The sequence below is a fragment of the Panicum hallii genome, chromosome 5 (genome assembly GCF_002211085.1).
Source record: "Panicum hallii strain FIL2 chromosome 5, PHallii_v3.1, whole genome shotgun sequence".
NCBI lineage: Eukaryota > Viridiplantae > Streptophyta > Magnoliopsida > Poales > Poaceae > Panicum > Panicum hallii.
In genome coordinates, this window is record NC_038046.1 from 23,578,536 (window position 1) to 23,650,082 (window position 71,547).

The 71,547-nt window shown below is 45.8% G+C and overlaps 3 protein-coding genes and 1 long non-coding RNA gene across 18 annotated transcripts; 2 read left to right on the forward strand and 2 right to left on the reverse strand.

The window, feature by feature from the left end:
- Positions 1 to 26,316: 26,316 nt before the first annotated feature.
- LOC112893343 lies at positions 26,317 to 26,959 on the reverse strand. The gene is made up of 2 exons (XM_025960619.1): positions 26,760 to 26,959; positions 26,317 to 26,580 (listed from the first exon to the last, which is right to left on the reverse strand). The coding sequence occupies exons 1-2, from the start codon at positions 26,953 to 26,955 to the stop codon at positions 26,345 to 26,347; spliced, it is 432 nt and encodes a 143-aa protein (XP_025816404.1). The 5' UTR covers positions 26,956 to 26,959; the 3' UTR covers positions 26,317 to 26,344.
- LOC112893341 (G-type lectin S-receptor-like serine/threonine-protein kinase SD2-5) lies at positions 26,447 to 30,241 on the forward strand. Of its 5 annotated transcripts, none has more exons than XM_025960616.1 (3): positions 26,959 to 27,100; positions 27,235 to 27,404; positions 27,510 to 30,241. In XM_025960616.1, the coding sequence occupies exon 3, from the start codon at positions 27,665 to 27,667 to the stop codon at positions 30,056 to 30,058; it is 2,394 nt and encodes a 797-aa protein (XP_025816401.1). In that variant the 5' UTR covers positions 26,959 to 27,100; positions 27,235 to 27,404; positions 27,510 to 27,664; the 3' UTR covers positions 30,059 to 30,241. The 5 variants fall into 5 exon arrangements, with proteins under 5 accessions (XP_025816400.1, XP_025816401.1, XP_025816399.1 ...); XM_025960614.1 differs by having other exon boundaries at positions 27,235 to 27,274; XM_025960617.1 differs by having other exon boundaries at positions 27,275 to 27,404.
- Positions 30,242 to 37,259: 7,018 nt separating this feature from the next.
- On the forward strand, positions 37,260 to 41,057 carry LOC112896030. Of its 11 annotated transcripts, none has more exons than XR_003229321.1 (6): positions 37,260 to 37,272; positions 37,377 to 37,492; positions 38,111 to 39,585; positions 39,695 to 39,776; positions 40,412 to 40,474; positions 40,773 to 41,057. It is a non-coding gene; the product is annotated as an uncharacterized LOC112896030 (long non-coding RNA). The 11 variants fall into 11 exon arrangements; XR_003229323.1 differs by lacking the exon at positions 37,260 to 37,272 and having other exon boundaries at positions 37,285 to 37,492; positions 38,111 to 38,209; positions 38,321 to 39,585; XR_003229319.1 differs by having other exon boundaries at positions 37,377 to 39,585.
- Positions 41,058 to 44,138: 3,081 nt separating this feature from the next.
- On the reverse strand, positions 44,139 to 44,678 carry LOC112892573. Its single transcript, XM_025959710.1, has one exon. The coding sequence runs from the start codon at positions 44,676 to 44,678 to the stop codon at positions 44,139 to 44,141; it is 540 nt and encodes a 179-aa protein (XP_025815495.1).
- Between the last annotated feature and the right edge of the window lie 26,869 nt (positions 44,679 to 71,547).

The following is a 71,547-nucleotide window of genomic DNA, read 5'->3' on the forward strand; positions in this document are numbered from 1 at the left end:
CAGCAGGGGTGGACGCAAGAAGCGCAAAGGCAGCTCGTGTCATGCGCAAAAGCAAGGGTTTCATCCTGATCGACAGCAAGCTCTATCGGCGTGGCGCACGATCAGGGGTGCTCATGAAGTGCATCATGAAAGAAGGCGGCTACGATATATTGTGGGAGATACATGAGGGCGTTTGCGGCTACCACGTAGCTTCAAGAACGCTGGTGGAAAAAGCATACAGAGCTAGTTTCTGGTGGCCCAGTGCAGTGACCGATGCTGAAGACCTCGTGCGGAGATGCCAAAACTGCCAATTCTTTGTAAAGCAATCTCATGTCAGGGCTCACAGTCTCATTACCATACCGCCATTTTGGCCGTTTGCTTGCTGGAGCCTAGATATGATTGGGCCCTTCACAACAGCGCCAGGCGGTTTCACCCATGTATTGGTGGCTATCGACAAGTTTACCAAGTGGATCGAGTACAAGCCGATAGCCAAGCTCATGCCAGATCGGGTTGTTGATTTCATCTCTGATATCTTGCATCGCTTCGGCTTCCTGAATACCATCATCACGGACCTGGGATCAAACTTCATGGCTAACCAGTTTTGGGAGTTCTGTAAAAATGCATGCATCGAGGTCAAATATATCTCTGTTGCACACCCAAGGGCCAATGGTCAAGTTGAAAGGGCAAACGGCATGATAATTGAGGGTCTCAAGATAAGACTTTATGATAAAAACTGCAAGAAAGGAGGAAAGTGGATACACGAGTTGCCGCATGTCGTCTGGGGGCTCCGGACTCAGCCGTCTAAAGCCACAGGACAAACTCCTTTCTTCCTCATCTACGGCTCTTAAGCTATCTTACCGGCCAACATCATGTGGAAATCCCCACGGGTTGAAATGTACAATGAAGGCGAGGCAGACGAAGCAAGGCAGTTAGAGCTCAATTCTGTCGAAGAGGCTCGCTACAGCGCTCTTGTTCAGTCAGCCCGATACCTGCAGGGGATTCAGCGATATCACGATCGCAACGTGAGGGAACGGTCATTTAGCATAGGTGACTTGGTCCTACGTCGCATCTAAGACGAGTTCGGCCTACACAAGCTCAACTCAAGGTGGGAAGGTCCGTTCATCGTCAAGCAGGTTACAAGATCGGGGTCCTATAGACTATAATATCCCGAGGGCCACGATGTTCCGAACTCTTGGAACATTCAGAACCTGCGCAAGTTCTACCCATGAGAAAATGTTCGGAGATAGCTGATCTCCGGGCGCTCAGGTGGTATCTTTCTTCCGAATCAATTTGGAGGCTACGTGCCACAAGATTCGGATTGTAAATTCCTCTGTGAACACAAGGAGGCTACGGCCACGTGCATGTTTTATATAAAATGACTTCTTGTCATGAGTTTTACGGAGGCTACAGCCACGTTCATGATCCATCAGCTTCTTGTCATGAGTTTTACGAAGGCTGCGGCCACGTCCACGCTTTATCGACTTCTTGTCGCAAGTTTGACGGAGACTACAGCCACGACCATGCTTTATCGACTTCTCGCCATGACCTTTGATGGTCGTTTGCGATGATGATCGCATCTTTCCCAACAAGATCGATCCATTCAATTGGTTTATACCTAAGTTGTTGGATGGGCTCGCATACGGAGCTATGTTGACTACGCCCAGAGTCGTTGCACTCGGGGCAATTTCGACTCCTTGCCGGAGGCACGGCAGCTGTGCAACGATGTTCGCGTTCTTTCCCGACAAGATCGATCCGTTCGATTGGTTTATACCTAACTTGTTGGATGGGCTTGCATACGGAGCTATGTCGACTACGCCCAGAGTGTTTGCACTCGTGGCAATTTCGACTCCTTGCCAGAAGCATGGCAGCTGCGCGACGATGCTCGCGTTCTTTCCCAACAAATTCGATCCGCTCGATTGGTTTCTACCTAAATTGTTGGACGCGCGCTCATGAGGAGCGATTTCGACTACATCCAGAGTCGTTGCACTCGGGGTAGCTTTGTTTCTCCCTACCATACGTACGGCAATCCCGCGACGATGCTCGCGTTTTTTCCTAACTAGTTAGGCCCGCGCGATCGGGTTGTATCTAACTTGTGGGATGGTTTCCTACTCGGAGCTATGGCTACTTCCAAGGTCGTTGCACCCGGGGTAGTGTCTACTACTTAGCCTTTAAGCCTAGATGACAATTCAACTAAGGCACATACAAGTAGAGACATCAAATAAAATATATACACAATACTTGAGTACTTGTTTTTTACACCTTAATCTTGCAGCACACTTTGTACTATTTGTTCTGCTACAAGTTGGGCTTCTTGGAGGTACTTCTTGAATTGTTCTTTAGTACATTCTGCAGCCACTCCTTGCGCGAACATTCCCAGTGGAGCTTCTGGCCAAAAGGATTTTACAAATGCAAGGGCATGGCTGACACAAGCGACCGGGGCCTCCGTGAGGAACTTGACGACTCTTTCTGGCGCTCCGAGAAGTCGCTCCAGTGTCTGGTTCTCGATCGGGGCTGCTCGCTTGCTTTGCCTTCTTCTGGTGGATCCACCATATCCACAAGCGTCTAGGCGGCCCCCCACTGAGAATCTCCAGTTCCTTTTCCCGCCGCCCCTTCTCCTCGCCTAGCGTCTTGATCTGCTGAAGGCAGTCGGCGAACTGTTGTTCAGTATCGGCGACCACCTTCTGCAACCTCTCAACGTCATCTATACGGTGATACAGCATATTCTTCATGTTAGTAAGCAGCTCTTCTTTATACGGTAAGATTTTCCTAAGTTCTGCGGTGAAGGTTTTTTCAGAATCCAAGATAAATTGTTAAGTGAAAGTACTCGAGGGCAGAAAGGGCTTACCTTGGTGCGCTTTCCTCTGCTCTTTGAGATGCTCCTGGTGCGCCTTCTTGTGTTCCTCGAGTTGTTCTTGGAGCTTGGAGTTGGCTTTCTCGAGGTTACGCAGGTCGTTCTTGAGGAGCCATGTCTCTCGAGTCTGCTCTTGCTTCAGCTTGTCAATTTCTCTCCGGAGATAGTTGTTCTTTGTCAGCTCCTCGGAGATGCGCTTGTCCTTGGCAGCAAGCTCCTGGTGACCACTCACAATGGCTTTTAGCTTCTCGGATTTCTTCTGTGAGTGCGTGATCATGTTCTGCATAGAGGAGGAGATTAAGACAAGCCATTCGACAGCGCATACAAGTAGAAGAGTTGTCACGTCTTACCGTGGCATAATCGTACAACCCCTTGTAAGCCTGCTTGAAGGTTTTGATGTTATTAGCCATCAGCATTGGTTCATCCACCAGATCTGTGGCAATGAGGTTCTGTTACCCGGGCCCGGTCATAAGCAGATCTTCGGGACTCCTTGAGGTCCCTGCGGCTTCTTCAGAAGGTGGCTGCTGGGCACCTGCAAGTCATGATGCATTCAGTACATAACTCCTAGGGTCTAAGCAGCTAGCCGTGGGTGATCAGACATTTACCTATGCCATCTGTAGGAGCGGCATCAGGGGCCTCGACTTGTTCCTCACCACCAGCTCTGGTTTCGCCTTGTTGGGGCTCGGGAGGCGGCAGGCCGGGCAGTGTCGTGTCTGCCCCGGGGGCTGGCTCATTGAGCACGGACTCCCCTGGGGCTGATGGCTCGGGGGCTGGGGTAGCTGTGACTGGTTTCAACTTGCGTGGAGTGGCGCTTGCAGACCTAATAAAGCAGATTCAGTTATCATACAAGTCGAAACGAGCAGAATGTTTACTATGCAACAAGATGCAAACTTACAGCGTAGACTTCTTCATGACAATCTTCTTCACCCGCATAGCCCGTCGCGGGGTACTCGTTGCCGGCGGCGGGGTCACACCAGCTGATGGCGCGGTGCCCGCCACGGCAATGGTAACAGTCGCAGCAGCTGCTGGATCGGTTCCCATTTCTTGGAGCTTGGGCCTAGGTGGAGAAGCGGGAGGACTGCAAATGGAAAATATCAGCATGCAACAATATTGATGTATGACAACAAGTCAGCATATTCATACCTGGTGGACTCGATTTCTTGCGCTCGACATTTGCGCATAACCCGGCGGCCCTGCGGGACCGCAGGCAGAGTATCGGCCAACTCCACGGATGGTCCGGGGGAGTTGCCTCTACTCGCCTTCCCATCGGCTCCTTTCTCCGCCAGGGGGCTTCCGCCTTCGGTGGACTCGCTGCCGGGCAGTGCCTCGGCTACTCGAGCTGTGGCAGAACTGCCTAAATTATTCCGGTTCAAGTGCGCCAGTCATCGTTGTTTAGCCAATACTAACTTAACGCACTTCAAACGGAACAATCCATTGGTCTGTCGGGTCTCCGCCCGATACAACCACGGTTCAGCAGGATCGAAGCAGGCTTACCTCGCACGATGGCGAGTTTACAATCATAGTACAGCTCACCGACTTTGAATTTACAGATATGTAGATATTATTACAAACCTTGTTCAAAACTTAAAGTAATGCTTATACAACCAGTGTTTAAAACGACAGCCTAAACAGCTTGTCCAGGTGCACAGCGGAAGTAAACATATAAACACGTGACTACACACATCGCGAAGGTTAACACCATGCTCAGCCCGAAGCCTGGTATCATTCCAGAGGGTCACTGCCAGTCAGGGACGGATCCCACTCCACGAACCAGCCATATGGAACAGAAGTTGGCCAGACGAGACTATCCGTAGGGTTCTCGAAGGTCATTCCTGAAAAGTTTATTTGCAAGACTGAGTATACTAATACTCAGCAAGGCTTATCCGAGATTGGGTATACTTTAGCCCGTAACTAGACTCATGAAGGCATTGTAAAGGTTCTAGGTTTCATTTCAGCTGAAAAGCAACAAAGAGTATGATCTATTTTCAAATTTTAGCTTTCATATTCTAGTTGATTATCCATTCTAGGTTAGCACCTACACTAAGCAAGCAAGGTAGAGTTTATCATTCATCAAGATTGTTCCATCATTAGTTATTCTTCTTACTCTATGTGACAGAAGGAATAAGCAGTCCCAATTTCCGCGAGAGACGGACGATTCTGAATCAAATTCAACATTGCAAGGTAAACCTAACACGCACGCTTCGAACATCCAAAGATCGTTCCGAAGCAACCGTTTCCTTCATATTCCGGGTTATAGATCAGGGCCACCACAAGCGACTGCAGGACCGTACGCACACCAATTGTGCAGGACATACGTCTGTAGCGCGACTACATGATCCCGTATTCCTGTCTGCTTTGCAGAACGTACTCCCACACGTCGGTGCGTGTAAACATAAAATAAAAGTCGAGTGGTGGAGACATGTCCATTTGCCGGGCCACTCAGGTACTAGGCTTACCGCTTTACCATATTTCGCGGCATGTGGCTAGTACTTTCAAATGCTTAGCCACCACTACCACACGCTGCGACCTTATCAACTTTTAACAAAACAGACAGGGTAAACCTTCAAGTCATGATACAGCACATGACCCTGTCCATTATCCTTATAGTGATTGCAGAATAGTAAACATGCAATTCCTATATCGCGCGAGTGACAGGAAATCACTCAACTTTTACCGGTCCTATTTAGCAGAGCGTCTATGCGATAAGGACTCAGGTACAATACATTGGATTCCTAGGATTTATGCAACTAGGGTTTCATTTCAACTCCTAGACGTAATGCAAGATATATAATATATAAGTGAAATGGTAATAAATTAGAATACTAGGGTATGCATCGGGGCTTGCCTTCTTGAGTAGTGGTGGAGGCAGGGATGTCAGAGACTTCCGAACTTTGGTTCGGGGCTTCAGTTAGTTCCTCGGCGATGTTTATTGGGTCTTCAGAAAACCTCTGGTCTTGTCCCAAGACCAACTCGTAGTCTCCGTCATCGAGCGTCGTTGATTCTACATGATATGCAACAATTTATTTGAGATGGTGTTTGAGTCAAATATTTTTATTTCACGATAAAGTTGCAATCCAATAATTAACACACATGAACTCATGAAACAAGGGGGTTTAGTCTTGAATTATCATTCACATTTAAGTCATGATTATTGTATTGAATTTATGGAAAACAGGAACTAGAACATTTGAATTTCGAATTCAAATTTCAAGTTTAAATTCAAAATGAAGGTAAATAGAATTATAAAGTCTTGAAAACTTAATTCTAGACTAATTATTAACACATTAGATTATGACAAAAAGACGTAACTAATTAAGCCTAAAGAACATGCTTAGTTATTTTCAAATCATTTCAAATTTGAATTACCCAAATTCAAAAGAAGTTAAACTATAAAACAGTGCTAGGTTTGAAACTTTAACACAAGTTCACACATGACCTATAAAAGTTACATACCAAAAATCATAAGAAACAAAGCTAATATGTAGAAGTTATGTGCAAAATACCTTTTAACATTAAATTTAAAATAGATTAAAAAATATTTAGTTTTAAACTAAACTTCATTAATAAAAGTGGTAGGGTTTTAAATCTAGTTTCCAACAAAATTAGTTTTGCAATTTTTGGATTTTTTTACATTTTTCTACGAATTTTGCAAGACAGTAACATCAATCACATGAAATAACAAAACACATGGGGGGTCCTCGGTATTTTGCGTTTGGGTCCCTAGAACACTAAAAACTCTTGCACTTATGCCCCTGCCATGTCTCGACAGTGGCCGACTGTTCAGCCCCGGCGCGTTCTCGCCGGCGGCGAGGTCGCCGGCGGGGAGGGCCCGGCTTGGCACAAGCTACGGGACCCAGGGAACAGTTTGGGAGGGGAGGTGCACGACGGGCGACGGTGGATCACGACCGCCGACGAGGAGGTGCGGCGGCCGTGGCGGCGCATCGCCGTTCCTGGTGAAGGACCAGCGAACATGGGGATCTAAAGCACGCACGAGCACCAGGAGGAGTTGGGGATGCGATTCCCGTACTTAGATTGGCCGAGGAAGTGGCGGAGGGATGCTGTCGACGGTGAGGTGGTCTTCGGGCGGCTCCGGCGAGAGGCGGCTCGGGGTGGGCGCAATTCCGGCGAAGGAGGGCCGGGGGTTGGACCGGATCAGGTTGGGGGGCTAGTGGAGGAGGTGGGGAAGCAGTAGGTCGAGGGGATTTGGACGGGGTGGAGGGGAGGGATCACGGCGAATTCCGGCGAGAAAAGTGCGGCGGCAGCTCGGTGTTGGTGGTCGCGGGGAAGAAGAAACGGGGAACAGCAGAAAGGAGGAGCTCGGTTTGGCTTTATAGGGACGCAAGACTCGGTGGGAGTGAAGGGGAGGGAGAGCAGTCGCGCGGCCAGGCACAGATCGGCGGGCGGCGCCGGCGTGCTCGACGGGGTAGCGTGGCAGCCGCTCGGGATCGTCTGCCCGACGTGGAACGGCGAGGGAGGACAGCGGAGGCGGCGCGGCGGTGGGAGGAAGGGTGGGGCGACGCGTGGAAGGGCGGCGCAGAGCTACAGGGCGGCGCACCTGGCCGGGCAGGGGCGGCGGCATGCAGCAGAGGAGAAGCAGAGGAGATCGGGACTGGGGAAGATGAAGGGGACCCAGTTGTAAAAAGTAGAAAGTTCAGGGACCTCACTGTAATACACATATAACTTTCAAACCAGAGCTCAAATGTAGATGGGCCCAAAAGCAAAAGTGCAGGATTTTTCAAGATCTACAACTTTGCTTTAGGGTTCATCTGCAGAAGAGCAATAGTTTTGAAATTAATATGAAACTTAGCAAAGTTTTCAAACTTTATGTAAATCCTATAGATAAAACTACACTACACATATATCCAAAGGGTAGTTTCACTTACTTTTGCGATTTAAACACAAGTTTTGGACTTTTGCAAAATAACCCTCATATATTTGAATTCTACCCTCCATATTCACCCATTTAGCACAAAAGGACCTCTATTCAAATATAATTATATAAACAATCACTTTTCCTTAGCATTAAAATTTTTAAACACACTTTTGCCACATTTTGTACATAATAACACACTAAAAATCTAGGGTGTGACCATGCTATTTACCTGAGTGTCACACGAGCCCTCTTGGCTTCAGCTGCAGCGCTGGGGAGGAGGTGGTCCGGCCGAGGGATGTCGGGTTGCGGCGGGTAGCTCCGGTACAATTCTGTGTGTCCATACAGAAGATTTTCAGTTAGCAGTGTCAAAACAAAGTTCATTTTCAACAAAAGTAGTCGAATACTTACCGGTTTTGAAGGATTCTATGACGCGAACCGCTGCGGGACGTAGGGGACTGCATCCACGTCTAACAGCACTCGCTTGACTCGGAGGAGCGCGACTTCGTCTGACAGCTCCTCTGCGCACATGCGAGATGGATCTTCAGTGCCCTTGTACTCGAATCCAAGTATGTGGCATTGCTAAATTGGCTGGACTCGGTGTTTGAAGAAGGAGAATATAACATATGCGCCGGTCACTCCCATCAGCTTATGCGCAGCTATGGTGTCTAGCAGTTCCTCAACTTGATCCATCTCCTCACCAGTGAACTCCACCACCATACATATTTGAATTGGGGACCTTCTTTTCATCTTCTTCTCAATTCTTTCATTTTATTCCTGCACACAACTTCATCAAAGCATCATATCCCAAATTGTGATCGTCAAGAATCACCAAAATCAATTAGGGGCCTAGATGCACTTTCAATCCCCCCTTTTTGGTGATTGATGACAATACCAATTTCGGCTCACAAGGGAGGAATAAAATTCATGAATTGTAAATGACAAAATGGAAGAGCTCCCCCTAAATATGTGCATGAACAACTCAAAGTGGTCTCAAATACCAATGCACATATTTAGGTGAACTCCCCCTAAGACTTTGCATAGAAGTGCTCAAGTGTGATGAAAATAACCGTGATGCATATGATAGGATATCCAAATCAACAAAGTGACAAATAACATTACATCATCCACACGCATCAAGCTAATAAAAAATCAAGTTCATCATCACACTAGCAAATAAGTCTTACAAATTATCAAATAAGTTAACAAAGTTCACGATCACCAAATATGACACCAATACATAGTTCTTACATGTCCAAAGATAAAGTTCGATAAGACAAAAATTAAGATAGAATGACGACGATGGCACCCAAATATCACTCCCCCTTTGGCAGCAAGCACCAAAAAGGAAGTTGTTCATCAGCTCACTTGGACTCGGTCTCGTCATCGCCGCCTTCTTCCTCTTCCTCTTTATCACTATTGGCTTGACCCCCTTGGAAGGGCATCTCTTGTCCTCCATAGTTAAGCTCAACATCTTCACCAAATTGATACTCTTGAGGAACGTAATCATATCAAGGATTGTAGATGGATGGTGAAGAAGGAAAGTCTCGAGGCTCACGAACAGGAGAATGAGGAATGTCAACTTTGGCCATTAGCTCCTTTTGCCTCCTTTCTAACTTGAGGAGCTCCTCATCCATATATCTTCTATGTTCTCGCATTTCATGTGCATTTTGGCGACACATATTGAAGCAAGCAAAAATACCTTGAGCAATAAAGGATAACTTGCCTTTCTTAGACTTGGAAGCCTTGACCCGCGAGAAGTAGATGGTGCCGTAGGAGACGGAGGAGCAGCTCGCGAAGATGATGCACCGGGAGTGAAGTTTGAAGCATAGGCACCCGGAAAGGGTCCAGAAGCAGGAATCTCCGTGCCATGACCGGCAATATGAAGAGTCTGTTTGATCTTTCCTTTGTTTGACCGATAGGCCGTGTGAATGGTGCTGTGCACTATGTTGAGCTGAGTTGCCGCCTTAATCATGTGAAAGATGTATGGAGCATAATGGCATGCACTAGAAATCAGATGAACAAGCAATGATCTCATGCCAAATAAGCTCCATGACAGCAAACTTGGGACGATTGGGCGCCATTTGAGCTAGTAGGTTCTTGGCTCTGGAGGATATTTTATCTGAGTCACCACCTCTAGGAGTGAGAGTGAACCTAAAGAGAGTGTTGAGCATCTTGTAATAAGGAGTGAGACCCTTGATTTTCCCAAACACTATATCTCCATAAGCTCTATCATACATGAAGTGCATCTTGGAGGGCTCAAGTTCATTGCCTTCATGCAAGTCAACCTTGGAATTGTCATGACCCACAATGTAGCCACCCCCATAAACTGTAGAGTCTCCAATGTGACCAAATAAGATACTAAACTGAGCCATGTTGTATCTGAATTGCTTTCCTCCGATTGACCAATGGATGGTTCGCTCATCTTTCTCAACAAATAGTGTGGCATAGAATTGAGCCACAACCTCTTCATTCCAATCACATCTGAAACTCATGATCTCCACAAGATCCATTTCACTGCAGCGATCATACACAGCCTCAACCACTTCCTTAACCGGTGATGACAACCTCTTCAAGTGATCCCAATCAATCCACCTCATCTCAGTGGTAACGTGCTTCTTGATCATGATAACTGATTCATACCAATCAGCTTGATGAGGAAACCAAAAGCGAACATCTCCAAAGAAACTGCGCTCAACATGTCTAGGATCTTCACTATATTGAAGCGTTGAGATAGAGTTGCCACCCCTCTTGTAATTCACCATTGAGGGATCATGGGGCCACGAGTTGGATGCATGATACTAACAACCATGGTTTCTAGATATGAAAGGTCAATATCATCATCATACTCATCTGTTGGATGGCTAATACTTGCTTGCTTCATTCTGGGACGACCACTAAAACTTCCTGCAGCTGTCGAGCCTCTCCCTTGAGGAATTTGTACACCACGTCCTCTTACATTCCTTCGAGGGACGGTTTTCTTTCTTGTCTTTTCTTTAACATACACCTCTCCATCGGAACCGGTTTCATACTCCGTTGATTCGGAGTCGATGGGAGGACCCTTCTTCTTGGTCACCTTTTCCCTCACCATCTAGATCAAAAGATTAACAAGAATTTAGGATATGGATCGAGAGAACGATATGAATTCATGAGCTTGTTGTGCATCTCAGGGCGGGATGGATGATCCGGCCCTAGCTCGGATGATCCGGGAGCCGGATCATCCGGCCCACCATCGGGTCATCCGGCCCTGCTCGGGGATGAACTCCAAATTTGTGAATCCGAGAAACTAGACCACCAAAACGTATGAAACTCTAGGCATGATCTCTAGATGGGTAAAGAAGATGATTCACCGGAGGAAATCGCCTAAGACATCCTACATTGAGAGATCGGGGCGAGAGGATTTTGAAAGAAATACCTTTGAGTTTTCCGCATGATTTGAAACAAAGTTCCGGAGTAATGCCGGATCTTCCGATGCGGAGGAAGCAAGGCACAAGAGGGCACAAAGAAATCTTGGTTGGGTCGAAATATCGCCGCGCAAGTTTTGGAGAGAAAAGGGGCCGGCGGATGAAAGAAGAGGTGATGTCTAGAGTTCCAAACGGTCGGTTCCTTATATAGGTGAAGTGCCAGGGCGGGATCATCCGGTCTAAGGCCAGATGATCCGACGGCTAACAGAGATACACGACTGGAGAGGCCAAATCATCTGGTGTAAGGCCGGATGATCCGACGGCTAACAGAGATACACGACTGGAGAGGCCGGATCATCCGGTGTAGGGCCGGATGATCCGGTACGTAACAGAGGCAACCTGGACGAAGGGTCCGGATCATCAGGTATAGGGTCGGATGATCCGACGGTCGATAGAAGATAACAGAATAGAGAGTCAGATGATCCGGTGTAGGGCCGGATGATCCGACTTCCACCAGAGATAAAAGCCTAGGTGATGTTGATTTGAGGAATTTGATCCGAAAAAGATGATTGGAAGTATGGACATATAAGATCCTTGACATAAAATGATCAGCCACATTCATCATTACATAACTATGATCATTTGAGCCAAGATCCAAAGATCTCAACACCAAAGATTTTTAAAAAACTAACACAAAAGAATTTTTCTTAGTCTAAGCATCAATACAAGGTGTATACAACAAGTCAAGCCAAGTTACGAGAATCCAAGATATTTAGCTCACACCTCAAAGAACAAAACCTTTGCTCATCAAGAGGCTTTGTGAAGATATCAGCTAGTTGTTTTTCGGTTCCTACATGACTTAGTGCGATATCTCCTTTGGCTTCGTGGTCTCTAAGGAAATGGTGTCTTATGTCAATATGCTTGGTTCTTGAGTGTTGGACCGGGTTGTTGGCTAGTTTAATGGCACTCTTATTGTCACACAAGAGAGGAATCTTTTTGTACTCATAACCAAAATCGCTCAAGGTTTGGCTCATCCAAAGCAGTTGACCACAACAAGCACCGGCTGCAACATACTCGGCCTCGGCGGTGGATAGCGCAACGGAATTTTGTTTCTTAGAACTCCAAGACACCAAGGACCGACCAAGAAATTGGCAAGTCCCAGTTGTACTCTTTCGATCTACCTTGCAACCGGCATAATCCGAATCGGAGTAGCCAAGTAGGTCAAAAGTGGAGCCCTTGGGATACTATAAGCCAAGGTTTGGAGTATGCACTAAATATCTAAAGATTCTTTTAACAGCCACTAAATGACATTCCTTAGGATTGGCTTGAAATCTTGTGCACATGCACACACTAAGCATAATATCCGGCCTAGATGCACAAAGGTAAAGAAGAGATCCAATCATGGAGCGATATACCTTTTGATCGACCGGTTTTCCATCTGCATTGAGATCAAGATGTCCATTTACAGCCATAGGAGTCTTGATGGGCTTAGCATTTGCCATGTCAAACTTCTTGAGCATATCACTTGTATACTTGGTTTGACATAAGAAAGTTCCGTTCTTCAATTGCTTGATTTGAAAACCAGGAAAGAACTTCAATTCACCCATCATGGACATCTCAAACCTCTTTATCATGATCCTAGTAAATTCTTCACAAAACTTCTTATTAGTAGAACCAAAGATAATATTATCAACATAAATTTGGCAAACAAATAAGTCCTTGTCTACTTTTTGAATGAAGAGAGTAGAATCAGTTTTGCCCATTTCAAAGCCATTCTTAAGAAGAAATTCCTTAAGGCATTCATACCATGCTCTTGGAGCTTGCTTGAGCCCATAGAGCGCCTTATGGAGCTTGTACACATAATCGGGAAATTGAGGATCTTCAAAGCCCGGAGGTTGCTCTACATATAGCAACTCGGAGAGAGGTCCACTTAAGAATGCACTCTTCACATCCATTTGATATAGCTTGAAGTCATGATGGGCGGCATAGGCTAGAAGAATACGAATGGACTCAAGCCTAGCCACCGGAGCATAAGTCTCACCAAAGTCTAGACCTTCAGTTTGAGTAAAACCTTTAGCAACCAATCTAACCTTGTTTCTTGTGACAATGCCATGCTCATCTTGCTTGTTCCGGAAAACCCACTTTGTACCAATTACATTTTGCTTGGGCCTTGGAACCAACTCCCAAACTTCATTTCTTGTAAAGTTATTCAGCTCTTCTTGCATTGCAATGACCCAATCCGCATCACCAAGAGCATCTTCTACCTTAAGAGGTTCCAAAGAGGAAACAAACGAGTAACATGCACAAAAATTTACTAAACGTGAACGAGTAGTTACCCCTCTTCGAATACTCCCAAGGATATTATCAACGGGATGATCCCGTTGAATACTTTGATGAACTCTTGGGTAAGAGAATATTGATTGGCGTTGAATAGGCTCATCATCATCACCCTCATCATGAGAACCATCAACTTGAGCAACTTCACCACTAGCTCCCCCTTGATCATTGCCACGATCATGATTGTCACCATGAGCTTGATCTTGATCTTGAGAAGAATTTGGTGGTTCGACTCTTATTGATGATGATGAATTAAGATTAGGACAAATATTCGGAGCTTGGGTTTCCGCTTGCTCTTCTTCTTGATCTTCATGAGGTCTTACTTCTCCTAGACCCATCTTCAAGATGGATTGGTTTGGAGGCTCTTCATTACCTACAAGGTCATTTTCAACTTGCTCTACTTGAGAGCCGTTTGATTTATCAAATTTCACATCTACCGTGACCTCAACACACCCGGAGGTTTTGTTGAAGACACGATAGGAATGTTCGTTAGTACCATAACCGAGTAGAAAATCTTCATCGGCCTTAGGTGCAAACTTAGAACTTTTGGTTTTCTTGTTAAGAATATAACACTTGCAACCAAAGACTCTAAAGTAATGCACCTTTGGCTTGTTACCGGTGAGGATCTCAATAAGAGTTCTATTCTTCCTTTCAACAATGCCATTTTGTTGAGGAGTATAAGGGGCTGAGAGCTCATGCTTGAGCCCTCATTCATCAAGATATTCCTCCACAATGAGATTCTGAAACTCCGAACCATTATCACTTCTAATATTCTTAATCTTCAATTCAAACTCATTTTGTGCTCTTCCAATAAACTTTTTGATAACCCTTTGAGCTTCACTTTTATCTTGCAAGACGTATACCCAAATGTATCTATAGAAGTCATCCACAACCACAAGACCATATTTATTCCCACCAATACTAACATAAGCAATTGGATCAAATAAATCCATATGAAGTAGTTTCAAAGGTCTTGAACTAGTCAATATGTTCTTGGGTGGATGAGGAGCACCAACTTGTTTCCCGGCTTGGCAAGCACTACATAACCTGCCTTTCTCAAAAGTAACATTTGTTAGTCCTAGGATGTGCTCACCCTTTTGAAGTTTGGGCAAGTTTCTCATGCCAACATGGGCAAGCCGGCGATGCCAAAGCCAACCCAAGTTAGATTTTGCCACTAAACATGTCTTAGGTTCCACTTTAGTAGTTGTGAAATCAACTAAATAAAGTTTTCCCTTTAAACAACCTGTAAAAGCAATAGAGGAATCCTCCCTTCTCAAGATGGTCACACCCTCATTAGTAAAGAGACAATTGTAGCCTTTCTCACAAAGTTGTGAAACGGACAACAAATTGTACCCCAAAGTATCAACTAAATAAACATTAGTAAGTGATGAATTTTTTGAGATAGGGATATCACCTTGACCAACAACATCACTATAATTATTATCACCAAACATGATTCTCTCGATAGGTGAGTCATATTCTTCAAGATTAGTAAAAATTTTCTTCTCTCCGGTCATATGATTTGAACAACCGCTATCTAGCAACCATGTAGGACCACCGGAGGAATATGCCTACAAAACAAATCAAATCTTGATTTTAGGTACCCAAATGAGGTTGGGTCCTTGAGGGTTAGACCGAGACATCTTGGGCACCCAAACACTTCTCATCATTTTCTTGGCATGAGCACCAACATACTTGACCACCATCTTCCCATTTTGATCCCACATGACCGTGTAATCAATTGTGTAGTTGGAATATGGTTTGCGCTCAATGATCTTCTCTTTTTCCTTGAGATTGGTTGAGTCCTTGGCAATCTTGCTAAGAATCTTAACCAAGGGCTTTGCTTCAATGTTGTTCACCCTTGACGCACCATGAGCAATGTTTATCAACTCTCCAAGATTAGTGCCTCTCTTGAACAAGGGCACCTCATATCCATTTATTTTTCTTGTGCCATTTGACCTTCCACCTCGTGTGAATCTGAGTCCATCCTTAATACTAGAATATCTCTCGGCCTTATATGCCGGATGTGACTCGAATACACTCTTACCTTTGGCTTTACTCATGTCAACCAACTTGTTCAAATCCCTAATTTGAGCATCTTTCACTTTGACTTTTTCTTCTGGCTTAATAAGGTTAGTTACACAAGATTTGATATCAATTGAATAACATCTTGAGCAACCTTCACTACTGGAGATATTTGGATCATGAGTTGTTTTGAAGTTGGTTTTGGCATTTTTCGAAAGAGTATCAAAGTTAGCTTCGAGATCTTTATATTTGACCTCTAGACTTGAATGCCTTTCTTGAAGCTCACTATGTGTATTTTTTTAGATTAACAAAAGAGTCATTAATCAAAGATGATTCCTTAGACATCCTCTTAAGTGAGTCATTGGCACTTGACAAGTCAAGTGTCAATTTATCAACCTTCACCTTTTCCTCAACTAGAGTTTTCTTAAGGACAAGATTTCTTTCCTTTTCAAGGATAAGCAAGTCTTCTTGCCTCTCGAGAGTCTCTTTTCTCTTTTCCAATTTCTCCATTAGTTTTTTAATTTGTTTATAGCCCTTTTTGCCAAACTCATTTACCATGTTTCTTTCTAGTTCAGCCTCCTCTTCATCTAGGTTATTTTCTATGTCACTAGATGTTCTGGGAGTAGATGATGGAGGAGCGGAAGCATTTAATACCTTGGTCCCTTGAGCCATAAGGCAAATGGAAAATTCATCATCACTTTCGGAGTAGTTGTTGAAGAGTCTTTGAGTTGGTGTAGGGGCTTGAATAGCAAGAATTGCTACTTCTTCTTTGTCGGAGTCATCACTTGACTCGCAACCTTCACCAACATGAGCATTGCCATGTTTCTTCTTGTATTCCTTGCTCTTCTCCTTGTACTTCTTCTCTTTATCATGGTACTTGTCTTTTGACTTATTGTCCTCCTTGTCATTTTTCTTGTGAGGACAATCGGCGATGTAGTGACTTTTCTCACCGCACTCATAACATCTTTTATGGTGAACCAGCTTCTTGTCACCTCTTCTCTTCATGAACTTATTGAAGTTCTTCACCATCATGGCGGTCTCTTCATCGGTGCTATTATTGTCACTTGAATCTTCCTTCTTCTTTGACTTTGAGGTCTTCTCTTTGACTCATTCTTCTTGCTTGGTTCGGCCTTTAGAGCAATTGCCTTGACTTCACTTTGTTCAATTGATTTGGACACATCCAAGTTGTTCATCTCATGGAATTGCAACTTGTTGAACAACTCCATGGGTAGCATATGCTTAAATTTTCTCTTGTCTCTAATCATGGTTGCAAGCATTGGATTCTTCGGAGCATATGCTCTAAGCATTTTCTTGGTGACTTTGTGCTCATCCCAGTTCTTACTACCAAGCATCCATATCTCGGTCACAAGAAGCTTCAAGCGATCATGCATTTCTTTAAGACTTTCATCCTTCTTCATGACAAAGGATTCAAGTTCCCCTTGAAGAATACCCATCTTTCCCTCCTTGACCACATCCGTTCCTTCATGAGACAATTGGAGTGTATCCCAAATGTCCTTTGCAATTTCAAGCCCTCTTATCTTGTTGTATTCATATGAGCTTAGAGAGCTTCGAAGAACCATCACGGCTTGAGCATTTCAGAAGAAGTCATGTTCTTGCTCTTTTGTGTGAGGGGGCTTGGCGTTAATGTCCACACCTACAACCACAATAGTCCAAAGAGAGGGATGAAGACCATATAATTATATTTTCATATCATCGCTCCAACGAGCATAGTCACTCCCATCAAAGTGAGGAACTTTTTCCATTGGAACCGATGTAAAAGTAAGGTTAGCGGGATCAAGAGTTTTATGAGAGGAAGAAGTCTCATATGAATGAGACACCGCATGAAGTCCTGCAAGGATTTCTTTCTCCTTCAACTTCTTCTTGAGAAGCTTTTGTGCTTTCTTCTCGGCTTGTTCGGCAATCTTCTTTCTTATCTTCTCACTTCATTACTTCTTCTTCTCCGCTTCCTCCAAGCTCTCATCAACATCGCTTATAGCGAAGTTATCATCATCATCTGAGCATAATTCACAACCACATGTTCTTTCTCGGAGGATGCACCAATACCGAAGTTATCACCGATCCCGGCCATAGTCTGTTTCCCTTAGCGTTTAAGCCTTAATCAAGGGATTAGGCTCTGATACCAATTGAAAAGACCAACAATAAGCCTAGAGGGGGGTGAATAGGCCTTGTTCAAATTTTTTCTAAAAATCTTGGCAGAAAAACGTCAGCGGCCGGATGATCTGGCTCAAGGTCGGATCTTCCGGGTTCCGGATGATCCGGCCTAGGGTCGGATCTTCCGGGCGGTGGATGATCCGGCCTAAGGTCGGATCTTCCAGCCGGTAGAAAATAACCAACAACTAAATTCAAAATATACTTAACTTTTGACGATTCCCTTTGAATACAAAGTTGGTAAAAGGTATTGCAAAGCCTATGCAGGAATCCAATATATGAGATCTACACCTATCTAGTAGATCGGGTCGAAACAAGCTCAAGAACGATATGAACAACAATAAGTAAATGGGGACACAAGATTTAATCCGAAGTTCACTCCACAAAGGAGCTACGTCTCCGTTGAGATACTCACAAAGAGCCGGGCTGTCACTAGCCCCAAGTCTCTCACAATCAACCACAAAGGAGGATTGAGTTATTTACTATTGATCTCACAAAGAGAGGGGTAATACAAACTTCCGGGAGCTCAAACCACAAAGGATTGGGAGCTTACGGCACCTCTAACCGTCTAGGAGCTGGGCTCCAAGAGTAACAAACGCAAATCAACGAATCAAAGGATGCTTCAAGTGCTTCTTGAGATGAACAAGTGAAAGCCCACGAAGTGCTCTCTTCCCACACTCCAAATCTCACTCCCTCTCAATCCCTAGGTGAATCCTTGCAAGAATCAAGTTCTTGGATGGAGGGGAGGGTTGAAATGAATGCTGTGGAGGTGTGTTAGGTCGTGGGAAGCAGCAGTATTGAATGAGGGTGGTGAAAGGGTATAAATACCCCACCCACCTCAAGTGACCGTTATGTATATTTCTGAGGGGTACCGGATCATCCGGTGTTAGTCCGGATCATCCAAGCAAGCAACAGAATAGGTCAACATACACTATGCAACTCCCATGGCTGGATCATCCGGTCTAGGGTCGAATCATCCGACACAGCACTTATTTAAGCACGAAAATCTCTCCAGAATTCCCAAGGCCGGATCATCCGGCCATGGGGTCGGATCATCCGACAGGCAACAGAAGTTTTCAGGCTTAGAGGCTGGATCATCCGACCCAGGACAGAGGGGAACAGCCAGGCAGACCGGATCATCCGGCCTGGGGCAGAGGAAAATTTGCTTGCAGGCCGTATCATCCGGCCTAGGGCCGGATCATCCATCCCAGATGAATTTAGAAGGTAATTTTCTCAAGAAAGAATTTCATCTCAAACTGAAGCACTTTGACAACCTGGATCAATCGACAGCATCCCCCTTTATAGTACGGTGGTCCTATACTCAAATTCAAAACGAAAATCTGAATTAAATCACCAGTGAACTCCACCACCATACATATTTGATTTGGGGACCTTCTTTTCATCTTTTTATCAATTCTTTTATTTTATTCCTGCACACAACTTCATCAAAGCATCATATCCCAAATTGTGATTGTCAAGAATCACCAAAATCAATTAGGGGCCAAGATGCACTTTCAGGATGGCGGCTGCGCCTCCTTCTTCTTCCCATCCTTCTCCGATTTCTTAAGCGCCATCTCTGGATCCGCTCGCCACGAGTTGCTCGGGGGCTGCGGGGAGAGGGGCGGGGATATTTGGGAGGATTGGGGTTCTTCAAGAGGATGATGGCGGAGCGCGGCTCTGTTTGGGGGATTTTGGTGGCTCTTGGCAAATTGCAGATTGGAAGCACAGTTTTTACTCTATGTTACCGCGGGATTAAATAACCAGCGGCTGGGTGCAGTTTTACTATTTTGAAGCTGAAGAGTCATTTCAAGGAATGTTTGGAAGTTGAGGGGTCATTTGATGGACTGTTTAGATAAAATATTCGATTAATCATTTTTTCAGGGTTAATTGTTCCGAAAAAAGGGGTTTTTCGAATTCCAGATCTAACTTCCATCATTTGTGCCATCACACTAGTTCTTTATCATATGGATATTTTTACACTGTATGCCACAATTTTTGGATCCTTATTTTCAAATTTGAGAGATTTGGATTCAAGGCTCGGGGGCTATGGGATATGTGGCATCGACTACTTATTTTTCCAAATTTATTTGAAAAAGTAAGTAAGGAAGATTCAAGACTAATGCGACCCTCAGCCTGATTCTCCGATTCAACCTAAGGCTCGGGAGCTACTCCATATGTAGTGCGATTTTTCAATCGCATACTATATCAAAAGTATAATTCGGGGCATGAGCATCTCATAGCTTCGATGCAGCCAAGTGAGTACTCGAAGAAGGACTTCAAGACGGAGCTTCAAAGAAGCTGAAGACTACTTCAAAAGGTACTCGATAAGCCTGCAGTACTCAGCTACGAAGAGCTCGGGGGCTTGTCAGACCCGGGGCCACGGGACTGTGTACACAACGTAGTTTAAACAGGTTTAAGAGATTAAGTCCGTCTTATCTCTTATTCATCCCGTTTAAGTAGGAGATAAAGTTAACCGATACAGAAGGAATCTACTCGAGATATGTTCTGGTACGATTCCTTGGCTAGTGTTGATTAGGATCCTTGTAACCCTGGCCTCCCGGATATATAAGGGGGGATAAGGACCCTCTCAAAACAAGATCATTAGATTATTCTACACCCAAGGCAATACAAACCACCATACAGGACGTAGGGTATTACGCACCTCGCGGCCCGAACCTGTCTAAGTTTTGTGTTCCCTGCACCTTCGAATTCCTAATCTCGGCGTCTCCTCACCTAAAACTTACCACCTTGAGCATATCCCTCGGTGGGCAGCCGGTAAAACACCGACAAGGTGAGTGTGTGAATGAGTGCTAGGATAGCCACTTAAGAAGTGTTTCACACTCTCGTGTAATATTGTTGTTCGTGTAATAAAATGTTGTTCAAAAGAGTTAGTCTCCCAATCTGCTTCTATAGTTTTCGACTACTTAGTGCATGGATTGTGATCTATCGAAGGTTGGCTTTGCCCCCGGATCACAATGGTCCAAGCTTCATCTGAAGGTTGGCTCTGCCACCCGGAAACAAAGCTTCATCTGTAGGTTGGCTCTGCCACCCGAGAGCTAGAAGGTCGGCCCTGCAGCCAAAAAGGACCAAAAGGCACTAAGTAATTAGAAATTATAAAGTTATCCACTGCAGAGTGAGTGGATGTTCCGGGTAATCAGAGCCACCTCATACAGACACCGGTCTGCCTAACAATCTAGTCCCACCTGACATGTGGATTCTTGCTGATCTGGTTGACCCTGTTGAACAGTCAAATTCTAACAATTGATTTGGTCAACGATGATATCAGCAAGATCACTGATGTCCGCACGTAGACCAATCCAGAACCAACACGTAGCCCATAACCTGCTGAGAGGTGTCCTCATGCTTCTGTTTTCTTCTAAAATTATGCTCTCCCCGTTCGTCAGTGTATGTTTTGGAGTTATTTGGATCTTATTTGCATCTCATTTAGAGTTTATTTGCAAGTAGATTATCATTATTTATTTGTATACGTATAATAGGATTTTGAAAGACTTGGACGACTTCGTCAACGGAAGATGAAGAAAAGAACTTTGCTCTAGGTTCACGTCCATCCTACTTTTGCATACACATGCAAAAGCTAGAATGCTATCACTTTGTTTTATGCACTTGACGATATGAACCAGCGTAGCCTTACTTGCAAGCTTTGTCATCCAATTCATGCAAACCTATGATGGTAATGGTACAACTGTTGAGAATTTCTCTAATGTAAGTTACTTATGCTTATTTGTCTTATACTGCCATTAGTACTTGGAGCTTTAGTATTTTGTACCTTTAATCGTATCGAGGAAAAAAAATAACCATGTGTACCAATTTAAGTTATTATATGGAACAAATTTCATGCATATCTAGAATAGAATTTTCGTTGATTCATTCATCCTGCAGCATAACCTTCTTGATCTTGGAGTCAAGTTTTGTTTCAACTTGTTACAAGCGAACATATTAAAGCAAGGCCTGATTTTATCTAGAAATTTTATTGTGATAATACAATTTTTTCTTTCAATACAAAGAAATAATAAATTATGCTTTAGTGATGGTAAAATTTGTAACAACATTCCTTTTCAATATCTTTTCAAGCGAATTACTTTTCAAGAGGGGGCAAAGATTTGAAAAGATCTGCTTATTTTTGAAAAATTTATGTTTACTTCTGGAATATTTTAGCGACATGTGGAACATTGTTTTCATTGAATGCATGCATTTTGTTTTATTTGTATAAACCTGCAAAACTGACCTCCACTACTAGTTTTTCATTAAAAAATGAAATTATTCGAAAATATTAAATTTGGACCTTTTAAATTGGTTGTTATTATTTGTTGTTCTAAAAGCTAGAACAAACCGTCTAAAAAATAATACAAATTAATTTTATATCGGTTCATCTGTTCATTGGTCAGAAAGAATCCAAAATCTCACGTGTGGGCAAATGAAAGTCCAAAAGCCTAAAAACGCGCGTGTGATCTGGAAACAAACAGATGAGGGGGTGGTCGTTCGCCAGTATTTCTGGAAACAAAGTTGCATCCGGAAACAAACATTTTTTATCAAGGTGGAATAATTTTATTGTGAATCAGGAACAATTTTTCCACATTCATAATGAAATTGTGCCTTCTTTTAGAAAAATGTTCTACATCTGAAATCGTTCAAATATATTTCAGTATAATTTTTGTCGATGTTTTACCAGCAAGTCTACCTAGGTATATTCTCGAGATCAGGAACTCGAGAAGCAACACAAAATTTAGACAAGTTCAGGCCACGATGTGTGTAATACCTTACATCCTGTATGATGGTTTTTATTGCCTTGGATTGGTTATCGGTGTGATGATTGTTTAGAGTGGATCCCTGCCCGCCCTTATATAGTCTGGGGGACAAGGTTACATAGAATCCTAACCCGATACTAGCTTAGGAGTCGTACCCAAGTACTACTCGGGTAGTTTCATTCTGTACCGATTACTCCTACTCGTATCCGAGTACAACAGACATAAGGTATGGAACATGCCCCATCCCTTATTACATAATACTCTATGCTATGTGCGCAGTTCCATAGCCCCAGATCTGACAAGCCTCCGAGCTCTTCATAGCCGAGTACTGCAGTCTTCTGAGTATTTCTGAAGTCATCCTCGAGTTCTTGTGAAACTTCATCTCGGAGGTGTCTTCCGAGTACTTTCTTGGTTGCTTCGAGGCTGTGAGGTGTTCATGTCCCGAATAGTTTTAAGTCTTCCTTTATATGGGGTGCGATGAAAATCGCACTCCATATGGAGTAGCCCCCGAACCTTAGATTGAATCGAAAAATCAAACTGAGGGTCAAAGTAGTCTTGAATCTTTTTCCCTTATCTTCTAAAGAATTTAAAAAATAAGCCATCAATAACATATCCCGCAGCCTTCGAGCCTTGAATCCAAATTCCAAAAAATTTGAAAAAAAACGGATCCAAATGAACGTGGCATATGTTATATATTTGTGATGATGGTAAAAATAGGAAAAATTGGAACGAAATTTGAATAACCCCTTTTTTGGGATAAAATATCGGAAAAATGGTTAATTGAATAACTTTCAAAAAATTATCCTAAGTTACCTCTCAAAACAAATTATCACTTATTTAATGGCTAGATAAGATCTTTGGGTTAAAAATTTGTAAAACCCCTTATTTCGGAATAAAACCTCTGAAATAATAGTTAAACAATTATCTGTCTGAGATAAATCCTCAAAAGCCTCTTAAATCGGGTTCTTTTTCGAGTCTTCCGAATAGTTTTGCAGCGTCTAGCCCCCGAGTTTATGAGCCAGCGGAACCGTTAGAGATGCGTCGAGTAGTAATCCGCCCAGCCCCCAAGTCTGGGAGCCAGCAAAACTGCTAGAGATTCTCCGAGTGATCTAGCAGGTTCTCTCTGAAGCACAATCGTTCAAAGTACTTTTAGTACCGACAATCGTAGGATTTAGTCATAACACGAGATGCTTGGATTAATTTACTCCGAGTGCAGTATCTCTAAAAGTAATCAATAACTTGGCGTTCGATAGATAGCTCCTTGATAGGGCTCTTCAAGTGAATCAGGATTTACCCGTTCCACACGGTACTCTAGTTTGCTTAGAGTTGTAGGTGTTCCACACGGTACTCTAGTTTGCTTAGAGTTGCAAGCTCGATGACCTCTTTGACTTTTTCGTAGCTACCATGCTCTTAGTTCTGGTGAACCATATAGGCTAGTACTCGAAGTAGTCGGAAGTATGAGCTTGGAGACCCCTTCATTAGTTTGACTCTCGAAGTTACTATACGTGGTAAGACTAGTACTTGGAGCTATCAATGGGGTAGTCGCAATTCTCTAGTAATTATGGGTTTGGTGACCCCTTCCGTATTACAAGTGTCTCGCCTATACTGTCTGAAGTGAGACTAGTATTATACTGTCTGAAGTGAGACTAGTATTCAGAACTTTTACTGGAATCTTGTACCGATCTCATGGGCTGTTGAAGCATCCGAGTACCAAGTAACATTTGAGTGAACCTTCCTAGCGTAGATGTCACATAATTCATCATGGATTTGTGATTGTAATCAAGTAGTTTCTTGCTCTTGATGTCGTCGAGGGTGAGTTCCTGCCAAGCAACCTCAGAAGTCACGACCTCTCGATCTGGTCCATGGGGACCTCGAGCGATGGTCACGCGACCTGACTGTCTGGCAGGTGGGTTCCCTCCAGCCAGCCCCGATTAACGTGGCCTCTAGGTCTGGTCCGAGAGGACCTCGAGCGATGGCCATGCTACTTGGCTCTCTAGAGTCAAGCTGGGGTAGTCGGGGTCGGCAACAGTGCGTCGGTGTTGCAGCGTGAGCTGAGGTTGAGACAAGTAGTCCAGGTCGCCGCTACAACGTGTCGTCGCTGTGGCGCGAGTTGGAAACGAGCCGAGTAGTCGAGGCCGTCGCTATAGCGTGTCCATGTTGCGGCGCTAGCTGAAGTCGAGCCGAGTAGTCGAGGTTGGCGGCAGCATCGACATTGCGGTGCGAGCTGAAGTCGAGCCATTTAGTCGAGGACGTTGCTATAGTGTGTTCATGTTGCGGCGCGAGTTGAAATCGAGCCAAATAGTTGAGGTCGGCAGCAGCACGTCGATGTTGCGGCGCAGGCCAAAGTCGAGCCATGTAGTCGAGGTCGGCGGCAGTGCGTCGATGTTGTGGTGCGAGCTAAAGTCGAGCCGAGTTTGTCGAAGTGGTCGTAGCTTGACCCTTGCCCGTAGCTTCCATCATCGTTTTTGCTTGTTTGAGGCTTGCATCACCTTATGCACGAGATGCATGTATGCATGGGCACTTACATGCATGTATATAGATCTTTATTTGTCCTTTTGTCAGCTTTTTAATTTGGTCCTCCGGCCGGTCCTTGAAGCAAGTGCCGAGCTCTCCATGCAGATCGATCACGCGCGCAGGCCCTTCATCAAGATGCTGCCATCTACCTTGATCGGAGCATGTAGTAGCCGGCCGCAGGTAGTAGCCGTCAGCAGGTATAAGCCGGCCGATCCTAGCAAATCGAATCCGTAGCCACGCGCCTGATCGGAGGGGATCCATGTCGCGGGGATCGGAAAGAGAGAAAAAAAATTTGTGATTCACCGCATAAAAAACTAGATTGATCTAGTACTAATATTTGGAACGTCTCACCCGATTAATGATTACTGCCATCGAGTTCGCCGTGGATCTTCGATGAACTCCCCTACTTAGTGCGCTAGCTGTCAGTATTTTACCGGCGAGCCTATCTAGGTATATCCTAAGATAATAGACTTGCAGGCAGGTGTCATCGAGATCAGAAACTCAAAAGTGCTAGGTTTAGACAGGTTCGGCCAAGATGTGCGTAATACCCTATGTCTTATATGGTGGTTTGTATTTCTTTAGATTGGTTATCGGTGTGATGATTGTTTAGAGAGGATCCCTGCCCGCCCTTATATAGTCTGGGGGAACAGGGTTACAGGAACCTAGCGCGGTACTATCTTACGAGTCCTACTAGAGTACTAGCCGGGTAGTTTTCTTCTATACCGACTAGTCATAATCGTATCCGAGTACAAAGGTATGTGAATTTCTTATTTCAGAATATTCTATACTACATGCGCAGTTCCGTAATCCCGGGCCTAATAGTTTTGTTTTAAAGATCTTTATCAATTAAGAAACTCGTCAGTGCAATCGAATTTCGATTTGGATGTTTGGTTTAGAAGATATTCTTTTTTTTACGTGGAACTTTTTGTTTCTCTTGAAACACATGCAATGTCATATATGGTTCTGCAGCTATGCGAAATTAGGGGGTGTTTGGTTCAAGGACTGAACTTTAGTCATTGAATATTTAGCTACTAATTAGAAGTATTAAATATATATTTGTTGCAAGATTAATTACGCAGACGGAGGCTAATTTGCGAGATGAATCTATTAAGCATAATTAGTTTATGATTTGACAAATATGGCGATAGAGTAAATATGTGCTAATGATAAATTAATTAGACTTAATAGATTCATCTCGCGAATTAGCGTCCATTAATTTTATAATTACCTCATATTTAATTTTTGTAATCAGTATTAAAAATTCGATGCGATTAGAAAAACTTACATATCACCAAACACCCGTTAGACGGAAAAATATGCGCCCAAAACCCGAGACGATTGCTGCAACAGACCTTATGTGACTAGTTTGCACGCAGTCGCGCAAGCTACCTGGAACAGCGCCCGTGGTCGTCGGCCTGTAGTTGAACGACTAGACGGACTGCATCAACCCCACTGCACCTCGCCCCATCCGCTGGACCTGTCTGACACCGACGCGCGCTGTTGCATAATTAATCGCCCACGGCCTCGGCGTCCGCGGAGCGTTGGACGCTCTTCCCCTTTCTCTGTTCGCATCATCTATCTGATATCCTGGCCTACGAGGAATAGTTGGATCAATCACAGGCGCTCCTCTGTTCGTCCTCTGCTGCGTCCCTTCGGCTGCTGGTGCTGCCAATCCAAGGAAAGACAAACGAAGTGAGTACTCAAGTGCTGCTTTTACAATTCTAGTGCTGTTCCACATATATCTTACAAAATCATCTACACTCTGCATTAAGTCCGGGCAAAGTCAAATACATCTATCTCTTCTCTCTATTCTCATCTTATCTCTAGCAGAATATAGTTCAGACCACGGGCAGCCGATTTCAGTAGCTTGATTCTTGCATGTTCTGCGTGCCTCTTTGCAGTCACCATGCCGGAGCCCGGGCAGGCGCCCAGGGTCGCCGACGCCGGGCCCTGGGTCCGCCCATGCTCTGCCACCAGGACGATGAAATTTCCTAGAGCAAAATAGCAGATCATACTGTCACTGTCAGGCTGTTGAAGCATCCAGTCAACATTTTGCTTCAAAAGAAACCTTCTGCATTATTGGGATGCTGTCTATTCAACTCTGTGCTACCACTCTACCAGATATTTTTGGGACACCCTTGTGGTGCTCATGAGTCTTCACTTAGTGATCCTTGATGCTAGAAAGGTACTATTCTACAAATAACTTGCCCTGTGGTCTTCCATACTTCCACAAATTTCTGTAGAATAAGCCGACAGATTGGACTGGTGATCATAGGGCTTATTCTGTTTCTTTTCCCTTCTTTCTTGTCCTGCATATAGACTCACGTGCCTGGAAGAAATTTATATCATGGACTTTCAGGTTTGTTATAAGGATATTGCTCTTTGCATGACGGACAAATTGGCTGTGTAGACAATTCTATTTGATTTTCGTATAAATCCTTCTTTGAGGACTTCTAGTGAGGGAGAGAGAAATACCGATATTTCACATGGTGCATCCTTGATCCTTTCTATTTATGCTGTTTGACGGCTTGTTTCAAATTTTTTTCGCTGCATCCTCATTGTTTTTGCTCCTAATTGTGGTGTCGCTTCTGCAGTGCTGCCTTCCTGTTTTTGTACACGGTGGAGATTTCACAAAGAAGGGAATTCTGTGGCCTGTGATTCTCTCCGGGAAAATCAGATATGCCATATAGGTTCTCCTCAGAGGACTGCGAAGCTTATTGATGATTATCTTAAGTACAAAACGGTGACCATGCAATACTTTAACAAGTTGATGGCCCTTGTTTTCATGCTTGGCTTCTATTTTTCCCGCACCACCGTTGCTCAGACTTCCACTGTTGTTGTTCCGTCGAATCGCCCAGACTCTTGGGTCATTTCCAAAATGATGCAAAGTAAAATATACATGGACAAAAGCAACACTTATATTCTTCCTGTTCTCTACAACAGTGGAATGTCGTATGAAGCTTATTTTGGCTTCTATACCATGGATGGTGATTCATTTATTCTCGTTGTAGCGTTTTCGGTTTCGGGGCCCCAAGATCCTGTAATCTGGTCTGCTAACCCTGACAATCCTGTAAGCCAGGTCGCCGTCTTGAGCTTCACCACGGAAGGGGATTTGCTCCTCCAAGATGGTGGCAGGTTCATCTGGTCCGCAGCCACGAAGAACATGTCAGTCGCAGGCATGAGTCTTGATCTTTCAGGAAACCTTGTGCTTTTTGATCGGAATAAATCCTCAGTCTGGCAGTCTTTTGACCACCCAACAAATACTTTGGTCATGGGGCAGTCACTTTGTAGGGGAATGAATCTTACTGCGAAGCCATCGGAAACAAAATGGTCATCTTCCAGGTTTTATCTTTTTGCAGAGTGGAATGGGCTGCGCCACTCTTTCAGTCCGGCAGCATACACACAGCTATTCCAAACTACAGCGACAACAACTTCTAGCCCATCAACATGCTACACGTTTGTCAATGGAAGCCTGGGGTTCCCAGATAAGATCTTCTCATTACCGTCAGCAAGTTCATTGCAGTTCTTGAGGTTAGAATCTGACGGGCATTTGAGACTTTATGAGATGCAAGGGCCTAACTCACCCCGGATGTTGTTGGATGTATTAAGCACAGTCCTTGCCTTCTGCGATTACCCGTTGGCCTGTGGGGATTACGGTGTCTGCAATAGTGGGCAATGTTCTTGTCCTAGTTTGAGCACTTTTATGTTCCGAAATGAAAGGCTTCCAGGTGCTGGATGCATGCCCTTGTCAAGCATCTCCTGCAAACATGCTCAGAACAATAAGTTGATACCACTCAACAACATTTCTTACTTTAGCTACAGTTTGTTTTTAAAACTAGCTGTTCCAGGTTATTCAGAAAATGACTGCAAGCAATCTTGTTTAACGAATTGCTCTTGCAAAGTAGTGATTTTTAATTCTGGTATAGGTGCTGGATCCTGCTTATTGTTATCAGAGCAGATGCTAATTTTGTTTGCAGAGGATTCATCAAATCTCTTCTCAGCATTTGTTAAGATACAGGATAACCTCCCAGAAAAAAGGAGGGCGATTATTATTGTCTGCTCCACAGTTGCTGGTTTTTCTCTAGTATCAATATTAGTTTGTGCTGTCATATGGAATAAGTGCAAGAAAGACAAGGAACCTTTCTTTGATGGCATACCTGGGACACCAAAGCGTTTCTCCTTTGATGAGTTGAAGGTGGCTACCTGGAACTTCACTATAAAGCTGGGACATGGTGGTTTCGGATCGGTCTTCAAAGGCATGATAGGGAAGGAAACCATTGCTGTCAAACGCTTGGAGGGTGTTGAACAAGGAACAGAAGAGTTCTTGGCAGAGGTCAAGACGATTGGTAGAATGCATCACCTTAACCTTGTTAGGTTAGTAGGATTTTGTGCTGAGAAGTCACATAAGCTTCTTGTCTATGAGTACTTGTCAAATGGCTCACTGGATAAATGGATTTTCCACACAAATCCAGTTTTCACTCTTTCTTGGAGAACTAGACGTAGCATCATCATTGCAATTGCTAGGGGTTTGTCTTACCTCCATGAAGAATGCAAGGAAAAGATTGCACATTTAGACATCAAGCCACAAAATATTCTCCTGGATGATAAATTCAATGCAAAACTCTCAGATTTCGGTCTTTCAAAGATGATAAACAGGGACCAGAGCAAAGTAATGACCAGAATGCGAGGCACGCGTGGTTATCTAGCACCTGAATGGCTGGGCTCAAAAATCACTGAGAAGGCTGACATCTACAGCTTTGGAATTGTGATGATCGAAATCATTTGTGGTCGGGAAAATTTGGATGAATCAGAGCCCGAGGAGAGCATACACTTGATAAGCCTGCTTCAAGAGAAAGCAAGGTCCGGTGAGCTGTCTGATTTGGTGGACAGTAGCAGCAATGACATGAAATCCCATATGGAGGAGGTCATGCAAACAATGAAGCTTGCAATGTGGTGCTTGCAGGTTGATAGTAGCAGAAGGCCTTTGATGTCCACTGTCGCCAAGGTGTTGGAAGGTGTGAGGAGCTTGGATGACACACCTGACTGCACTTTTCTCCCAAGTTTTGCATCAAGCAACATCGGTATAGTGGGATCATGTTCTTCCTATGTGCCTGGCGAGTCACATTTATCAGGACCTAGGTGATATCTGATAAAGTGTCTGTTCACCTTTGGTTTGGTTGCTATTTTTCATTTTAACATATGTCTTATTGTACCGGATAAAGAAATTGTGGATCAGATCATATGGATGTGGCATACTGTTCTCTCTCGCATGCCCATAATACTGTCAAATGCCATAAAAACTAGTGAGATTGATGGATTAATTTTATTGATTGTTGCCGTTGATGGAAACACATAGTACTTGACACAAGTTCCATGTGTGTGTCTATTGTTCACGTTTCAGAAACAAGGCATTTAGTTTTAGGTTTTGACAAGTACACATCCTTACACCTGTATCTCAATACTAGCATTTTGCCAGCATCGAATTACATACATACTCTGTAGAGAGTAGTGACTAGTGGGCAAATTCACCATGTGTGATCGTCGTGGTTTCACAAAGACGCTCGGTACCTAAACGTGTTTTCGCAGTCAGGCCATGGAAAGGGCCGCTGCCGAAACGGCGGGAGCCGGCGCCGATTAGGCTCTCGCTGCGTTCATGCCACCTTCGTCGAGGTGCTCGGGGCGATCCAGAGTGCCTTGCGAGAGCCATCACCTGTCTTCGCGGCGTGTTGAACGGGATTTTCAAAATCGAGTTTCTATCACTGATCGCCCGAGCCAATAACTGCTGGTCGAATGGGCTAGGGAGTACGGACGCTGCTAGTGGGGGTATAGGAGTAATCGAAAGTCAAAAATTCATCCGTGCAACTAAGAAAACTCAGATGGCGAAAAAATTTTCGTTCGTATGTCACCCCACTCCGAAACTGTCGTCCCGCAAATACCGCACCCCCTCCGATCATCATCCCACCACTGGTTAAAATCGGCCGTCTAATATAGTTCAACATCCCCGTCCGATCTCTCAGCCTCCCCCCACCGGATCTACCCTACCACACGCCGCGCCCTCGCACACAAGCATTCTTCTCCGCGCCTCTCGTCGCACCCTCCCCCGCGCAGCCGCCGCCATCCTCGCCACCTCGGGTCGACTCCGCCGTGCTACCTCAAGAGGCCGCAGCTGCGCCGCGTCGGGGCGATGGAGGCGTGTCACACCCGTACTCCAAGGCCGCACAGCCCAACCCTTCCAGAGTGCTTACACTTTCATCGTCGCTTCATGTAAAAAGGTCAATCTAAAGGTACTATAGCTGGAGGATAAAGTCTTATAAGTTCGCTCCAACTTTGCTCAACTAGCAAGGTGGTACTAAACATGTGCACATAGCACTCATGGACCACTACTGGATGTAACACCCTAAGGTAATTTCCTCAAATTTTAATTAATTTATTCGGGCTTAAATAAATTTCTCAGGCTTTTCTTTAATTTTTGTCGCATTTAAAGTAACTTTATAATGTAAGTAATTAAAATTTACTATAAGTCAACTTGCTTGTGCATTCATGCCGGTGCATGGTTTTATTGGTGTGGCTTTGAATTCAAAGGTTATTTGAATTCAAATGAGTTTGTTGGAATGTTTGAGTATAGGAAAGGAAAAAGGAAAAGAAGTAAAAGCTCTTGGGCCGGCTCCTCTCTCACGGCCCATCTCTTTTCCCCTTCCCTTCTCTCTCCCCTTTCCATCCCGGGCCTTCCCTTCCTTCCCGCATGGGCCAAGCCCGAGCTCTCTCCTCTCTCCCTCCCCTTCTCTCGCGTGGGCCGCGCCCCGGCCCACCTTTCCCTCTCAGCCCGAGCCAGCGCCCTCACCGCTCTTTCCCCCTTCTCTCGCTGGCGAGCTGGACCCACGCGTCAGCTCCCTCCTCCTCCCTCTCTCCCTTCCCTTTCCTCTGTTTTGCCCCGGCGCCCAACTAACCCCGAACCCGCCGGCGATTTTTCCCCTCTGGACCGCACGCCGAGGCCCGACGTCCGCCCTTAAGTGGCCCTGCGACCCCACCTACCCGTGCACTAACCCCACCGCCGCCTCCAACCCTACGCCTCTCCACCGACCCCGGATTGGAGCCGCCGCCGCCCGAGCCTCTGCGCCACCGCGGCACCACCCCGACGCCTCGATCCCCGGCCCCTCCCACTGCCGTTGCAGTACCCCGGAGTGGTAAGAAGCGCGCCGTGCCCCTTTTTTCCTCCCCAACTCCCTCTGTCCGTGCGCGTTCCACGTGCCGCCGTGCCCCGAGCCGCCCTCACCGCGGGGAGCACCGCCCCGAGCTCCAATCTGCCGCGCCGGTGGCCCAGATGAGTTGCACGTGCCGCCAGCATCCTCTACGGGTTGGTCTCGTCCCAAGTGGAGCCCGGGTGGCCGAGATCGGCCTACGCCGGCGAAGCGCCGCCGCGGGAAGGAGCTCCGGTGACCCCCTCCGCCGTCCTGTGCGCCGTTCGTCCGTAGCCGTGCGATCCCGGGATGGGTGGGCAAGATTAGATCGAGGGTAGTTTAGATCCGAACCGTAAGATCGAGATCCAATGGATCTAAAGCGTGCGTACCGGTTCGGGGTAAGGATGAATCGGAGCCGTCAGATCTGGATTAGGTGGTCTAGATTAGATCCGTTTAAGTATAGGCCAGGAGCGTCGGATTTGGATCGGACGGTCGAGAGTCACGCGTACCCCTTCGCTTAGTGAATCTAATCTCAGCCGCGCGATCAAGATCCGAGGGCCCAGAACAGATCTTACCGCTTCAGTCACGTCTTTTTGCTAAAGAGCCCTCGGGTTTTAGGGAAATCAACCCGCCGTCCAACCCTAGCTCAAAAATAATTACAAACAGGCCCTTTTCTTCCCTCTTAACCCCTGAGCTTTCTGGAATTTGAACCCGCAGTCCATGTGTGGTGTTTTCACGCGCTAGCCCCTGTGTCTAGCCTTTAATTAGGTTTTAGTCCTCGGTTTTTTGTGCAGAAGCCCCTGGAAGTTAGGTTTTTCTTACAAATAGGTCCCTGGATCTTGTTTTAAGCGTAGTTTTCGCGTTTTAGCTCCGTTTTAAGCGTTCTTTATATGCACGCGATCGTTGTAACGCGTAGATTTGTTCTAGGCTAGTTTCATGTGCTGTTCTGTTGTATTGGTGTACTGTTTTCTTATAGTTTGTTCCTGCTATGCATGTGTGTATGTGTGGGCTATGTTTGATGATCGTGAGTAGACGCGGAACCTTTGGAGCAGTACCAGGAGCAGCCGTCTTCCGAGCAGTGTGAGCAGCAGCCGGGAGAGTACGAGGAAGGCAAGTATAACATGAATCTCCTATCACTTTTAAATACAATTTCATACTGCATTTTAATACTGTATACCTATAAGGACTTTCCTAGCCACTTTATATCATATATATATATATCCTTTGGGTTGCATTTTGGTTAGTTGTGCTAGGTTGCTGCGCTATAACAAATCTCGGTCCTTTTTAATTAATTTGATTAATGGTCTTATGCAACTTAATTCTGGAGCCGACCCTCTGTGCTGTGTGCTTGAGTGGTTTGTGCATCCTTAAAAGATGTTTTGATAGAAACATGGTTTAGGGGGCCAGCACGGTGCTTAGTGCTTGGTTGGCCACTCTCCATAAGGACCGGTTCATAGAGCGACAACCTGGGACAACCGCGCAACCACAAGACTGGAATGGGACGGTCTTGACTTACTAATTAGGTCGTGTTGGTTCGGGAGTAACTTACCTGAGTGGGCAAGAGGGGTGGTAAGCTTCAATGGTCCCTGCTCCTCCGGCTTGGTCTGTGCTGTGTGTCTTGTACCCCCGGAGGTGGGCCCCATCGTCGCTGATCCAGAATCCTTAGCGGTTACACCTTACCAACGTGACTCTTTGTAACGGTCTCGTAGTGTGCTTGCTAGCCATCTCACCCAAGGAAGTGTGATGAACAACTAGCGTAGCTCACGACTTGTGGGTAAAGTTGTGCAACCTCTCGAGAGTGTAAAACTGATATATCAGCTGTGCTCACAGTCATGAGCGGCCCAGATCCTCCGTCTGATTAGTGGGGTTATCAACCTTTGACGAGGGCGATTCCCCGGGTGGTTTTGGTTGGATGGTTCTCAGTAGTTCTTAATTAATATTGATTAATTCCTATGCAATTTGGGTTATGGTAACTCATCCACTTGTAGTAATTAGCTTTAATAAAATTTGCCAAGATTAAAAGCTAATGCAGTTGAGTCAGCTAACCTTAGAGCCTCATACTCGTGTTATACTTGTTGAGTACTAGTTTGTACTCACACTTGCCTCTCTACTCTTCTGTTCTACTTTGGATATCTTCGACTGCTGCTCAGTGCCCGGCAACGTGGAGGACTACGTCAGCGGCTTCGACGACTTCTAGGCGTTTGTCTCCCAGTCGACGTCCCTGTGGCGCCCAGCTCTTCATGTATCTCTTTTACGCTTCCGCAACTCTTGAACCGATTCTTGATTCGGTTGTAATAAAAATAATTCATTTTATTAATTCATTTACGTTTTATATTAATGTTATTCGTGACATGTGTTGTGATATCCTGATGATCTGTTGTATATATGCGTGACTTGATCCTGGCGCATATATGATTGCTCGATTTATGTTCTTATAAATCGGGTGTGACACTGGATCATATCCAAATTAGGCCGGGTGTCACGTACACCCCCCTCAAAGGATCTGACGCCCTCGTTGGTGCAACCCTATGGCCATAGGTCCAGTGCCGGCACCATATGCCATTTGCCCGCACACTAACCTGTATCCAGGAACCTCCCCTCTTAGCGCACGACCCCGCACACAGCCCGCACACCCGTACGCGCAACCGCGAGGGTCGGCTCTAATACCATTGTCACACCCCATCCTTCAACGCGGCACAACCCAACCCTTTCGAGGGGCAGGTCCACATACACATAGCACCCTGCTTACAGTTTCGTTCTCACTTCGTGTAAAAAGGTCAATCCGAAGATACTATAGCTGAAGGATAAAAAGTTAGAAGTTGGCTCCACCTCCATCCTTGCTCAACTAGAAATGTGGTACTAAACATGTGCACGCAGCACTGATGGGCCACTACTGGGCCACATCCAAATTGGCTGGGTGCCATATAATTTGTTACACCCATCCTCCAAAGCTGCACAGTCCAGCCCTTCCGAGGGGCGGGCCCGCATACACATAGCACCCTGCTTATACTTTTGTCCTCGCTTCATGTAAAAAGATCAAACCGAAGGTGCTATAGCTAGAGGACAAAAACTTATAAGGTGGCTCCACCTTTGCTCAACTAGCAAAGTGGTACTAAATATATGCACGCAGCACTCATAGACCACTACTGGACCATATCCAAATTGGGCCGGGTGTCACATGCACCCCCTCAAAGGACCCGACGCTCTCGTCAGTGCAACCCTATAGCCATAGGTTCAGTGCCGGCACCATATGCCATTTGCCCGCACACTGACCAGGAACCTCCCCTCTTAGCACACTACCGCACACACCCCGCACACCCGTACGCGCAACCGCGTGGATCGGCTCTGATAACATTTATCACACCCCATCCTCCAACGTCGCACAACCCAGCCCTTTCGAGGGGCAGCTCCGCATACACATAGCACCTTGCTTACACTTTCATCCTCACTTTGTGTAAAAAGGTCAACCCGAAAGTACTATGGCTGAAGGACAAATATTTAGAAGTTGGCTCCACCTCCACCCTTGCTCAACTAGAAAGGTGGTTCTAAACATGTGCATGCAGCAGTCATAGGCCACTACTGGGCCACATCCAAATAGGATCGGATGTCACATAAGTTGTCAGACCCCGTCACACAGTACTCATAGGCCACTACTGGACCACATCCAAATTGGGCTGGGTGTCACATACGCACTCCTCAAAGAACTCGACGTCCTCGTTGGTCCAATTCTATGACCATGCATCCAGTACCAGCGCCAAATGCTATATACCCGTACACTAATCTTACCTAGAAACTTTCCCCATTAGCACACGGCTGCACACACCCCTCTTAGCCCTTTCAAGGGGTAGGTCCGCATACATATAACACCCTGCTTATACTTTTATTCTCACTTCGTGTAAAAAAGTTATCCGAAGATACTATAGCTGAAGAACAAATATTTATAAATTGTGTCTACCTTTATCTTTGCTCAACTAGCAATGTAGTACATGCACACGCAGTACTCACCGGCCCACATGCAAGTGAGCCGGGTGTCACAAGGCGTCCCCCCCAGACCAGCACGCCTCCTCCAGGGCCCTCCGCCGGTGGACGTTGCTTGCAGCCCAGCGCACCCAAATCCGGCGACCTCCAGTCACACTGATCAATATCTCCGCCTCGGCCGGACGCCGCAGCCCCTCGAACCCAGAACCGCCAGGCGGTGACGGCGGAGACAGCCGCCAGGCTGAGGAGCGCCGCGCGCCGGCCGTCGTCCGCTCGGTCCTTGCGGGCGAGCTGCACCCGCTTCGGGCTCTCCCCTGCTACGCCGTGTCCGACTCCAGCCTCCCCGACGAGCGCGGGTCGCCGGCTCTCCGCTGCTCCGCCGTCGACGCGCTGTGCCCTCATGCCGCACTCCCCCGCGCTTTGCCGCCGACGCGCGGCGCCGGCGGCCTCACCCACGCTTGTCGACCTCCCCACGACGCCCCACCGCCTCCCCTCGCTGTCGCCCCCGCCGTGTCCGATTCAGGCCTCCCCCGATAAGCACGGGTCGCCGGCTCTCCGCTGCTCCGCCGTTGACGCGCCGTGCCCTCGCGCCACCGTCCTCCGCGCTTTGACGCCGCCGCGCGGCGCCGGCGGCCTCATCCACACTCGCTGACCTCCCCACGATGCCCCACCGCGACTACCGCCGCGGATCCCGACTCCCGCAGCCCCGTCGCGCTGCTGCCGTCCCCGACGCGCGAGCCGCGACTCCTGCTGCCCCACTTTTAAATTTTCCGTCCCTACCTCAGGGGCTCATATGCGCAGGGGAACACAGGCGATTCAGGGTGTGTTTGTTTCCTGGGATCTAAAGTTTAGAGGGGTCACATCAAAGAGAATCTTGTTATTTAGAAGTATTAAATAAAGTCTAATTACAAAACTAATTGCAGAACCCTAGGACTAATTCGGGAGACGAATCTAATGAGGTATATTAGTCCATGATTAGCGGATAATTACTGTAGCATCACTGTGGCAAATTATGGATTAATTAGGCTTATTAAATTTGTCTCGCGAATTAGCACCCATCTGTACAAAAAGTTTTGTAATTAGATTTTATTTAATACTTTTAAATGATAAAGATTCTGTTTGATGTGATGGGTCTAAAATTTAGAGGGTAGGAAACGAACGGGGCCTCAGCACCCCAACTGGAAGAGGAACTGCGATCAAGGTTACTCCGCCATTTGTTTTTTCTATCGTGTTCTATAATGGTGGATCCTTGGCTAACCCTCTTCCTGATTCCTCTTCCTGATTGCCCCTGTGATCCTGCTGTAGCTGTTGACGCCGCTGTTCAACCTGCTGCCGCGCGGTGACCCTGTGCCACCGGACTTTGTCACGACGTCGCCTCCCCAGTCCGACTCCCTCCTTCCTTCCCAGCCTCTTAGCCGCTGGTAAGTACCAAAATGGAACCCCCTAGACTCTATCGGACATCAGTGTTGCTGAGATGTTCTAAGACAGCAAATTTAGAAAAGTATGCGACTTTATATGTGTGATGCTTTTTTTCTTCTGAATGTGCTGTTCGAGTCATGGAATCTAAAATACTCTCATGATAGAATAATTTCCTAGCAGTCAGCATAAGTGGTTCAGAAAAAACCCCCTCCAGTTTCAGTTACTTATTGTACAATTAGCAATTGATGATTACTCAATTAGCAAACAAACTGTTGGAAAATAATGCCATATTTGTGGATTCAAAATTCAAACTTGGGTGCTCTTCTGCTTATTTCCTTCCTTTTGGTTATACTCTGGTCCATGTGGAGGAGAATGTTCTTGCACCATCTCCTCGTTCTAATTACTTGGTGAGAAACTGCATGCAAATCGTCAGATGCCAATGACATTATACTCTGGTTTGTTGCAATTGGGTTAAATCGGCGAGTTTTTAATTTTTTTCTTTATAATTCGGTGGAGAGTTTTTCTAATGCGAAGCTATTGATAAAATTCGGTGATATCTATGGGTACGTGACTAAGCCTGTTGAGACCCGGGTTTGATGTAGTGCTGTAATTGTTTGCAGTTCTATATACCCCTTTTCCATCTAAATTTAACTCGACTATCTTCACACAAAGTTCACTCAAAATTCTACATCATGTCTGCATGCAGACCTCTGTTTATGGTGAGAACAGACATTGTGTTCATTTCTTTTCCATGTCTATCCCATATTATACTTTATTATGGATTGTCATTTAGCCAGTTTAAGCCATTCATTTTTTCGTCGTGCTTACAGGTTGTTTACAAGCATAAAATTGTGCTATTTGGTGTTTTTTACGACAGTAATATGGAAGTGAGGTCAATAAAATTAATTTGTATGTAACTCTCGTTGTTGGTGTGGGTGATATGATTACATGGGTAATATTTTTCTTAAGATCTTGTTCAAGGGAACTGGGAACATAAATTCCAGAAAATTATGAGTTATGGATCACTTGGATAGTGCTAAATTCTTACAGCTCATAATTCAGAAAGCGATGCAAAATAAATTGATAGTTAGAACATCTTCTGAATTACAATGGTCTCTACATGTTTGATTTGGACCATTTCAAGGTGGTGCTGAACTTCATTTAGTACTGCAAGCTACATATTCTCTCTTAGTATCACTTTGTCCTCTAATTGTGTTGTTGTTGTTTTTTTGCTTCCATAGCACTCTTATTCATTGTAATAACTTAATATATCATTTGGGATAATCAGACCTTACTCTGTGATGTTCTTTGTCCTTGTCTTTTGACAAAGTTGTCTGGTCGGTGGACCTGATCAGTTTAATTGGTGATGGAATAGTCATTCCTTTTTAGTGTACAATAGCTATTGTAGCATGATTTTCGTACCACATCTATTTTTCGTATGTTTTGGCAGGAATTGTTCCATTCCTTAGCAATGTTCCACACCTGAGGCAGTTGTCACACTGAATGAACCCAATGAAACTCGGGTTCCAACATCAACATCCCTATACCAGCTAAGTGTTCCTTTACCTCATCTTCTAGCTGCAGGAATAAATAAACTCATCTGAATTATAGTTGTTATCACTAGACTGAGAGAACTATATGCTATGTTCTAACATAATTATCTATATCTTAAGCTTAATAGTTAATACCACACTCAGCACCCGTTTGGATATCAAAGTATCCAACATGTCTGAATATTGCAGTTATTAGGGGCTGTTTGGATGGAGCCTGGCAGGCAGTGTGTGCCCAGGCATCGATATCCACCCTAGGCCGACAACACCGTGCATCTAGATCTTAAAAGCCATTATTTTGCAGGCCAAACATTATGATTGTGTCATACAGTGCTTCTGCATATTAGCATGGTTGTTGAAATAATTATCTGTTTTGGGGATAAAGAAGTTATTCAATGATGCCAGATTTGCCTTACATCTTTACACAAGAATTCTGATATTTATGGTTAGTTAGCACTCTTGCTAGGTGGAGTTCTTTCAATATATGCAGTCTGACCTCTCAACTCTCATTGTATATTTGAACAGCTTTTCGTAGGTATAAACAGGTAGTCACACAATTCTCAGCACTTTGATTCACAATTACAAATTGTGTTGGTTCAAGAAGTCAAATAGTTCTGTACCATTTAGCTCTCTGCTTCCATTTTTTTACTGCAGAATATTGGAAAGGAGAAGAAGAAAGATATCAGGAAGGATAGTGCTGATCCAGCAAGGCAGCAACCACACTAAACTATTGAAGGTCTGCTTCTCTTACTTTAATTTTTGATGCTCATTGCAGTGAGTCATTAGTAAATATTACTAATTGTTATACTACAGATATTTTGTGTCCTTTAAGTTCGAATTCAAATTGTTTGACCTTTTTTTAGTTTTCAAATTCAGTGGAAGGATGAAATTTGGACACTTGGCCGCTACCGCATTTTGCATGTTTCCGTGAGTTGTTTGGTAGCTCAAGCACCATGCTGTTAAGGCTAATCTGCTCCAATTATTGCATCGTATGTTACTTTATGAATACTCCAGTGTTCCAAGCAAACTGCCCTTAGAATTTAGGTACAGTCAGAAATAAGTATTAGAATACACCATCATGTTCCAGTGTTCCAAGCCCATTTTTTACTTTATGTGCAGTCAGAAATAAGTATTACCCTACCATCTGAGTCAATGGGTCCATTCTATTTGTTATTCTTGTGAATGTTATGCAATCAGAGTTACATGTTGGAATTTGGTTGTCTTATTCTCTCATGATTCATGATCCATGCGTTATTCTGAACACCATCCAATTATCTACCCATACCACGTTCATTTCCTGAAAGCTCTTTCCAGACTACAGAGTCTAATATTTGAAGTAGCAGCTACGACCAAATTCTCAATGTGGCACAGGTGAAGCTTCGGGTCAGCAGATTGCTTGGAAGAAGCATACCTAATTCAACTCTTCTGGCCGAGGTGAAGTCTCCAAAACCAACCCCTGAAACATTTAGTCCATATTTATTTGATGCATATTTGAGCGTACAGGAGGTAAAAAAAACATAAATTCCTTTGGCATGTTAAGATTAGGCTGTTATTTCCAGCGATCTTCACTTCAGAGCGTGAGGGGAAACTCAGCCTGTTCTTTGATCAAGATATGCTAGATTATAGTTTTCAATCAACCTTGCAATTCGGTTTAATCATCACAAGATATTGTATTAGCAGGTAGTTTACCTAACACACAAATGCGACCTCCTCATTATCTTTGACCGTGCAGGAATACACATCAGTCAGACTAGGGTGACCACTTCATCGAGGCATATTGAGTTAGCTCGTTTCATGCGTCAAGATTCCTTAAGCCGAGATACTTTATTTGAGCAAAATAGCTTTTTTTTCTCATACAACAAGGGTGAACGGTTATATTGCTGCTGATGCTCTAGCTAATAATGTAATGAACATTTAATTAAGAGTTAATTCCATTGAATTATATTATTATATTATTAGTCAGTCAAGCATGTTAGAGATATTTTATAATAAATATAAATGTACATGAAGTTAGATATATTTTCAGATGAACTATATATATACCTATATTGAGTAAAATTTTTAATACACAAACAATTTTGCAATGGTAATGAAATGATGCTTTGGCTATCTTATTGCAAAAAAGAAATAAAAAATTGGATGCCCATGCGTTGTAAAATATTCTCTTAGCCGCATCATAGGTGAGGATATAAAATAGATATTATTGTACATTTATTTGCATATTTAGTTGGACTTGGATACGATGATGTACCTACGGGTTCAATGGATCTCAATATATTTGGTGCGACAATGTTATATTCAATAGTTATTAATATTATTTGGTAGATTTGGATCTTTTACGCTGGATCTTTTACCTCGTAGCAACACACGGGCATGGATCTAGTGTTAAAAAAATTAAAAGGATATATCAAATTTTTAGCGCCTCTAGCCTCCTCCCCCGCGAGTTTAACGCAGAATATACACGATGGTAGCGCAAATAGATGTAAATACCTCATAAGTCATGAGATTGCCACGGATAAAAACAATAAAATAGGAGCAGCACGACACGCATTTGCTTCTCATACAGCGGTGAGAGGCTCACTCAATGAACATGTTGCCTTGTTTTTCTTTTATAAACCTTGTCTATCACCCTTCAAAAGGAATTCTTCTCTATTCTGCACGGTGCGAGATGTCAAAATCCATCTCTATTCTCTAGGTGGTGTTTAACCTCCAATTCCACCGAGGATACCTCCGAAGTGGTAGATTGTAGGTGGGGTGTCGCCGAGATCAGGAACTCGAAGGTGCAAGAAATATAAAATTTAGACAGATTCAGGCTGCCGAGAGCGTAATACTCTACATCCTGTGTGGTGGTTTGTATTGCCCTGAGTGTTGGATGTGTTTCGAGGGGATCCATACCCACCCTTATATAGTCTGAATGGACAGAATTACATGAAAATCCTATCCTAGCCAGATACGAGCTTATGAGTCCTACCCGAATAGTACTCGGGTAATTTTTTTTCCGACTAGTCCTACTATGGTAACCCCTACTATGGTACGAGTAGTTACAACTGATGTAGGGCATGGGCCATGTCCCATCTTTAACTTAGAATATGTATGCCATGTGCACAGTCCCGTGGCCCCAGGTCTGATAAGCCTCCGAGCCCTTCGTATTCGAGTACCGCAAGCTTCCGAGTACATCTGAAGGCGTCTTCGAGTTCTTAGCTTCCGAGTACATCTGAAGGCGTCTTCGAGTTCTTCTGAACACCGTCTTGAAGGTGTCTTCCGAATACTTTCTTGGCTGCATCGAGGCTGTGATATGCTCATTCCCCAAGAACTTATTGTCGCAAATTAGATGATGAATTTCCAGCCCCGAGAACTTGTTCTCAAGCCTGGTATCTCTGCGACGTATGCATCCATGATATTCTTGTTGATATCCCACTCATTGTTGAATTGTTGGACTACCAGCAAGGAGTCACTGTAGACAAGTAGTCGCTTGATGCCCAGAGAGACTGCCAGGCGTACCCGTGCAGTAGTGCCTCGTACTTGGCTTCGTTGTTTGAGACCTCAGATAGTATCCGGAATACATATTTGAGTTGTTCTCCTGTTGGACTGATGAAGAGTACTCCGGCGCCACCACCTCCGAGCTTAAGTGAACCATCAAAGTACATCACCCAATGCTCTGGTAGGTTGGCTGGAGCTTCCATTTGGTTTTCTCGCCATTCTGCCATGAAATCGACTAGTGCTTGCGACTTAATGGCGGTGCGAGGCTTGAAGTTGAGAGTAAGAGCCCCCAGTTCCACTGCCCACTTGGAGATACGTCTAGTGGCATCCTGATTGTGGAGTATATCCGCCAATGGGAAATCAATGAAAACTGAGATCTTGTATTCGTGGAAGTAGTGGTGAAGCTTCCTAGAGGTGATAAGTATAGTGTAGAGTAGTTTCTGAATTGATGGGTAATGAATTGATGGGTAACGAACCTTGGATTCAGAAAGGATTTCGCTGACAAAGTAGATTAGCCGCTGCACACTGAAGGCATGGCCTTCCTCTTGGCGTTCCACCACTATTGCCGTGCTGATGATGTGAGTAGTCGCGGCAATGTAGAGTAGCAGGTTCTCGCCTGGTTATGGAGCTGTGAAGATGGGGTGCGACTGCAGATGATGCTTGAGGTCTTCCAGCGCCTGCTCCGCCTCCTCGGTCTAATGGAACTTGTCCTGTCGCTTTAGCAACTTGAAGAAAGGTAATCCCCATTCTCCAAGTCGCGAGATTAATCTGTTCAGGCCCGCCATACAGCCTGTGAGCTTCTGGACATCCTTGATCATCCGTGGAGCCCCCATGTCTGTGATGGCGGTGATCTTCGGGTTTGCTTCAATTCCTCGATGACTGACGATGAAACCGAGTAGTTTCCCTTGCGGTATGCCGAAGACGCACTTGGTCGGGGTAAGGTTCTACCAAAACTTGCTCAGGCTGCAGATGTTTTCTTCAAGGTCAGAGATGAACTCGTCGTGGGTTCTAATCTTGATGACCATGTCATCCATGTGGGCTTCCACATTACGGTGTTGCTGGTCAGCGAAGCATAACTGGATAGCCTGCTGATAGGTGGCTCCTGCGTTCTTCAGCCCAAAGGACATGGTTGTGTAGGCGTATGCACCGAACAGGGTGATGAACACCGTCTTGATCTGATCTTCTTCCTTGAGGGCAATCTGATGGTAGCCTGAGTAGCAATCAAGGAAAGAGAGCAAGACGCAGCCATCCATGGAGTTAATGACTTGGTCGATGCATGGGAGCGCGAAGGGGTCCTTCGGGCAGTGTCTGTTGAGATCTGTGTAATCCACACACATACTCCATTCATTATTATTCTTTTTTAAAACTAATACAGGGTTAGCTAGCCACTCTAGGTGGTAGACTTCTTTAATAAAACTAGCCGCAAGTAGTTTTGCTAACTCCTTGATGGCCTCCCTCTTGTCTGGAGCAAAGCGTTATAGTCGTTGCTTCTTCGGAGTGGCTTGGGGACGACTTTTACACAGTGCTCAATCAGCTCCTTGGGCATGCCTGGCGTATTCGCTGGTTTCCATGTGAATATGCCATGGTCGGCTTTATGAAAACTGATGAGCGCGCTTTCCTATTTGTCACTCAGGCCGCCTCTGATCAAAGCTGTCTTGGATGGATCGCCTTCTCGTAGGTGGATGGTCTTGATGCCGATGTCACTGGGGTTGGGTTTTACCCTAGACTGGCTAGGACTCTGATTAGAGACCTCCATCTCTGTGTCAGCGAGCTTCTGTGCGGCCGCGAAGACTTCTGCCGAAGGTTCTATCACGCGTGATGTTGAGGCGTACTCGATCGCCTCTTGGTCGCAGTCATGCGAATTCTTCAAGTCGCCGCGGAGTGTGAGTACCCCTATCTTGCCTGGCATCTTGAGTAGCAAGTAGACGTAGTGAGATATGGCCATGAACTTGGCTAGAGCCGATCTGCCGAGGATGGTGTGGTATGACGATTCAAAGTCAACCACCTCGAACTTGACGTACTCCGTGCGGTAGTTGTCTTTGGTACCAAAGGTAACTGGCAGGACCACCGAATTGAGTGGTGTAGCTGCATTCACTGGGACGATACCGTAGAATGGAGCCTTACTGGGGGTGAGCATCTTGGTGATGTCCAGCCCCATCTTCTTCAGTGTACTCTCAAAGAGTAGGTTGAGGCCGCTCCTGCCGTCGATGAGTACTTGGGTCAATTGTGAGTCTATCACGATGGGATCTAGGACGAGCGGGAATCTTCCCGGCTCGGAGAAGCTGGTCCACTGATCCTCTCTGGAGAAGGAGATTGGGACCTCACTGTATCTTAGAGGTTTCTATATGACTGGCTCGATAGAAAGGATCTCGCATATGGTCAACTTCTGCGCACGCTTCAAGGGGAAGCCGCTGTCTCCGCTGAAGATGACGTTGACAACGTTCTTTGGATCTTGGAAATCTTTGGCCCCGGACTTGTCGCCCTCGATGTCGTCCTCCTGATCCTTCCGCTTGCCGTCTTGATTAGGTAGTGTAGCGTTGAGTGACTTGCGGAGGCTGACGTACTATAAGAGAGAATGCTTGGACTTCGGGTGCATCGGACATTGCTTGTGCAGGACTTTCTCAAACTAAATTTGGTTGTTCCCCGACTTCTTGCCTTGCGGATCGCGCTCAACAACCGCGACTTTGTGGTCTGGCTTGCATTTTCGGGGGTTTCCCGAGTTGTTCCGCTGGCCTTTGTCGGAGTGGTTGTTGTGGTTGCCTGCTTGTTGTTGTTGCGCTTGGGAAAATGTTTGTTCTCCTCATCCTCCTGGTCGGCCCACCGTGCCATCATGCCGCGGAGTTCCACGGTAGTAGTCAGGTGGTTGCATCCGAAGTCGTGGTAGGTGTGCTTCGAGAAAAAGCCATTCTGGAAGCAGCGGATGACATCCTCATCGGTGATGTTGGCGATGGTGGCTCGTATCTCAAAGAAACACCGGGTGTAGGACCTTAGGGTCTCGTTCATCTCCTGCTTAACCTGGGACAAGTCATGATGTGTACCTACTCGGATCATAGATCCCTGGAAGTTGTCGATGAAGGCCCTCTTGAGATCCTCCCAGGGGTTGGTGGAGTTCGGCTTGAGGCTCTCGAGCCAAGTGAGAGGCACGAATTCCAAGGCAACCAGGAAGTAGAGCGCCTTGGTAGAGTTGGATCCGCCTCACACCTCAATGGCAACAGAGTAGGAGCGAATCCACTGGCGTGGGTCTTGCTTATCGTCGTACTTGGGGATGCCAACTGGTTTGAAGTCCTTGGGGTAGGAGCGATTGGTGATGTTGGAGGTGAACGCGGGGAAGCAGCCACTATCGTCAGCGTCGTGGTACGTGTTAGGTCGGTCCCTTCTCCTTGCCTCAATGACACGCCGCACATCATGACCGTCATTGATCTTCTGCCTCAGATCAGCCGTAAGGGCATTCTGTAGGCTGGCCTCAGGCTGGGTTTCACCTTGAGGCCTTGTGGTGTGCTGGCTGCGGAGTGGTCATGGAGGTTGTTGCACCTCTTGGTCGATGTTGCACGGGTGGAATGCTGGCCTTGCTAATTCCGTGACCGCCCTGATTGTCTTGGTTGCGTTGGCGGTTGTCGCCCCCCTGGGGTCTGGGTCCACCTCCGGGGGTGCGATTGACCTGTGCAGAGTCACCGTGATGCTCGGATCTCGAGAGGGTATTCCGTGCCGAAGATAATGGATTTTACTCATCGAGTTGCATGAGCGCGCGCTGGGTCAGGTACTGCAGCCTTTGCACCTAGCGGTTTGGCTGCAGTTGTTGAACTAGGAGCGCTGCCTCAGCTATGGTGGCGATCGGGGTGCGGTACTCCCGATCTTCGGCCGCTGCAAAGGCGTTGTTGAGGTTCCTGTGGTACAATGGGTTGCGTGCATGGTTTTCCACATTCTGCCTGCACTTGGTGCACTTCGCATTCTTTAACCACCGGATCCTCCTATGCTCTTCGTTCTCATCCTGGGGAGCGTCCGTCGTGCGCTTGTTGGCGGATACGTCCGCGAGTAGTTTGGCATCATACTCCGGACCTGGCTCATCGTCCTCCGTGTTACAGAGGGAAGCCATGTAGACTTGGCAATCCGGCGAGGTCTCAGCCGTATGGCTGCACTCAACTAGCTCTATGCTGCCCTCTTCCTCTTCAGTGATGTGAGAAAGGGGCGTGCCTTCCTAGAAAGGCAGTTCTTGCATGAAGGCCACAAGGTGGAAGTCGTATTCGAGTAGCTCAGAGGGCTCCATGCCCTTCCAGTACACGAACCGGCCTTGCGGTGTAGTAGTTATGGTCAGACCCAGGTGATTACCCAAAAAGGATTCAGGGTCATCATCTGAATTCAAGTAGTTGTCGAAGATAGCCCCCCCCGGCAAGCGGTGGGCTCCCTTGTCTCCGATCTTGAGCAGATGATCTAAGTCCTCCTCTAGGTCGAAGAGGGACTCAAACTGCATAGCCTCTTGGTCGATTGAGGTCGGATTGCGTAACCTGAATGGGAATCGGGTACGACCCTCCTGAGATCGGGTTGAGTCCAATCAGGGAAATCCTAGTGTAGCACGAGTTGAAGTCGCATCGAGAATGGACATCTTCTTGATCTCCCCGGCGAGATCAGGGAGCAGCATCTCATCGAGGTTGTCGATGAACTCGTCAAAATCGCTGCATGGGGTTGCTGCAGGGGCCTCCGGCTTGCTGGTCTCGGCTAGATGGCTGTTGAAACCACCTGAGCCGTTGGCAATGCGGATCCAGAAGCCGAAGATGATCGTTGTGCCCTCATCGAGCATGGAGCTGGTGAAGTCAAAAGATGCCATCGAATTCTCTAGTGGATGCTCGATGGACACCCTACCTGGCGCACTAGCTGTTGGTGTTTAACCTCCAAGCCCACCGAGGTGGTAGATTGTTGGTGGGGTGTTGTCGAGATCAGGAACTCGAAGGTGCAAGGAACATAAGATTTAGATAGGTTTGGGCCACCGAGAGCATAATACCCTACATCCTGTGTGGTGGTTTGTATTGCCTTTGGTGTTGATATGTTTCGATGGGGTCCCTGCCCGCCCTTATATAGTCTGGAGGGACAGGATTACATGGAAATCCTAACTAGATACGAGCTTTGGAGTCCTACCCGAGTACTACTCAGGTAGTTTCCTTCTGTTCCGACTAGTCCTACTATAGTACGAGTAGTTACAACTGATGTAGAACGTGGGCCATGTCCCGTCCTTATCCTAGAATATGTACGCCATGTGCGCGGTCCCGTGGCTCCGGTGTCGGTGTTTTACAGCCATGCCCACCGAGGGATACCCCCAAGGTGGTGAGTTTGTAGGTAGGGTGTCGCCGAGATCAGGAACTCGAAGGTGCAAAGGAACGTAAGGTTTAGACAGGTTCGGGCCACCGAGGGCATAATACCCTACGTCCTATGTGGTTTGTGTTGCCTTTGATGATGATCATCCCCGAGGGGGTCCCTGTCCGCCCTTATATAGTCTGGGGGACAAGTTTACATGGAAGTTCTAGTCGGGTACAAGCCTAGGAGTCTTACCCAAGTACTTCTTTGGTAGTTTCCTACCGTGTTTGACTAGTTTCACTACTGTACGAGTAATCCTACTGCATTACGAGTAGTTACAACAGATATAGGACGTGGGCCATATCCCATCCCGTATCATAGGAGAAGTGTGCCACGTGGACAGTCCCGTGTGCCCAGGTCTGTCGACCCCCGAGCTCTTCGTAGCTGAGTACTGCAGGCATCCGAGTACTTCTGAAGGCGTCTTCAAGTTCTCCCGAAGTTCATCTTGAAGGTGTCCTGCGAGTACTTTTCTGGCTGCGTCGAGGCTGTGAGGTGCTCATGCCCCGAGTAGTTGTCTAGTCTTCTTTATATGGGGTGCGATTAAACTCGCACTCCATATGGAGTAGCCCCCGAGCCTTAGGTTGACTCATAGAATCAGACTGAGGGTCAATTTAATCTTGAATCTTGTGTCCTTATCTTCTAGCAGATTTGAAAAATAAATCAATGATGACACGTGTCCTACAGCCCCCGAGCCTTGAATCCAAATCCCTAAGTTTGGAATCTAGGATCCAAAGAATCGTGGCATGCAATATGTGACGGTAAAGATTTGATGGTGAACATGGGCAAATTGGTGTAGTAGATTTGAAAACCTTTTTTTTTTGGATGAATTCCCTAAAAAAATGGTGAAACAAATAACATCCCCAACAAACACCAAAAATTACCTCTCAAATCGATCTTTGTGCCCTGAGCCAATGACTAAATAAGATCTCTGCGTAATAATTTGAACAAAACCCTTATTTTGGAATAACATCCCTGAAATAATGGTTAACTAACATCTACCCAAGATAAATCTTAAAAAGCCTCTTGGATCAGGTATTGTCAAGTAATTTTATTGTGTCCAGTGTTGAAACATGAGAGCTGTCCATTGAGGCACGCTGAGTGCCTTGTCCAATCAAGCCCCGAGCTAGGAGCCAGATGATAAGCATAAAGTAGTCGTAGCAGAAAGGTGGCGCTAGCCCCCGAGCCCAGGCATCGGGCAAGTAGCCACTGGTGCTTGAGCAGTCGATAAAGCCATCTAGTCAAAGTCAGTCCCGACTAGGATTGTAGTCAAGACAAGTAGTCGAAGTAGTCGAACATGTGTAGAACTAGTCGTAAACTAGTAAACTTCTTGTCATGGGAGCGGGGCCCCTTCAATAACATAGTATATAACTCGAAAACTAGTAATATGTTACTGGAAATAAGGGAGCGGGCCCCTTTAGCAAACTTGCGTGTAGTATCAGTCGCAAAACAGTAAAACCGAGTTGTACCGGAAGTATGAGCACAAAGCCCCTTTAGTAACCCAAGAGACTAGTCGGAAACTTGTAATTAGGTACTGGAAATATGGGAGCGAGGCCTATTCAGTAAACTTGCGTGTAATACCAGTCCTGAACTAGTAAAACGGAGTCCCCAGTTGATCAAGGATGAAAACGACATAGATGCTCAATATTCCAAGAATTTCGTACCTCTTGGCCATCAAGGTACTGTAAGCGATAAGATCCAGGGCCTGTAACCTTGTGCACAATAAAAGGTCCTTCCCATCGTTAATTAAGCTTGTGTAGTCCGGTATCATCCTGGATTCATCGAAGGACCATATCTCCAACTTTGAAAGAGCGTCGTTGAACGTTCCTGTCGTGGTAACGTCGAACTCCTTGTAAGTAGCGGGCCGACTGGAACAATACGTTGCATCAGATTTCCTCTACTGAGTCAAGCTCGAGATGTCTTGCAGTGTCAGCCTCACCTTCTTCAAACATTTCCAGTCGTGGAGACTTCCACATCACGTCAGCTGGTAATATAGTCTTAGACCCGTATAAGAGAAAGAAAGGTGGCTGTCCTGTGGCTTTGCTTGGTTGTGTGCGAAGCCCCCGGACTACTGATGAGATCTCATTGATCCACTTGCCGCCCTTTTTGCTGTTCTTATTATAGAGTCTTTTCTTCAATCCATCAAGAATCAAGGCGTTGGCATGCTCAACCTGTCCATTGGCCCGCGGGTGAGCCACTGAAACATATTTGACTTCAATGGAACTGCGTTCACAGAAATCCCAGAACTGATGTGAGTGGAAATTGGATCCCAAATCTGTGATGATAGTGTTGGGGAAGCCAAAATGATGTAAGATGTCGCAGATGAAAGTAACCACTTGATTTGAAGTGAGCGTTGCAATTGGCTTGTACTCGATCCACTGGGTAAACTTGTTGATGGCCACCAACACGTGTGTGAAACCTCCTGGCGCAGTTGTTAAGGGCCGTATCATGTCCAGGCCCCAGCATGCAAATGGCCATGAGGGTGGTATAGTGATGAGGTTATGAGCCGGAACATGGGGCTGTTTGCCAAAGAATTGGAAGTTGGTGCATCGGTGAACGAGTGCTTTGGCATCTGCCAAAGCAGTCGGCCAGTACAAACCTGATCGAAATGCCTTGCCGACTAGTGTGTGAGAAGCTGCGTGGTTCCCGCACACGCCTTCGTGAATCTCTTGGAGTATCTCTTTACCCTCCTCCGTGCTGACACACTTCATGAGTATGCCCGATGCTGATCCACGCTTGTACAGATTACCCCCGACTAGAACATACCCTTTGTTGCACCATAGGATGCGAGTAGCTTCAGCACTCTTTGGGTCAACGCCAAGGGGTAGTTTGTGCTCCTGGATGTAGTCGATGAAGGCCACCCTCCAGTCGACTTCGATCATCAAGACCTCTCGGTCGGGTTCCTTGGGACCCTTAGCGATGGAACTTGAGTCTGGTGTCCTGATGGAAGGGTGATGCAACTCGTGAACAAAAACTCCTAGTTTGGAGAGCACATCCATGCCCACATTGTTGTCGCGAATTACATGATGAATTTCCAACCCCGAGAACTTTTTCTCGAGCTTGCGTATTTCTGTAACATAGGCATCCATGGTGTCCATGTTGATATCCCAGTCCTTGTTGACTTGTTGAACCACCAGTAAAGAATCACTGTAGATGAGTAGTCGCTTGATGCCTAGGGAGACTGCCAGGCGTTGCCTATGCAATAATGCCTCGTACTCAGCTTCGTTGTTGGAGACCTCGAATAGTATCTGAAACATGTACTTGAGCTGTTCTCCTCTCAGGCTGATGAAAAGTACTCCTGCACCACCGCCACCGAGCTTGAGTGATCCGTCAAAGTACATGACCCAATGCTCTGGCTGGTTGGTTTGGGCTTCCACTTGGTTTTCTCGCCACTCCGTCATGAAATCGACTAGTGCCTGTGACTTGATGGCTTTTCGGGGCTTGAAGTCAAGTGTAAGAGCTCCCAGCTCCACGGTCCACTTGGAGATGCGCTCGGTAGCGTCCCGATTGTGAAGGATATCCGCCAATGGGAAGTCGGAGACCACCAGGATATTGTATGCATTGAAATAGTAGCAAAGCTTTCTGGAAGTGATGAGTACACCGCAAAGTATTTTCTGAATCGTTGGATAATGAACCTTAGATTTAGAGAGGACTTCGCTGATGAAGTAGACTGGTCACTGCATCCTGAAGGCGTGGCCTTTCTCCTGGCGTTCCACCACAATTGCCGTGCAGAAGACGTGAGTAGTCGCGGTGATGTAGAGTAGCAGATTCTCACCTGGTTGGGGAGCCGTCAGGATGGGTGGTGACTGCAGCTGGTGCTTGAGATCTTGCAACGCCTGGTTTGCCTCCTCGGTCCACTGGAACTTGTTATGGAGCTTGAGGAATTTGAAGAAGGGTAGTCCCCTTTCTCCAAGTCAGGAGATGAATCGATTCAAAGCTACCATGCAGCCTGTGAGCATCTGGACGTCCTTGATCATCTTTGGAGCATCCATGGCTGTGATGGTGTTGATGTTCTTTGGATTTGCTTCGATCCCATGGTGACTGACAATGAACCGGAGTAGTTTGCCTTGAGGCACGCCAAGGACGCACTTTGTCGGGTTAAGCTTCCATCAAAACCGTCGCAAGCTGTTGAAAGTCTCCTCGAGACTAGTGATGAACTCATCATGGGATCTGGTGTTGATGACCACGTCATCCACGTAAGCTTCAACGTTGCGGTGTAGTTGGTCCGCAAGGCACAGTTGGATGGCCCGTTGGTAGGTGGCTCCTGCGTTCTTCAACCCAAATGACATTGTAATGTATGCGTATGCTCCAAAGGGGGTGATGAACGCTGTTTTGATCTGATCTTTGTCTTTGAGAGCTATCTGATGGTATTCTGAGTAGTAGTTGAGGAAGGAGAGCAAGACGCAACCAACCGTAGAGTCGATGACTTGGTCGATGTGTGGGAGCACGAAGGGGCCCTTCGGGCAGTGTTTATTGAGATCAGTATAATCCACACACATCCTCCATTCATTATTATTCTTTGTCAAAACTAGTACAGGGTTAGCTAACCACTCTGGATGGTACACGTCTTTAATAAAACTAGCCGCGAGTACTTTTGCTAGCTCTTTCTTGATGGCCTCCCTCTTGTCAGGGGCGAAGCATCATAGTCGTTGCTTCTTCAGAGTGGCTTTTGGGTCGACTTTTAGGCAATGCTCAATCAACTCCTTGGGCACCCTTGGCATGTCCACTGGTTTCCACGCAAATATGTCCCGGTTAGCCCTAAGGAAGTTGATGAGCACACTTTCCTATTTGTCACCTAAGCCACCCCTGATCAAAACAGTCTTGGATGGGTCGCCCTCTTGCAGCTGGATGGCCTTGATGCCAACATCACTGGGGTTGGGTTTAACCCTCAACTGGCTGGGCCGCTGGTTGGAGATCTCCATCTCTAAGTTGGTTAGCTTCAGTGCGGCCGCGAGTACTTCTGTAGATGGCTTTGGCACGCGTGATGTCGTGGCGTACTCGATCACCTCATGGTAGCTGTCAAATGACTTCTTCAGGTTGCCACAAAGTGTGAGTACGCCTGTCTTGCCTGGCATTTTGAGTAGCAGGTAGACATAGTGGGGCATGGCCATGAATTTGGCTAGTGTCGGTCTGCCAAAGATGGCATGGTATGACGAGTCGAAATCCGCCACCTCCAACTTGATGTACTTGGTGCGGTAGTTGTCTTTCGTTCCAAAGGTGACTGGTAGGACCACTGACCCGAGTGGTGTAGCCGCGTTACCCAGGACGATGCCATAGCAAGTAGCGGAGTGAGCATCTTGGAGATATCCAGTCCCATCTTCTTCAGAGTACTCGCAAAAAGTAGGTTGAGGCTGCTCCCGCCGTTGATGAGTACTCAGGTTAGCTGTGAGCCCGCCACGACAAGGTCTAGGACGAGCAGAAATTTTCCCGACTTGGAGAAGCTAGTCCATTGATCGTCCCTGGAAAAGGAGATCGGGACCTCGCTGTATCTCAGAGGCCTTGTTATGGCTGGCTCCACAGAGAGCATTTCGCGCAGGGTTAACTTCTGTACGTGCTTGGAGGGGAATCCGCCGTCTCCGCCGAAGATGACGTTGATGATGTTCTTCAGATCTTGGAAGTCTTGAGCCCCTGACTTGTCACCTCCTTCATCATCCTCCTAGTCCTTTCGCTTTCCTCCCTGAGGGAGGGGTGGTGCATTGAGTGACTTGTGGATGGTGACGCACTCGAAGAGCGTGTGTCTTGACTTCGGGTGTATGGGGCACTATTTGTGCATGACCTGCTCGTATTGTGCTTAGTTGTTCCCAGACTTCTTGGCATGTGGATTGCGCTCAACGGCCGCGACTTCTTGGTCTGGCTTGCGCTTTCGGGTGTTCCCCGAGTGGTTCTGCTGGCTTTTGTCAAAGTGGTCATTGCCATTAGCTTGCTTGTCGTGATTGCGCTTGGGAAAGCGGTCATTCTCCTCGTCCTCCTGGTTAGCCCACTGTTCCATCATGTCACACAGCTCCACGGCAGTAGTTGGGCGATTCCGCCCAAAGTCGTGGTATGTGTGCTTCGAGAAGAGCCTGTTCTGGAAGCAACGGATGATGTCTTCGTCGGTGATGTTGGCGATGGTGGCGCGCATCTCGAAGAAACACCGTGTGTAGAACCTCAAGGTCTCGTTCATCTCTTGCTTCACCTGGGACAGGTCATGGCGAGTGCCCACCCTAATCATGGATCCTTGAAAGTTGTCGATGAAGGCCCGCTTGAGGTCGTCCAATGAGTCGATGGAGTTTGGCTTGAGGCTTTCAAGCCACGTGAGGGGTGCGGACTCCAGAGCCATCGGGAAGTAGAGAGCTTTTGCGGAGTTGGATCCTCTTGAAACTTCAATAGCATTAGAGTCGCATCGAATCCACTAGCGTGGGTCCTGCTTACCGTTGTAGTTGGGGATTCCGACTGGTTTGTAGTCCTTTCGGTAGGACTTGTCAATGATGCTGATGGTGAAGGCAGAGAAGCGGTTGCTGTCGTCATCGTCGTGGCGCCTACCGGTACGGTCCCTTCTTCTCGCTTCACTGACAAGCCGCGCGTCACGGCCTTCATTGATCTTCTGCCTGAGGTCGATTGTGGGAGCGTCATGAAGGTTGGCCTCGAGTGGATCTTGGCCTTGATGCCTTGTCCCACGCTGGTTGCGAGTGGGTTGTTGTACTTCTTGTTCATTGTTGCCACGTGCGGACGGGTGGCCCTCGTTTTGCTGGTGGTTGTCATTCCTTCAGCTCCCGGGGCCTCCTCCAGGGGTGCGATTGACCAGCTCGGTATCACCATGGTGCTCAGGCCTCGAGGGTTGATTCCAAGTGGAAGACACTGGATGTTGCCCATCGAGTTACACGAGCGCGCGCTGGGTCAGATACTGTAGCCTTTGTATCTGAGGATTGGGTGGGAGTTGTTGAGCTAGGAGTGCTGTTTCTGCGATGGTGCCAATGGACGTACGGTACTCGCGATCCGCGACTGCTGCAAAAGCGTTGTTGAGGTCCCTTGGTTCGAGGGCCCGATTCTGCACGTTGCGCCTGCGTTGAGCATGCTTGGCGTTCTTTATCCGCCGGATTCTTTGGTGCTCCTCGTCTTCATCCTGGGCAGCATTAGCTGTGGCCTCATCGGGTGAGACATCCGCGAGTTGTTCGTTGTCGTACTGGGGGTCCAGCTCATTGTCCTCCTTGTTGCAAAGGGAGGCCATGCAGACTTGATGATCCGGCGAGTGGTTAGCCATAAGGCTGTACTCGAGTAGCTCTGTGCTACTTTCTCCTTCTTCTGCAATGGGAGAGAGGGGTCTACCCTCCCGGAAGGGTAGTTCCTGCATGAAGGCCACAAGGTGGGACTTGTAATCGAGTAGTTCGGAGGGCTTAAAGCCCTTTCAGTACACAAAACGGCTCTGCGGCGTTGATGTGATGGTTAAACCCAGAAGGCTGCCTGAAAAAGAATCGGTGTGGCCGTTGGGTTGCGAGTGGTTTTCAAGGGCGGGGGCCACCCGATGAGTGGTGGCTCCCTCATCTCCGAGTCCTTTTTGGAACCGGCTTGAAGTTGCAGTACTGCGTGGGGAGTACTCTTTGTTGGAGTCCGAGTAGGTGTCGAAAATGGGGGCCCCTGGCAAGCGGTGGCACCCACGTCCTTGATCTTGAGCAGCAGATCAAAATTCTCCTCCAAGTCGGAGAGGGATTTAGATTGTGTGGTCTTTTCAGATCGGTTTGAATCCGACTCGACTAGATCTGGTGCGTCACGAGTGGAAGTCACGTTGAAAACGGACATCTTTTCGATCTGTTGGGCCAGATCGGGAGACAACAGATCGTCGAGGTTGTCGATGAACTCGTCGAGATCACTGCTTGGAGTTGATGAAGAGGCCTCCGGCTCCTTGGAGTTGGCTAGGTGGCTGTTGAAGCCACCAAAACCGTTGGCGACGCAGATCCAGGAGTCGAAGATGAAGATTGTGCCCTTATCGAGAACAGCGCTGGTGAAGTTGAAAGATGCCATCGAACTCTCCGGTGGATGCTCGATGAACACCCCTACCTGGCATGCCAGCTGTCGATGTTTTACCGCCACGCCCACCGAGAAATACCCCCAAGGTGGTGAGTTTGTAGGTAGGGTGTCGCCAATATCGGAAACTCAAAGGTGCAAAGGAACGCAAGGTTTAGATAGGTTCGGGTCGCCGAGGGCATAATACCCTACGTGCTGTGTGGTTTGTATTGCCTTTGATCATGATCGTCCCCAAGGGGGTCCCTGTCCGCCCTTATATAGTTTGGAGGGATAGATTTATATGGAAGACCTAGTCGGGTACAAGCCCAAGAGTCCTACCTGAGTAGTTTTCGAGTAGTTTCCTACCGTGTCCGACTAGTGTCACTGCTGTACGAGTAATCCTATTGCACTACGAGTAGATACAACAGATGTAGGGCGTGAACCATGTCCCATCCCGTATCATAGGAGAAGTGTGCCACGTGGACAGTCACGTGTGCCCGGATCTGACACCCGGGATTGACGCTAGCCTAAAACAAGCTCATGTAAAAATGCTTCATTAAACATGGTAACATAAAAGGTTTATTTAAAAAAAGGTTATTTTAAAATAATAGAAAAAATAAGGCACCTATGTGAAACAAGTGTAAAATAAAATAGAAATAGTTAAATAAATAATTTAATATTACGAAAAAAGTAATCTACACTCGAACAAATGTGTTTCATAGAGAACAAATATGTGATGTTCTGAACAAAATCATTCTTACATACGAATAATTTAGTCCATAAGAATGAATAAATAATTTAACATTGCGAACAAATTAGTCTAGTTAACAAAATGGCTACACATGCAAATAAATTGTTCTACACGGAGAACAAATCCATCCACGCCACGAATAAATCATTCTCAGGGACAAACAATTTAGCCTACAAAGCAAATAAATAATTTAATATGACGAAGAAATTAGCATATAGAAGTGAATAAAATAGCTTCAAACAAGAATAAATTGTTCTTCTTCATGGAGAACAAATGAGTGCATATTATAAATAAATTTTTCTTACAACAAATAAAATATGTGCACATATCATATAAGTTAGTAAGCACTCAATAAATACCTAGCCTTTATGTGCATTCCTGTGTAATACCGGCTCAGCCGCTATTTGGAACATAAGGTTTTTCTGGGCTGATGGTCCAGCTGACAAGTAAAATACCAGCTCAGCCACTATCGAGATAGAAACACTTTCTCGGCTGATGGTCTGGCTGAGCTTGGAAATCCCGACTGAGCCGAACCAGACAACACAACTCTAACTAAAAAGCGCATAACTTCTTACTTGGTAACCCGAATTAAATGATCTTGGACTCAATGGAAAGCTTATTCAGAGAGCTATCCAACCCAACTAAAAACACGCACTAAGACCTCCAAAAGCATGTGTTGTGCCATGTGTTCCTCTCAAGTTAGCACTTGGGTTTTGTTATTTTGAGCACCGAGACTAGTCAAACCAATCCATGTTGCATCCCTCTTGATAGAGCGGTGTACCTATACTCAAGGATATCATCCATATGACCAAACAAACTATCATTCCAAAACCCTTAAGTTCACCATTGCTCTTGATCAATAATCTCTTCACATCAATATGCACACGTATATTCTATTTCTTTATTATTTTTGCATTTCACTATCTTTTTCCATATTAATATTGTGACCAAAAAACTTTCCATATGAACTTCTTAACAACTAAGCCCTGGTCAACATGCCTCTCAAAGTCATAAACTTGATCAGTATTCATGCAATTTTCAATTTTCTTTGAATATGCAAGCAAACCATCAATAAGATCATGCAATTGCATTGCATTTTTGGTTCTATTGCTTACTTCAATCTTAGCTTGTCATAACTTTACTTATTTTATACTTCATATGACATGAGCTTTTCCTTTATCATTTACAATAAAAGTCTATCCAAAACTCAACAAGCTCATTAGTTTTTTAATTGTTTATGTCATTCAATCATCAAAACCCACGATGGGTCTATATGCACTTTCAATCTCTCCCCCTTTTTGGTGATGTATGACAACACAATTAAATGTCACAAAAGAGTGATAGAAATAAGATTTTGAATCCTATGATATATTGAGATCCCCATAAATGTGTGCAATGAAGAATTTCAATTTTTTGCCTCAAATGCGAAATGCACAAATTTAGGTAAAGTGTGGCAATTCACATATATCCTAGCATCCGTGGGGTGGAAGGTGTCAACATGATAGCCATGACATATGATTTCACCCAAGAATTAGAGATCAACGGTTCACCATTCAAGACATGAATTTCACACACTATCATTAGTGATCCTTAGTAAAGATAACAAACTAAAATCTATCATGGCATATATACCACACAAATGAGAAATCTTATGTGCCTCCCCTTTACCACATCAAATTCACAAAGTCACAATCTCTCTTCCTCTTACATTCTCCCTCGAAATCTCTCCCTCTTTGGTATCAAACTCCAAAAAGATTTTTCCACCACAAGGGAACACATTAAGGTAGAAAAGTAAGAAAAGAATGTGATAATGGTTTAGCACATAGTTGAAGGGATATGAGGTGGGCTACGCTAGCGATAAACAAAAATTTCCACCGTAAAAACCAGAAAAACTGTTGTTATAGATCGCGGAATTACCACTAGACGCGTGGGTGCAGAACTTCTGAAGCGCGTCAGGGTATTGCAATCGGTCGCCGACAGTGCAGTTGCAAGATCTCCTCACGTGCGGCTCGTCCTCGTGAAGCAGATGTAGCACTTCCAAGGTATCTACACGTACGAGAAAGAAGCGTCACACTCAGACTGCTAGGTCTGCGAGGGCAACCGTGGGCGCGGGCGTGGGAGGTGGCTGCCAGCAGGCGTGGAATTAGGGTTACCCTTCCATGCGCCCGCACCCCTTCTTATATAGGCGCCCACTGATGGGCTTTCTAACTGAGGCCCATTAGTGCACTTAAGCCCAGTCTAATTCAGATCATATCCTCATTAGGCTTCCAGCCCCTTAAGTGTGTGACTCTATGGGCTCAAGCGCGAATAGACATGGTCCGAGTACTCCTACTTGACCAATAGTTGACAGCAGCCTCTTGCAAGACGTGTCAACTCCTATGCGCGTGCAAAGATCATATCAGATGAGCCGTCACAATCTCATATACATGCTATTTCCTTTGCCTCATGATATTTGGTCTAGCTCCAAGCTGACCTCTCTTTCTCGATGCCGTGATCCGGAATCCTTGGTTAACACTTAACTCTAGCATGGCCATGCTTTTCTTGATCTGATCACTCGAGGGGCCCAGAGATCTCTCTCAAGCAGAGAGGGGCAAATCCCATCTTGATTGACCATATCTCACAACATGCTTCTTGACAAATCCGAGGACCACTTTTATGACTACCTTGTTATGGAGTAGCATTTGATGGCTCCTAAGTAGGTCGGTTCACATCTTGAGTACATGCGATAATCTCAGGTCTAATGACACAGCGTACACATTGTGTAATGAGAAATCACTATTTCTCGAGTTGGGTCGGTCCAGCCTCATGTCATACACGCGCCCACATTATTAGTTTGACATCTTCATGTCTATAAATTGTGAAACACAGTCATCAACTAATACATATGCCAGTCTAATATTCATGTGTGTCCATACATGAACTCCGACTAGGAACAACTTTAGAATAACCATACAAGTAAAGAGTCTCACAAATAATTGTCAATTAATACAAGTTGCCTTTCATGGATATTCAATGAACACATAATACATCATTGATAAAATGAAATATGATCATCTCTATGATTACCTCTAGGGCATATTTCTAACAATAGTTTCTCCCACCAAATAAAGTATGCAACACTTTAATGTCAAGTGAGAAATTAGTATATTTAGATCATACCTCACTTAGATGATATTTTTAACACAAGACAAACTCATGTCATCACCACCACAAGAGGTATCAACAAAATATCTAAATAATTCTTTAATCTCCACCAAAAGACAAACTAATGGCGTTCACTCAAAGTTTTACATACTCATGCACACACTAGCATGTTAGGGCATGGATGCATAAAGGTAATACGAGAGTTCATGAAGTTATATACCTTTGTTCTAAGCAACATGATATTCATTTAATGGAGATATTCATGGTTGGAATTGTTATCCTTAATAGGCTTGGCAAACTTTTGTCAAACTTTTTGAGATGTCCCTGGGATAATTGGTGTGACATATGATTGCCCCTTTTATTTAATTGCTTGATGTGAAATCCAAGTAGAAGTATTCAATATTAGTTGAGTGGGTGCTTAGGAGCGACGGAGTTAGGTAGCAAGCTGACATGGTCGAGGTATTGAGCAGCTTGTTGGTGCTCTACCTGAGATAGGTAGATTGGGCTAGACAGTTCATGAGGCACACAGCGACCCTTTCATATTTACAGAGCTGTTGCCTTTGTCACTGTTGCCTTTGTTACTGGGTTATTATAGAGTACTTGTTGAGGGTGCGTCCTAGGCCATCACGACCCCCTTGTGTATAAAAGAGGTTAAGGTAGGGGTCTAAGAGCTTGTTTGTGCGGTCTAGGGATATAGTTGCAGCATCCATGGATATGTTTGTAAGTTCTATGGACTTCTTTGTAAATTCTAGGGATCTACTTGTAATATTTGATCCCACCAATTGAATAAATATGAACAACCGTCTCCTCCTCCTTATAAATAGAGCCCTAGCACTTGGAGGAGAGGACTTTTGCCCATTTGCCCACTTTCTCACTTGGCTTGCTGTCCCTCTCATTCTATCTCATCTCTCATCTGTTCAGCGTGCAACCCCAACAGCTGGCGCCGTTAAGGCACGTTTATTTTTCTTCAGAGAGATGATATTGAGGTCAAGAGAAAAACAAAGCGAAGCTTAGTGCGGCTGAGCAATTCTATATTTGCCCGCTGTTGCTCATGTCAACCAAGTCAATGATAGAAAAATTCCAGTTTACACGAGCAAAGATCAACAAACAAACAATCGAAGGTGCCAGACAAGGTTGCATGCATCACGGCTACCATCGCACCACCTTCGATCAACTTGATGAGCGCAAAGATTTGCAAGAATGCAGGCAGCTGCCAGCAGCACTGCATGTCACCTTCGCAGAAGGTGGCCCCCAAGGCAATATTCAAGCACTTGAGGCGACGTCCCTCTGCTTCGATGACACCCACAAAGAAGATCAAGAAATTCGTTCCTTATTCTTCGTAGAAAGATGAGACTCAGGAAGGACAGGCGAAATAAACAAGCTAACAGAAGCAAAGGTCACCGACCAATTCCAAAAGTCAAAAATGGATCACCTGGTGACGATCACTACAGGAAAATAGGATATTTTCGTCGGCCAGAAGCCGACGAAAATAGGCCAAATACCAACAAAAATAGCTATTTTCGTCGCCCCCCACGAAAATAGGCGGACGGAATAAACTCGACTAAAATAGGCTTATTTTCGTCAGCTGCCGACGAAAATACCTGTATTTTCGTCGGCCACGTGAGCCGACAAAAATATGGTCTTATTTTCGTCGGCCATTAAGGCCGACGAAGACAGGTCACGTATTTTCATCGCGTGGCCGACGAAAATATTTGCACTATTTTCGTCGGCCTAGGGCTGACGAAAATACTGGGATCAAGCAGCCATGAAACCCAATCACCAAATACAGATCCATGAAACCCAATCACCAAATATATATCCATAAGCAGAATTCAATCACCAAATACATCCAATAAGTATAATTAAAGAACGAGATGCCACGTGATGTCGATAACCTCCAAAGTAGTACCTTAACATACATATGTATGTCCATAAGCAATAATGCAGTATTCCATTCTTGTATGCACATTTTATAGACCGAACTAGCACCGACGGCCTTGCCAATCCACTGAAACAACTTGAGATTGCTCCTTGGTGTCTTATTCGAGGTGTGGTAGCGTGGTATATGAGCATTAGTGTTATTTTCTTCTGCAAAATATGTGCTCGTGTAGTGTGAGATCTCCTTAAGATAGAATGCCTCGGCAATGCATCTCTCCACTCGTGTTTTATTTCCGATGGTTGCTTTGAGCTTCTTTAAGTCTCGTTCAATAAAGTACATCCACCTGTATTGTACGGGGCCACCCACCTCAGCTTCATAAGGCAAATGCACTAACAAGTGTTGCATTACATTCATGAAACCCGGGGGGAACACCTTCTCCATCTTACATACTAAGATAGGTATTTCCTTACTCAGTTTTCTCATTGTATTCTTCTTAATTTCTTTTGCACATAATTGCCTGTAGAAAAAACTTAACTCAGCCAACATTATCCAAACGTCTTCAGGGAGGTGCCCACGCAGCATCACAGGCAACAACCTTTCCATGATGATATGGTAATCGTGACTCTTCAAACCATTCATTTTCCAGTTACAATGTTCACCACCCGTTTCAGATTAGCTGCATATCCATTAGGAAATTTAAGGTTGTTCAGCTATAAAAGAACCTCTTTCCTCTTCGCAGGCTTAAGATAGTACTTAGCACGTGGCTTCCCCATATGGCCAGCTTGATTGGGTCTCAGATTAAGGGTTGGCCGAACACATATTTCAGCTAAGTCTTGCCGAGCTTTGAAATTATCTTTAGTCTTATCTTTCAAATCAAAAACCATACTAATTATACTTTCAGCAACATTGCGCTCTTGATGCATTACATCTAAATTATGTGGAAGGATAAGAGCAGTAGCATAAGAAAGGCTCCAAATAGCAGCTATATGAGTCCAATTATGCTCCTCTTTGACACCTTCAAACCCATCATCTGTGGCAATTAACCGACAATGGCTTGCTACAATCTCCTGACCAGTCAAACGCTTGGGTGGACCCTTAGTAACGATTGTGTCCTTGCGAAAGACATCTCATTGAGTCCTGAACGGGTGATCATGAGACAAGAACCGATGGTGACAGTCAAAAAAGCAGAATTTGCACCATATTTCAAACGAAAAGCATCTGTATCACCCATGCATATCGGACAACATAGACGACCGTGCGTGCTCCATCCCGAGAACATTCCATATGCAGGGAAATCATGAATAGACCAATGAAATGCTACTCGTATATTGAAGTATTTCTTCCGACTGCTGTCATATGTCCTAACTCCATTCCACAAGTCATGTAGCTCATCAAGCAATGGTTCCATGAACATATTCAAACGCTTACCGAGATTGTCAGGGCCAGGTATAATGAGCGTCAAAAACACATACTCATCTTTCATGCATAATGATGGTGGAAGATTGTATGGAATTGTTATCACTGGCCAACATGAATAGGGGGCAGCATTTGAATTAAAGGGAGTGAAGCCATCAGTGGCCAACCCAACACGCACATTCCGGAGGTCACTTGCAAAACTTGGATCATAATGGTCGAGGGCCTTCCAAGCCGTACCATCAGAAGGATGGCTCATGCATCCTGTATTATTACGAATTCCCTCTTTGTGCCATCTCATATGTTTTGCAGTCTTCTAAGATAGGTACAACCGTTGAAGCCTTGGTTTCAATGGTAGGTACTGTAACACCTTAACGGGCACACTTGTTATCTGCACACTTCCATCTTTTTTCACCACCTTCTTGTATCTGCACTTTTTACAAACCGAACAGTACTTGAGATTTTCATTGTTCTTCCAAAATAACATGCAATTGTTCTCACACACATGAATTTTTTTATAAGGCATCCCTAAACCAGCTAACAACTTCTTTGAGTAGTAAAAGTCTTTCGGGAACTTGTGAGGTTTCGGAAGTATGTCCGAAATTAAGTCAACAAGATCATTGTAACAACTTACTGAAAAGTTGTACTTGGACTTTATAGCCATTAACCGTGTCACAGCAGCAAGCTGTGACAAAATGGTGGCCCCATGTAATGGTTCTTTTGATGACGCACGCAGACCAAAATATTCCAGTACCTTAGCAGCATTGTCAACCTTTTGGACAAAATCATCCATCATTGCATCCATCCTATCTTCGTTTTCCTCAAACCTATCAACTAGGTTGTATGGCTCCTGCTCCTGTGACTCCCCATGCTCATACCACCTCTCATAATTCGGCATGAAACCCCACTTGCATAGGTGACGCTTCATATCAATCTTGACTTGACGAGAACAATTCTGACACTTATTATATGGACACTTTGCCAAACCACCGCCAGGAGACAAGGAAAATACATGATCAACAAAAGCTTGTGTGTTGACCATCCACTCTCGCGTAGGCATTCCGTTACTTGTCCAACCATCATACATCCAACTTTGATCGTCTCTCATTTTCTCAAACTAGCTACTTCATAACGAAAGTGAGAAATGTTACTTCATTAACGATACTAAGCAAACAATAATTATCAAGAAAATGTAACACAAATATTTTAAGAGTAATACAGTTTCTGGCCTTAGAGTAATGGACAACAATGCATCACTAAATTTAATAGTTATTCGGTCAGTTCAAAACTAGCATGAAACAGAACGGGCAAGCATACCTGTGGGCGGCGGTGGGCCGCAGGGGCACGGCGTGGGGCCTCGGGGGCGGCGGCGGTTGCCTGCGGGGCGGCAGTGGGCCGCGGGGGCACGACGTGGGGCCTCGGGGGCGACCTTTTTCTAGTTAAGGTAGGCGTGAGGCGGGCAGCGGCGGCGGCGGCGACCTTCTGCAACAAGTAATGGAGATATAAAATTGTGCCAATTCACTTAGTTTCATATATGTTATTATACTCAATCTAGCCAGACTAGTGTCTTTGATCTTTCCTCTAGGTTGAAAAAGCTGAAAGATTGACCTGAATATTAAAAATTTGTGGGAGCATCTGTGAAAATATTTAATTTTTAAATGTATGGAGCTAGTAACATGATCTTGAGCCAAAAATGTGCAGAGTAAAAAATACTGCTACAGAGGGCCGCGCGGGGCGGAGGCCGCGGGGGCCTGCAGGGCCGAGGCGGCCGCGGGGGCCGCACGGGGCGGAGGCGGCGCAGGCGGCGGCGGCCGCGCAGGCGCGAGGCGGCGGGGGCCGCGGGGGGAGCCGCGCAGGGCCGCGGCGCGGCGGCGGGGGCAGCGCTGGGCCGAGGCGGAGGCGGCGGCGGCCGCGTGGGGTGGCGGCGGTGACGGCGGGGGCGGTGGGCCGGGGGCCTCGGGTGCGGGGGAGATTGAGAAGACGTACTCGATCTACTGTGCGTGTGGGAGCTAGACAGAGATCCAACGGCGCTATTAGGGCACCAATATTTTCGTCGGCCATTACCTGGGCGACGAAAACGGTCCCTTTGTTTCGTCGGCCAGATCCCTGCCGACGAAATTAGGAATTTTTGTTTCGTCGGCCACACAGAGCCGATGAAAATAATATCACTTTTTCATCGGCCGACTCTGGCCGACGAAAATAATCCTTAATTTCGTCGGCCTTTTGTGGCCGACGAATAAATTATATATTTTCGTCGGCTTCCTTTGGGCCGACGAAAATAGAAATGGCCGATGAAAATGATCGGATTTGGTGTAGTGGATTGGCTCGATCAACAAATGATCGAAGCTTAGGCACAATCGTCCCGTCACCTTCGATCGATTATCACCATGTTGGGCACCATGTTGGGAATGTTATTGATCAAGCTCAACCAACGAAGGTCCCATAGCTGTGCACAGTCAAGGCATGGAGCTCCGATTCACCTTCGGCCTGCTGCATCCACAGCGCAAAGCTGCCGGTCACCTCCGCATCCCAGACTCACGTTCATGAGCCTACTAATCCAAGCGAAGCTCCCAGCCTCGATTTCCAAAATACAGCTGCAAAGCATCAAGGCAGCCGTCCATAACATTTGCACGCATCACCGTCCAGGCAACGCCAAAGCTGCACAAATCACCTCTGTGGCCACCGGGGCTACCACAACCTCCGTGCCGAAGCTGCCATTAACAATCAAGCAACGAAGCTATCAGACAAGAAGGCCGGAACTGCAAGCTAAATACCAAGCGAAGGTTACTAGCCGATTATGAAAATCCAAGAAACTTCAAGCGAAAGAAAAGCTCTTGAGCAGAATCAGAAGATAGTAAGCAACGCCATTCCGCAGGTCACATGCAAGCAAGCTCATCTCGCACAAGCAAGCTGAACCAAAGCTCATCTCGTTACCCTCGAGCACACAACCAAAGCGCCCTGACACCTTCGAGCACAGGCAGCCGATTGTCACTTTGGAGCGAGGCAAGAATGCAGGCACCCGAGGCCAAGAATCTCGTCCCCTTCGGGTAAGGAAATAACCTTCGACACTAGAGGTTCTTTACTTTTCCAACCACTTAGCTCCCATGCAAAAAGATAATTCGCATCGAAGGTCCAAGTGTCACTTTCGCAAAGGACTAGTACATATATAGCTAGCACCGTCGATTATTAGAGAGAAAAAAAAGAAAAAAGAAAAAATATTTTTAGCACCGGAGCAAAATGTCGGGCTAGGTCGTCCATGCGGGCAAGCCCAAGCGAAGGTCACAGCTGCTTGTTACTTCAACGATGCTACCATCCACGCATGACAAGAAACAAATCTGCTCTCGTCAGCAGACTTTGTGCATATGAAGCAGTGAAGCACCTTGACCTTCTTCATTCAGTAATGAAGCTGAGGACCTTCATGCAGCAGCAAAGCACCTCGTGAACTTCGTGCACTAGCGAAACTGCTACCTGAGATTTGGAGCGAAGCTGCAGCCGTCACCTCTGCATGCATATATGAAACCACCAGCACTCAGCGCAGTTTGCCACCTCCGCATGGGCACCTCAAACCTTCGATCGTCCATCCAGCACCGCTCGCAGCCTTCGCACAAGGCATCGAAGCTGCTCGCCTGCGAAAGAGGGGTGCTCACCACCTTTGCGCGATGCAGGCCGCATCGCTGCCGTGTAACACAACATCGAAGGTCTCACTACGGGAGAAGCCTCATTTGCCGAGTATCTGACACACTCGGCAAAATAACATAAGCATTCGGCAAACCCTTTGCCGAGTGCCGAGTATTGCACTCGGTAAAGAGGAAACGGCAAAGAAAGGGTCGGTAAAGGCCTCTTTGCCGAGTGTTTTTTGTCGGGCACTCGGTAAAGACTTTGCCGAGTGCCTAATCCTGCTCTCGGCCAACAAAATGGACGTGACGGTGGAAGAAATGGTGACAGACGTTTGCCGAGTGCCTGAGAGAAGCACTCGGCAAAGTGTATGCTCTTTGCTGAGTGTTCTAGGTCAGCACTCGGCAAAGTGTATGCTCTTTGCCGAGTGTTGGTGTAGTGACACTCGGCAAAGCGTATGCTTTTTGCCGAGTGCTGGTGGAGTGACACTCGGCAAAGAGATTTATTTGCTGAGTGCTGTGTGAGAGACACTTGGCCAAGGTATAATTTTTTTTTGGAAACGCCTGTTTTCTCTCCCTCCCTGGTTGGGAAGCCTCGCACAATAGTTTTACAAGTTTACAATAGCTACACAGATGCATCAAACAAGCTGATCGACCACAAGTTTTATAAGAGTTTAACGACAAAGTTAACAAGCAATGCAAAATAGTTTTACAAGAGTTCAACGGATAAATTCACAAAGTTCACAAAACCACTGATTACAACAAGTTCACAGCAAGTTCACAACAAAGAATCATTTGACTGATTTCGAGAACCATCACCAAGTTGGCCAATTAGACTGATTTGGAGAAACATGAGGATCATTTGAGGCCGCCGATTGATTCTGCACAAAGTAGAAGAGATTACATGTGTAAGATAAGAAAAATAACGATCATATATGACTAAAACTTATCCATACTCACAGGAGTAGAAAATGGATCAGGAGGTGGAGATGGAGGTCGAGGTGGAGAAAATAACAAAGCTGGCGGAGCAACACCCGTTGCGGCGCCAAAACTCTCCATGTGAGCAAGAATCTCCCTCATTCTCTGCTGCTCGGCCAGCCGCTCGGCCTCATGCTCGGCCCTCACCCTCGCCTCCAAGTCCACACGTAGCTTCCTCTCTTCTTCTAGCTGGTCCTGCAAAATTTTAACCCCAATATTACAATAATGCAAAGAAAAGATCTATAGTAATCAATAAACGACATATAAAGAAAAAATAACCTGGAGTGCCTGTATCCGGTACTATGAACTGTCCTGCCGAGGTCGTATGGCTGGGCTCGCGCTGGTGCTCCTTGCTCTAATCTGAGATAGAGTAGGAGTAGAGGATGAGTCGATTGCGCCGTCGGCAATCCAGTACCGCCCATGCTTCTTACCTCCTCCGACCCTCATGACGACTTCACCGTAAAGGTCCTCGGTGGTCGGATCATAATCTGGACCATGGACCTCCCTGGCCATCGATGTGTACTCACTGAGGCGGCTGTGGGCGGTCGCGTTGCTGTATGCCTCAGGTCCGTCCTCCGGGTTGTAGCTGACATCGGACGTCGCCTTGCCCTTATGGGCCATAGCAAATGCCTTGAAGAGGGAGCAAGGCTGGCCACCATGTGACGACGACTGCGAGAAAACCAGCAAGACAATTAGAAATCATGCATAATTGAGTGTTGGATTAAATAAATGAATTCGCGTACCCATGCTTCTGCGTATCCGCTGAGGCTGCGGCTGCCTTGATGGTGTGGTACAGCAGGCATCATCAAACGCCGCTCCCGGCAAGCGTTGTGTGACTCCTCCCACTCGTTGGAGCACCACTTTTGCACCATCTGTTGCCAGCACTCGGCATGCGCAGCGCACCAATAAGGAATCATCTACAGGACAATAAGTACATGACATATTAGAAGATTAAATTAATCGTACTTAATGTAAAAGGAATGAATACTTAATATAAAAAGAATAAATATTAATATTCTATATTTACCTGCAAGTACTGCTTCTCAATCAACGACATGGTTCTTGCGTCCGTTTTGGTGACCTTCTCTCCAAGGACGGTGACATGGAAACTTATAATGGCCTGGAGACGCGCCTCATAGTGCATGTCCACGACTAGTTTCTTGCAGCATCTGATAGCCACCACATCAGCCTTGGCCTCAAACCCGTCCTGGCATCTGAAGAAATCCTGCATGCAAACACGATGTATACCATTCATTATTTCAAGAATGTGCAATGAATGCGATGTATTTAGCACTTACCCATAGCTCCTGCTTCACCCGCTCTGCCTTATTGTTGAATACCCTGCCATCCCAATCTTCAGTATTGGGGGCGGTGGCATATTGGTCGAAAGTATAGGCCGGCCCCACCACTCCAGCGTACTCAACCAGGCCAGGGAAGTGTTCCTTGCACAGAAGACCGAGGATGCCATTGACGGAGCGTCTGTGAGCAGCACCTGCACTCTCCACAATCCTCCAGGACCCGCACAAATGATTAGCCATCACTTTTAGTTTCTACTTTGAATTTGAACATATAACATGAAGAAGCAATGAAAATATAAAAATTTACTTACTTTTCCCCCTCGGATCGAATCAACGGGCGTTTCTCACGAGGTATCGGTCGCTTAGGCAGACTCGGGTCGAATCAACGGGCGTTCCAAGAGAGCATCGGTCTTGTCGATCCATTCATCGGTGACCTGACCCTGACCTAAGCGGCCACTGTACATCCACTCACGGTCTTCCATCCTCTAAACATATACAGCCAAGAATAATATCAATTGCATATAATACAAGTGCCAGATCACGGGCACTCGGCAAAGTTTCCTATTTTTTTATTTTTCAACGCATCAGCGTGAACTGTTGAAATATGGAAACCTTTGCCGAGTGTCCACAAACTGGACACTCGGCAAAGACAATATTTGCCGAGCGCTATTCTGTGACACTCGGCAAAACATATTTATTTTTTTTTCTTTTTTCCACCCAAACTTTTTCTGTTGTGATTCTAGATTACCTTGAACTACATATGCAAGTTTGGCATATTACTCAAATTGTTTGCTATATTTAGTCAATTTATTTCATTTGATTGAATTTCTTGGAATAATTCAAATTTGAATTGCAAGTCATTCAAAGAGTGGAAATGAATCAAAATATGATAATCATATTATTGAGCCTATTTCGACACCTTATCCATGAACAGACAAAAATTTCAAACATCTCATGTTCACGAAGCATGACCACAAACTTTAGGTCCGATTGTTTTTAAATTGTATAAAAAGCAAATTTGGTCAGAAAATCATGAAACTTGCCCAGATGTCATGATATCATATGTGGAGGCTGTGATAAAAATTTAACAAAGTTTTGTGAAAGTTGTAACATACGATGCTTACAAACCGAAACATGTCCAAATAAGTTTCATGATTTCATGTGAACGCCAACTAGGTGTTAAGCATCGTAGCTGACAAACTTTCATGAAATCTAGCCAAATTTTTATCACAGCCTCTACATATGATATCATGACATCTGGGCAAGTTTCATGATTTTTTGATCAAATTTACTTTTTATACAATTTAAAAACAACCGGACCCCAAGTTTGTGGTCATGCTTCGTGAACATAAGATGTTTGAAATTCTTGTCCATTCATGGATAAGGTGTCGAAGTAGGCTCAATAGTATGAATATCATTTTTCGATTCATTTTTTCCACTCTTTGAATGACTTGCAATTCAAATTTGAATTATTCCAAGAAATTCAATCAAATTAAATAAATTAACTAAATATAGCAAACAATTCGAGTAATGTGCCAAACTTGCATATGTAGTTCAAGGTAATCTAGAATCACAACAGAAAAAGTTTGGGTGGATAAAGAAAAAAAATATGTTTTGCCGAGTGCTCAGAAAAAACGCTCAGCAAATCACACATTTGCCGAGTGTCCGCGATACCGACACTCGGCAAAGCTAAAAGCCGTTTGCTGTCGTTCGCAGCTAACGGCCGTTTGCTGTCGTTCGCAGCTAACGGCCGTTTGCTGTCGTTCGCAGCTAACGGAACTTTGCCGAGTGTCTGTCTTTGCCGAGTGTAGGGCACTAGGCAAAATAGATTTTGCCGAGTGTTATTGTTTGCCGAGCGCTTGGCACTCGGCAAATCTATTGTTTGCCGAGGGTTTCTATTTGGTGAGTGCAGCACTCGGCAAAGGTCTTATTCACCGAGTGCCCGATGAAATGCTCTCGGCAAAAATTTTTGCACTCGGCAAAGGTGCCGTCTCCGGTAGTGTGTGCCGCTGCCCATTACAGCCCGACACCGATGTTGCCAGGCCGATCGGCAGCTCGTAGCCAGAAAGAGATCTCCGTGCGCAAGACCCTGAACAACGGCATGCATGCTGAAGCAAAAATTGTCTCAGAAGCTGAAAGTTGGATAGATGAACTAAAAAAAAAGAAAAAAGAAAGAAGGTACAATCGATGTTGTCTACCACCCTCGATCTTATAAACACCCAGCACCTTCGTGTCACCACGTTCCAAGCAACCGGAGCTGAAGGATGGGAGTATTTACCTGAACCTCAAATAAAAGCTTTCTCGTCACCCAGCAGCAGCAAACGGAGCCCGGCAGCCTCGGCCCAGTTGGTTCGCCAAGGAGGCAAGAGCGTCACTTTCGTGAGCGATGCTCATCTCAGCATGCGCTGTGCAAGAACCTTCGCTCGGCGTTTTGCCTTTCTCATCCTTCGAAGCGAAGAACTGCCGCCACTGAAACAAATACTTCACAAGCTGAAAGTATTTTGGATAGATGAGGGAAAACGAAAAAATAAAATGACAGATCGACGGTCCCTAGCTGGTCAAAAAAGTCCAAGAATTATGGCTGATCACCTTCGATCATCATCAGAGAAAGAAGAAGCAAACTGAAA

Coding starts and splice junctions, on each gene's coding strand:
- LOC112893343 (XM_025960619.1), bottom strand. CDS start 26,955: ATGCTTCAACAGCCTGACAGTGACAGTATGATCTGCTATTTTGCTCTA. Junction 26,581..26,759: donor ACTGAAATCGGCTGCCCGTG/GTCTGAACTATA, acceptor TTGGATTGGCAG/CACCAGCAGCCGAAGGGACG.
- LOC112892573 (XM_025959710.1), bottom strand. CDS start 44,678: ATGGGGCTGGACATCACCAAGATGCTCACCCCCAGTAAGGCTCCATTC.
- LOC112893341 (XM_025960614.1), top strand. CDS start 27,065: ATGAGTCTTCACTTAGTGATCCTTGATGCTAGAAAG. Junction 27,101..27,234: donor TGATCCTTGATGCTAGAAAG/GTACTATTCTAC, acceptor TCCTGCATATAG/ACTCACGTGCCTGGAAGAAA. Junction 27,275..27,509: donor TTTATATCATGGACTTTCAG/GTTTGTTATAAG, acceptor TCGCTTCTGCAG/TGCTGCCTTCCTGTTTTTGT.